At 33.7% G+C, this 72,089-nt stretch overlaps 6 protein-coding genes across 17 annotated transcripts in view; 4 read left to right on the top strand and 2 right to left on the bottom strand.

The window, feature by feature from the left end:
• Positions 1-5,006, top strand: part of LOC103312144 (retrovirus-related Pol polyprotein from transposon 297) — a 119,799-nt gene extending 114,793 nt beyond the window's left edge. For all 3 annotated transcript variants that reach the window (XM_064356684.1, XM_064356683.1, XM_064356682.1), the window contains one exon: positions 4,634-5,006. The gene's annotated coding sequence lies outside the window, so the exon portion shown is untranslated. The remainder of the gene's footprint in view (positions 1-4,633) is intronic.
• The window catches only part of LOC135266284 (uncharacterized), a 5,571-nt gene extending 565 nt beyond the window's left edge, over positions 1-5,006 (top strand). Inside the window, exons 1-2 of the mRNA XM_064356686.1 lie at positions 1-1,564; positions 4,807-5,006. The exon at positions 1-1,564 is cut by the window's left edge and continues 565 nt beyond it. Coding sequence (XP_064212756.1) covers positions 1-1,564; positions 4,807-4,860 — 1,618 coding nt within the window. The 3' untranslated portion in view covers positions 4,861-5,006. The remainder of the gene's footprint in view (positions 1,565-4,806) is intronic.
• A 33,602-nt stretch (positions 5,007-38,608) lies between these two features.
• Positions 38,609-40,992, top strand: LOC107397400 (uncharacterized). 3 transcript variants are annotated; one of them, XM_015979267.2, is made up of 5 exons: positions 38,610-39,281; positions 39,334-39,466; positions 39,528-39,719; positions 39,773-40,416; positions 40,480-40,992. In XM_015979267.2, exons 1-5 carry the CDS (start codon positions 38,942-38,944, stop codon positions 40,911-40,913), a joined length of 1,743 nt encoding a protein of 580 aa, XP_015834753.1. In that variant the 5' UTR covers positions 38,610-38,941; the 3' UTR covers positions 40,914-40,992. The 3 variants fall into 3 exon arrangements, 1 of the variants encoding a protein (XP_015834753.1); XR_010334186.1 differs by having other exon boundaries at positions 38,609-38,845; positions 38,904-39,466; positions 39,773-40,992; XR_010334187.1 differs by having other exon boundaries at positions 38,612-39,281; positions 39,337-39,466; positions 39,773-40,992.
• Positions 40,937-42,645, bottom strand: LOC103314432 (uncharacterized). Of its 3 annotated transcripts, none has more exons than XR_010334188.1 (5): positions 42,388-42,645; positions 42,142-42,335; positions 41,804-42,091; positions 41,382-41,742; positions 40,937-41,317 (listed from the first exon to the last, which is right to left on the bottom strand). XR_010334188.1 is itself a non-coding variant. In XM_064356679.1 (5 exons), exons 3-5 carry the CDS (start codon positions 42,196-42,198, stop codon positions 40,954-40,956), a joined length of 1,131 nt encoding a protein of 376 aa, XP_064212749.1. In that variant the 5' UTR covers positions 42,199-42,266; positions 42,319-42,335; positions 42,388-42,645; the 3' UTR covers positions 40,937-40,953. The 3 variants fall into 3 exon arrangements, 2 of the variants coding, with proteins under 2 accessions (XP_064212749.1, XP_064212748.1); XM_064356679.1 differs by having other exon boundaries at positions 41,382-42,091; positions 42,142-42,266; positions 42,319-42,335; XM_064356678.1 differs by having other exon boundaries at positions 41,382-42,091.
• A 5,913-nt stretch (positions 42,646-48,558) lies between these two features.
• On the top strand, positions 48,559-54,077 carry LOC107398426 (uncharacterized). 5 transcript variants are annotated; one of them, XM_015982460.2, is made up of 3 exons: positions 48,559-49,170; positions 49,669-53,125; positions 53,231-54,077. In XM_015982460.2, exon 2 carries the CDS (start codon positions 50,124-50,126, stop codon positions 52,989-52,991), a length of 2,868 nt encoding a protein of 955 aa, XP_015837946.2. In that variant the 5' UTR covers positions 48,559-49,170; positions 49,669-50,123; the 3' UTR covers positions 52,992-53,125; positions 53,231-54,077. The 5 variants fall into 5 exon arrangements, 3 of the variants coding, with proteins under 3 accessions (XP_015837946.2, XP_064212747.1, XP_064212746.1); XM_064356677.1 differs by having other exon boundaries at positions 48,559-53,125; positions 53,231-53,399; positions 53,844-54,077; XM_064356676.1 differs by having other exon boundaries at positions 48,559-53,125.
• A 5,379-nt stretch (positions 54,078-59,456) lies between these two features.
• Positions 59,457-61,883, bottom strand: LOC103313802 (uncharacterized). 2 transcript variants are annotated; one of them, XM_008197992.3, is made up of 9 exons: positions 61,650-61,867; positions 61,449-61,570; positions 61,341-61,388; positions 61,211-61,282; positions 61,094-61,153; positions 60,938-61,031; positions 60,417-60,884; positions 60,247-60,363; positions 59,459-60,186 (listed from the first exon to the last, which is right to left on the bottom strand). In XM_008197992.3, the coding sequence occupies exons 7-8, from the start codon at positions 60,668-60,670 to the stop codon at positions 60,360-60,362; spliced, it is 258 nt and encodes an 85-aa protein (XP_008196214.2). In that variant the 5' UTR covers positions 60,671-60,884; positions 60,938-61,031; positions 61,094-61,153; positions 61,211-61,282; positions 61,341-61,388; positions 61,449-61,570; positions 61,650-61,867; the 3' UTR covers positions 59,459-60,186; positions 60,247-60,359. The 2 variants fall into 2 exon arrangements, 1 of the variants encoding a protein (XP_008196214.2); XR_010334216.1 differs by having other exon boundaries at positions 59,457-60,186; positions 60,247-60,787; positions 61,650-61,883.
• Positions 61,884-72,089: the final 10,206 nt, after the last annotated feature.

Genomic DNA, 72,089 nt, shown 5'->3' with positions numbered 1-72,089 from the left:
CGCGCCTGGGGTCTCCACTACAGTAAATTCACCCCCAGTTTCGGCCGAGTCCGCTAGAATCGCGAGACTTGAGCAACTTGTGGAAAACTTGAATCGACGTTTGCTAAACCGCAATTTTGAGCACACATCAGGACAAGTTGGCATTAAAAGTGACCTGATTCCTGAATTCGCTCCAGGAAACCCCAATTTTAGTACCACTAAGTGGTTGCATAAAATTGACCAGTTGGCTCTCGTGAACGGTTGGGACGAACGTACAACGATTTACGGCATGATAAGTCGACTCAAGGGGTTGGCCAAGGAGTGGTACGACAATCTCGATCCCTCAGCATACGACCGGAGCTGGGATGAATGGAAACGTTTGTTACAAGCCACCTTCCCCGATCACCACGATTATGCTTCCACACTTCGTAAGCTAGTGAATAGGGTGAAGGAAGATGGTGAAACCTGGGCACAATATTATTTTGGGAAATTAAATCTGTTGCAGGCTTGTGACATAACAGGAACGAATGCAGTCTCCTGTCTTATTGATGGAATCACTGATGTGACTCTCAGAAATGGGGCTAGAGCAGGGCGTTACGTTACACCCGAAAGCTTGTACGCTGAGTATTTGTCGACTCTGAGATCCGAAGGTGACAAGCGGGATACGCTCGCAAAGCAGGCGCCTCGGGAAAGGAGGAGGTTCCTTCCAAGTCGAGTCGAAGCACAAAAACTGTATTCGTCAGTTCGGTGTTACAATTGTCGTAATCGAGGACATGTTGCGACAAAATGCCCGAAACCAAGAATTGAGTGTAAGAAATGTGGTCGCATTGGACATGTGGATGCTGAGTGCCGACGTGGTAACGTAGTAAAAGAAAACATGTCTAAGCAGGCACTAACGACAAGTGTAGCTGACGCAAGTAATAATAAGAATTATTACATAGACATTAAGGTCAATGGTAAGCCGACGCGAGCTTACATTGACTCAGGAGCTGAACCGGTCCTTGTCAAGCAAAGTGTTGCTAGAGAATTGGGACTGATGTGGCAGCCAAGTTTACATTTGATTCGTGGTTATGGCCAGGGAATCACCAAAGTGCATGGGGAAGTCGAAGTAGAGCTAGAAGTGGATCTTGTCAAGGCAAACGTAAAAGCTTTGATCGTCGAAGACAGTGCACAACGTGTGCCTGTCATAGTGGGACAGACCTTCCTGAATGCGGGTGCTAATACGATTATAGCAAATGAGGAAGCTGTGAGAGTAGTTGACGGAAACAACGAATCGATCCAAGCATTTCTAGGCCAACTTCCGACGCGAAAAGTTGCACTTTGGGCGGAAGAGGAAACAGTGATCCCTCCTCAATCCATTGGTTGCATACGAATCAAGGCAAAAGACGATGGGTGGAAAGGAGCTTATTACGTTGAAGGGTGTCAACGTCCGAGACCAGGGTTCGAACACGTTGTTCATCGGTGTGTCACATGTGATGGAGGCCTAGTGACCGTTCGCAATCTATCGCACCAAGATCTGGTCTATCGAAAGGCGCAAATCGTTGCGAGAGCTGAGCCTTGCGAGCAGGAAAGGACAGCTACGACGGTGAGTGTCTTTTCTATGGGGAAGATTGAGGTAAAGAGTTTTCAACGGTGGGAACTTCTTACACAAGTCAATAAGAATCTAGACCCGGCTCAGTTCGAGCAATTGTTACAACTCGTTAACGAATTTCGAGATTGTTTTGCACGAAATGTAGCGGAAATAGGTGCCACAACTGCGGCAGAAATGAAGCTAACTTTGACTGATGATAAACCTGTAATTTATCGTCCTTATCGGTTATCGCATCACGAAAGAAGAATTGTTCGAGACATAGTAAATGACTTGTTAGGTAGCGGAGTCATACGAGAATCAGACTCGCCATATTCGAGTCCCATACTGTTGGTGCGGAAGAAAGATGGGCAACACCGTATGTGTGTTGATTATCGGCAATTAAATTCGAAAACAATCAAAGATCGCTTTCCGTTACCACGAGTAGACGAACATTTGGATAAACTAAACGGTGCAAAGTTTTTCACCACACTAGATCTCGCGAGTGGGTATTATCAGATCCCAATGGCCACCGAATCGATTCCAAAGACAGCATTTGTTACGCCTGATGGGCATTACGAGTTTGTCCGCATGCCTTTTGGTCTAGCCAACGCTCCGGCAGTGTTTCAGCGAGCTATGAATAAGGTGTTGGGTCCACTACGGTTTCAGACCGCTTTTTGTTACATAGATGATCTTCTGATACCTTCCAAAGACTTTGAAACAGGTCTTAACAATTTACGAACGGTGTTTCAATTGCTTCGACAATTTGGATTGACTCTAAAGCTGAGTAAATGTTGCTTCTTTGGAAGTCAAATGGAGTATTTAGGGCATGAGATCAGTGCGGAAGGCATTAAGCCAGGCGAGACAAAAATCAAAGCGGTGACAGCTTTTCCCAAACCAACAGACGTACACAAACTTAGGCAATTCTTAGGTTTGTGTGGGTACTTTCGAAAGTACGTGAAAGATTACGCAACAATAGCAAACAGTTTGACGAGTCTCCTAAAGAAAGGCAGTGCATTTGTTTGGGAAGAAGCACAAGAGCGGGCTTTTCAGACTTTAAAAGACATCTTGACGAGCAGACCAGTTCTTGCAATTTACGACGCGGAAGCTGAAACGGAGTTACACACTGACGCTTCTAAAGTTGGAATTGGTGGCATTCTGTTGCAACGACAAGGTGATGGATCTTTGCGTCCAGTTATGTTTTTCAGCCGACAGACGACCAAAGAGGAACAAAGGTACCACTCGTACGAGCTAGAAACGCTAGCGGTGGTCTGTTCTCTCAAACATTATCGAGTATACTTGTTGGGGCTTCAATTCAAGGTGATCACAGACTGTAATGCTTTACGAACAACCCTTACCAAGAGAGATTTGATTCCACGAATTGGGAGATGGTGGTTGTTGACTTCTGAGTTCGACTTTACTGTAGAATACAGACCTGGCAGTAAAATGAGTCACGTTGACGCTTTGAGTAGAAATACGGTATTAGATCCTTCGGAGCCTTCAGTGGAAGTTTTGCATATTAATGTTAACGATGATGATTGGATTTTAGCTGTTCAAATGAAGGATGCGAGATGCGCATTGTTGAAGGAAATATTGGAAAAATCACCGACTAACGCTGAAGAGCGTGCCATTCACAAAGAGTATAAACTAAAAGATGGTCGAGTATTCAAACAGACTGAGTCAGGATTAAAATGGGTCGTACCAAAAGCGGTAAGACGCCAGATTTTATTAGCACACCACGATGGAATTGGCCATTTATCGAATGAGAAAACTTTGGCATCTGTGTCGAAATCTTATTGGTTTCCTTCAATGCGGAGGTATGTTCATAAATATATTTCTAGCTGCTTGGAGTGTCTCTACAATAAGGAAGCCGGAGGAAAACAGCCAGGATTTTTGAATCCCATACCTAAGAATTCGCAACCATTTGACACATTGCACATGGATCATTTGGGACCATTTGTAAAGAGCAAATCACATAATTCTTATCTTTTAGCTATTATCGATGCATTTACTAAATTTGTCTTTCTCAGGGCCGTGCCTAATACTAAGGTGGGCCCTGTTTTATCATTTTTAGCTTCTCTTACAGGAATGTTTGGTGTACCTAAACGTATAATAGCCGATCGTGGGGCTTGTTTTTCTAGCAAAAAGTTTAAGACACATTGTACCGATTTAAACGTTAAATTAGTACTAACCGCGACTGCCACACCACGGGCTAATGGCCAGGTGGAGCGATTAAATCGTACGATTTTATCTCAGCTTGCTGCTAGCTCGAGAGAAGAAGAGAAATGGGATGACTTTGTGAGTAGAATTAGTTGGGCTATTAATTCTACGCCGAATTCGACTACGGGCAAAAGTCCATACGAATTGTTGTTGGGGTATACACCTCGACATGCTAATGACTCAATCCTCACCAACGTGGTGACAGAGGGTGTTCATGATGGTGATTTGCCACGGACACGAGCAGACGTTGCTCAGCGTGTCGAAAAGGAACAGCAGAAGCAAAAAGAGCGTTATGACAAGCGACGCTGTGCCCCAAAGAGATTTAATGCAGGTGATCTCGTGTTGGTACGCACCACGCGAGCTTCAAACGAGGGCAAAAGTCGGAAGCTGTTACCTAAATATTCGGGACCGTACCGAATTCAGAAAGTGCTCGACTACGATAGGTATGTCGTGACGGACATGCCGGGGGCGACGCGTTCCCAAAAACGATATGAGGGTGTTCACTCAGTGGACAAATTGAGACATTACGTTGTCGCCACGACGAGTGGAGACGAAACAATAGGCGATGTCAGTGACGAATGACTGAGTTCGCTGTGAAGCTGAGTGAAGTTCAACGTGAACTCACGATTTTGGGCCCAAATGTTGTTTTTAAGCGCTTTACGTTGAAACTCATGAGTTAATGATTTGTTGTTGTTGTTATTGTTCTTGTTCTTGTTATTGTTCTTGTTCTTGTTATTGTTCTTCTACTTATTCTTGAGGTTACTGATCTTGTTGGTGTTGGTGTTCTTATTGTTGTTGTTGTTGGTGTTCTTATTGTTGTTCTTAATTAATTCTCAACGTGAGAAACACGATTATGATTATTTTCAGATTCATTCTCAACGTGAGAAACACGATTATGATTATTTTCAGATTCATTCTCGACGTGAGAAACACGATTATGATTATTTTCAGGTTGTTTATAAATAGTTCTTAAGTGGGACTCGGGCTGTAGATGTATACTACGGCTCGGATACATGGTATTGGTTAATTACTTGTTTTAGAAACACCGGTGGTTCCCCGAGGACGTGGAACACGGAAGCGTGGCCGACTGTTAAGTGAAGGGGGCGCTGCTGGTGAAATTGGCGGGAAATGATGACGCGTGAGGCGCGTACGGGCAACGCCTAGTTAGTTGGAAGGACACTGTGGCAGTGTCAATGTCGTTGTTGAATCTAATTTGCTAATAAATTAGTTTTTGGGTGAATTCCGAGTTTCATTTACAAAAGCAACAATCAATACCGTCGCTAAAGAAAACAAATTAAAAATATGTAAAAAAATTGCTTCAAAAATTCTGACTTTATTTTCGTGCTTAACTGAACGTCTTTATTCACCCTACGAGAAATTATACGACCTTTTTAAATCACCCTGTATAAGTGAGATTTTGTCCTAATTTGTACAGTTCAGTGACCGACATTTAAATTAGAAATTTGATGGAAAAGGCATTTAATTCTTTCAAATTAATAACAGTGGTTTTGACTTTCGATGTAAACTAAAAATTGTTAGTATTTTTCAGCTTCACCCCCATCTCTTATTGATTGATTCGAGGGAATCGCCCCGTTTATCGCTGATTGGCCATTGTGGTTCCGCCAGCGTTTTGGTCTGGGACGTCTGTGTCAATTGAGCAAGCGGTCGCAGGATTACCACGTTCACCACCTGAGATCAATGTGGTTCATTGGTATGTTCTGTTTTAGATAGGTCGCTGAATTAACTGGGGTCGCGGTAACCATTTGGTCCTAATCATCTGAGGAGTCGACCACCCTAGAGTAATCGATCGAGGATGGGATAGTGTTAATTTGGCGTTGAAGTACCAACCCCCAGTTTTTATGACATGTTAATTTTTCTTATAATCTTTATTTTTATGTTATATTCATTTTGTTTAACTTTATATGCATTATGTTTATCTTTATATTCGTTAGGAATTTATCTATATTTCATATGTTTTTTTTATTAAAAAATCATATTTTATTTCTTTTTTTTTCAGTCTATGAGCGCAAGCCAACCTTTCTATTAAAGATACGCAATGTTTATTTAACACTAACTAGTATAATAAGTATCAAGAGTTTTACCGATCGAAGACAATTGTTTGGAGGAGCATTGCGACGACTCCAATTATTGTCTGAAATCGGCAATCCCTAACGTTCGTAATGCTTATGGCGTTTTTTGCACGATCCCTAAATTTTTTAAAGATTTATTAAATAACATCAAAATTATTGTCAAGACAGCAGGTTCTGGTTACCAGTTGCTACGTCCAAGGCGTCGACAAATTTACTCAACGACGTCTAATTTAATTACTGACGCCTTTCGACGTAGCAACTAGTAAACACCACGTACTGTCTTGGAAACAGGCGTAGTAAACAATCAAATAGAGCTCAATCGTGCAAAAAAATCATTTTTGTACTCATAGCTTGTAGATAGCTATTTCCCGGTTATCTCCAGCGTGTGGGAAACGAACTTTCCCGCGCTGCAATGTTCTTTACTTTGCAACAATAGCTAGGGTGATTTGATAATGTCATGAGTAAACCTCGGTTTGGGATCGATAGGTACTCCGACCGCAAACATCTGTGGCAATAAACTAAACTCGGGTACACGAAATAATTTTACTTTTCAATTTCCAACTGCTTAAAATATGATTTAATTTAATAATGTTCTTAGTAATTTTAAAAATCACTATATGTTAATGATGTGACGGGCCAAATTGGCTCTCCTTAATTAACGCGGGTCACGACCCTCCCGGGGTACCAACGGAATAGGAACAGACAGGCAATGTAACATTTATGAACACGTGCGAGATTATTAAAAATCACGGGAAATTAAAACAAAGCCCAACAAAATAAGTACGCAAAGTCAAACGTCTGGGGCATATCCAGGCCGAGTAAATTGAATGGTAGATAACTAAAATGCATTAAAATGCACCCTCCAAAAGTTAAAAACAATGCCGAATAAAAATCCGTCTGGGGCACGAGAAAGGAAACACAGGGCAACACCAACAGGAAATTCACCAACTTACTTAACCTCGAGGTTGACCAAATTTACAATCAATAAGGGTTGAATAGGAGACCGAAGTAACGAGTAAAATTAAAACAAAAATCAAATCAGTCTTACGCCGAGTTTTTTCGAAGTAAGAAGTACCGAGCGGTTGCGGTATTGCCTTACCGTTCTCAAAAGATCCTACGGTGATCAACTGTTTTAAGTGACAATTGTGTTGTATTGTGAGGAAAAAAAGCCCTAAGTGCCCTGATTTTGGAATTATTTCATCGAGGCAACTTCGCATGATGCATTGTGAGTTTTGGTCAATTTGAATTCTCTTTACTCCGAGCATGGATCGTTATCAGCTCTTTCGTATTTTGGTTTATGATTTGTCGGACTTTGTTGTAATATTTTTCCATGTTTATGAGACAGAACAGACTCAGTACTAATGCCAAGTCAGAAAAAAAATACGGTGAACACTAGCGGGTGGCTTGCGAAACAATAGATGTTAAAGATAGGTAAACTGTTTCTTTTCTCAAGGTGGCCAGAGTTTCTCACGTTGTTTGACATGGACCTTGTTGTAAAAATTATCATGAATACCTGCCGAGCGTTTCGGGGTTGTAAATTATATAACAAAGGCGGCAGACGCTACCTGTTTATTTGAACGATTCGAATGCCGTTGCGAGTGATAATTGAACGAAACTTTGTTGGATTTTTAAGACTAAATAAACTTTAAGTACTGCATTTGTTAGAACTAGCATCAAATTAGGTTTAAGTGTGGTATTCGGTAATTTCATGTACTCAATTCGGTGACGGGTATTTGGTAAATCAATCCAGAACCGCTTCCATGAGAGGCGGCGATTCCCAATAGATTTAGTATTTGCTTCATTGATGCAAGCATACTTGTTAACTTTTGTACTTCTCAAGCACGTTAATTAAATTATCTATTAGTGAGTACTTCTTTAATTTGACTGCCTCAATCTTTCCCAAATAATTGTTTCCGCAACATAGCCGGAAGACCTACCTCAAATAAATGTTTTTCGCTCTGGTGGCGGCTACCACTCGGCCCCGAATTTTTAAACTTAATCATAGTTTAATTACCCGCCACAGACGAAATGGCGCAGTCGGTAGGATTTACAATTATGATGGAAAGACAGAAAGTTTATCATTACAAAACGAGTTTTGATAATTCCACACTGAGATAGATAGTTCGCGGTACGTTTTACGCAAACTAAGGTAGCACTGCGTAGTGAGCGGCAAAAAGCGGATCAAAAGTTTTGTTGTAATCGAACTCGTATAGCATTCTTTGGTTAAAAAGCTCATGTAATACGTCAGAATCTTGCTTTGGTCACTTATTAGAAAGAATGGGATCAACGTAAGTTCAATGAAAAACGCCAGATGGTATAAAAAATTTTATATTTATTTTTTAAATTATATAAGTTGCCAAATGTCAACTTGAAATCCCATCGCCGTCCCAATGTACGCGGCGGCTATATTCCCCACTTGCAAATTAGTAAGGTAGCCCTGGAGTGACGGGGGGGGCGTCGTAAGCCAGAACACATCAATCCGCCTGACATATTCAAAAGTCCCTACTGGGATCTCGAACAGTACCCTGTCCATAATAATGTCTGGGATAGACCCATGTATGAATACCAGTTGGGGGTCATAATCCCCCATATATCCAGCAGGTGCAACTATAAAAAAACAAAATTTTTTTTTTGATGAAAACATTTTTGCAGAAAAGGTCTGACAATAAAGTGTTCAAAATTGCAAAGACTAGAATTTCTAATAATATTGACTTTTGGTAATGTAAAATAAACTCGACCGAATCAGTACCAAAATGTAAATTTCAATGTAGAATTACTAGGCAATCAAAATTTGGTTAAAGTTAGCAATATGGCACATTAAAAATATGAACAGGAGCAACAAAGGTTCTACTTATAAAAGAGTAATAAAATATGGGTACTTACTTGAAGACATTGTTGTGACGATGGTCAACTAAGAAAAGACCCCTACTGCGAGAACATCAGGTCAAAAGAGGGTGCATTGCGCGTAAACAAAAATTATTCAATTTCAATTGAAAAACACTTCGTCACCAAAGCGGTTCATTTTTCGATAATCAGGAATTAGGATGCCTGACAATCCACCACCACCACCACCACCACCAGGAAACCAACTAAGGAATGCACTAGGGTTATCAACTGCTGCGACGCAATTAATACCTAATTATTCGGGCGAAGACTCGGTACGCACGTTTTTGAGCTATGTCGAAGATGTCTCGGAGCTGGAGGGATGGAACGAGGTGCAAAAGGTCAAAGTGGCACGTCTTAAATTGCAAGGACCCGCTCGGAGATTAGTTGAATGGAATGAGGAATTGAAAAGTCCCGCTTGCACTTGGATTCAATTAAAAAATGCATTGATTCAAAGATTTGAGAAAAAGGTGATGCCTGTAGAACAACTCCATCGGTTCCGCTCATGTACTCAACGAGAAGGGGAATCTGTGACCGAATTTGCAGAAAGATTGCAAATGTTAGGAGCTGCAACTATGAAGAAAACAGCTGATCCGAATCGAAATGAGTGGATTAGGGCACAACTTCTAGAGGAATGCTTAGTACAATTCTTAGAGGGGTTGAACACAGCAATTCAGTACAAAGTAATGTCATCCGCTCCAAGGACGTTCGAAGAAGCCGTGGAAATCGCGTTGCGAGAGGAATAAATTGCCACCAGGTTACGAAGAAAAACTCTACAGAGAGCAATCGACGCCGAAGAAAGCAAATTTCAGGACACACAGGAAAACATCCAACCCAGACAACAACGACAATTTGCAAACACATCAAAATTTAACAGCAATCAACAATCAGAAAATTTTAAATGTTGGGGTTGTGGTCAAAAAGGACACACGCGCGCGAATTGCAAAAATTGTTTCGAATGCGGTAAATCCGGTCACATGCAGCGCGACTGTTTTATATTCAAGCGTAAACAGGCAGGTCAAAGAACCCATGGTGGGCCTCAAAACAAGGCAAATTTAAACGGGAACAGGGCTGTCTCCAAGAATTGGGGGGCAGCCCGCAATTAAATTTAACAAAAACAAGTACAACGTCCCAAAACCTCGTTTGTCACATTATGTTAAGTTCAAAATTCAATTCAATCTCATTAAACATCGAGGGAACCATCGTAAAAGCATTAATCGACACCGGCTCGGACATATCATTGGTTAAATACTCGGAATTAAACAGCAACCAAAGACAGCGAATTACGGAGAGCGACTTAATCTTGCGGGATGTTCAAGGAACAACAATTAAGAATATCGGAAAAGTGAAATTAACTGTTAAAATTGGGAAAACGAAGAGAGCAATTCATCAGTTTATAGCAGTAGGCGACGAAATGAGATTTCGGGGAACATTGTTACTCGGACTAGACTTTTTACATAGATTCGAGGTTTTCATTTGTTGGTCTGAAAAGACAAATCGAAAAGGAAGATGCATCAAAGAAAATTGAGGCGTCACACCTGCAGGTAGTTCAAAAAGAAGAGAAAGAAAAAAGCCTGATCACTAATGAGAGTGAAGGACAAGGAGACTTCCCAGGGGAAGTGGAACAACCAGATGAAGGAAAGCATCCTCAGAGTCATACGAGCCCTAAGGCAGGGAGAATTGACCCGAAGGAGACCTTCATGGAAGGAAATTGTAACACTGAAGACGGAGAGCATTCCCAGAGTCATACGGACCCTACGGCAGGGGGAATTGGCCCGCAGAATACCGTCATCAGCTCGCAGGAGATGAATATAAACAGAAAAGAGGGAAAACAGTGCGTATACGTAGAAGATGGGAGAAAAAAAAGAAATGAGAAAAGAAACGGAAGGAGGTGGTACCACCAAAGCGGATAACGAGGTTATCGAGGGAACAGAGGTGTGGAACGCGAAATACGTAACCGACCCAACATGTAAATCTTTTGCCAATAAGGGCCCAAAATTGGAAAAGGATGAACAGGGTCTAACAGATCGAAAGATCTTTTGTCAAGATAATAAGGACAACGCGATAAAAGACCAACAAAAGAGGAGAGAAGATAGAACAACAAAAGTAAAACTGAGCGAAGAATTGCAGATCCCGGCAAGATGTAGAGCAATTTGTGCTGGAAAAATAGAATAACATGTTCAAGGAGATATCTTATTGAGACATACCAGCATCAACATCAAGGATTATTAACAGCAAGAACAATTAGTTACAATCAAGAAACAATTTTCGCACAAATTATGAATGTGTCCAATCAACCTATTAAAATGCAAAAAGGGGAAGTAATAGGAATAGCTCAAGTGATAGAAACAACAGCAAAGAAAATCGAACAAGACCATCAAGTAAGAAGCGTCCAAGCGGAGCCTGCAGAATTAGAGAAACTATTAACAATTATTAATTATCCCAAGCAAGACCCAAACATGTGCAAAGAATTTGAAAAATTAATCAAGGAATATTATAATATATTTCGAGCACCAGATCAAAGATTAACGTGCACAACGGAAGTGAATCATCGGTTAATTACCGAAAATGTGCCACCTATATCAAAACGACCGTATTGTGTCCCGTTTCATCGAAAGGAAATCTTGGATAAGGAAATTCAAACGTTACTAGACAATGACATCATACAAGAAAGTTCATCACCTTGGTCAGCACCAGTAATCTTATTAGAAAAGAAAAGGCATCCCGGAGAAGATCCAGAGTTTCGACTCTGCATAGATTATCGTGAATTAAATAAAATTACCAAACCGGACTTCTTCCCGTTACCAATACTTCAAGAAACAATTGATCAATTATCAGGAGCGTCGTTATTTTCAATCATGGACATGGTCAGTGGATATTTTCAAGTGGAATTACACCCGGATTATAGAGAAATAAGTGCCTTTAGTACACCAACAGGACACTACGAATTTAAAAAGGATGGCCATGGGTCTTAGAAACGCACCAAGCACGTGGCAACGACTCATGTATTCAGTTTTCTCTGGACTCGTAGGTTTAGAATGTTTGGTCTACCTGGATGACGTCATCGTATTCAGTTCATCAGACTACAAAGAACATCTGGAAAGACTGAAAAGTGTTTTTGATAGATTGAGGCAAGTGAATCTCAAGCTAAAGCCAACCAAATGTAATTTCCTGATGAGAGAAGCCAAATATTTAGGCCACATAATTTCATCAGGAGGAGTACCAGTGCTTTCCATGTTCAGTGCGGAAGAGATGGAAAAATTGGCAGAGTCAACAATGGAAAAGATGTGGGGTTGGTTCAGCTGAATCGGAAATATAACAAGTGGACTGTTAGGATTATGCTTAAGCTGGAGGACACTGAAGTGCTTATAAATGCAATCACGATCCATCGGACACACGGATGGTCCTATAAGCTGCTGGCCAGATTTTGGGACAGTCTGACGTTGTGGTTTCTTTATATGAAACACAAAAAGGAAGTAGCACGCAAGTTTGGCCCACACACAGAAAATCTTTTCGCACAACCATCAGCCCAAGTCAGGAAATGGAAATGGTTAACCTTAGTAAATCGGAGCCGTGTCTTGAGTCAGTAGTGACACAAAGTGTTTATCCGGAATTAACAGAGCAAGCAAACCGAAAGGTAACCTTTGAGGATTCCCACTCTAAGTTCATACCCGGAATTTAGATCGCAATACTATTGTAGCAATAAAGTCCAACAAAGTGAAACAAGTTCATTAGTAAATAGTAATAGGTTTTGGGGTAAAGATGATCTTGAATTGAGTGACAGATTACAATCATCACGCCCAAGTCCAAGGAGAACAATACAACCGGATTGGTACCCTGTTCTACAACCGTCGCCCGAGCATCCTTGGCTTATATACGTATCAGCGCAAGCTCTGGGCGCAACAATCCCACCGGGACCCTGGAGCGTGACATGGGAAAACCAGGAATCCAAAGGATGGGGAATGTCAATGGCACAAAACTTACCAATTACCATAGCATTGAATTGTGGGGTCAATTATAAAATCTATGCTTCACAACCAATTCCACACACCGCGAACACGGCGTACACACGGTCAGTGCACTACTATCCAAATTGTCCAAGCTCGAACGAAATCACGGAAAACAACATCCAGAAGATCATCAGCCAAGTAACATGGGTGATACTGATACTGACCTTCCTATTCCTATTAATTTGCATGATCACCACACGTAATCTTCGCAGAATCAAACGGCAACAAAAAAACCTGGCACTCATTCCAAGTTACCAGCGTTTTTCCCAAGAAACCCTCACCTCACAAGGGTCAGGCCAAACAACACAGATCAACCCACATTATGACGTACCAAAACAACCACCAAAGCCAGTATTTACGTGGAAAGAAGAGACTCAACAACAACACCCAGAGGAAACCGGCACAACCTCACGAAAAGCAAAGGCGTCCTATCGCGTTTCCACCATCCAGGAAGAAGACAGTGCCTATGAGGAAGTTTTAGTGATTGTATGAAAAGTGGATAGTGCCGAGAGTGCGCGTAATTATTGTCCGTCACGCCTAGTTGTCAATTAGAACTAAGAACACCTAAAATTTTCTCCAGGGATAGGTTAGTAACAATCAACAATTAGTATCATATTTTCACAATTGGGTTATTCCCAGGAAGAAAATTCAGGGTTAAGATAAGTTAAGGTAGTTGAAAAGACATGGGTTATTAAAACCCATGCTTTTCTTGTGAGAGGGGAGTGGTTGTGACGAGCCAAATTGGCTCTCCTTAATTAACGCGGGTCACGACCCTCCCGGGGTACCAACGGAAAAGGAACAGACAGGCAATGTAACATTTATGAACACGTGCGAAATTATTAAAAATCACGGGAAATTAAAACAAAGCCCAACAAAATAAGTACGCAAAGTCAAACGTCTGGGGCACATCCAGGCCGAGTAAATTGAATGGTAGATAACTAAAATGCATTAAAATGCACCCTCCAAAAGTTAAAAACAATGCCGAATAAAAATCCGTCTGGGGCACGAGAAAGGAAACACAGGACAACACCAACAGGAAATTCACCAACTTACTTAACCTCGGGGTTGACCAAATTTACAATCAATAAGGGTTGAGTAGGGGACCGAAGTAACGAGTAAAATTAAAACAAAAATCAAATCAGTCTTACGCCGAGTTTTTTCGAAGTAAGAAGTACCGAGCGGTTGCGGTATTGCCTTACCGTTCTCAAAAGATCCTACAGTGATCAACTGTTTTAAGTGACAATTGTGTTGTATTGTGAAGAAAAAAAGCCCTAAGTGCCCTGATTTTGGAATTATTTCATCGAGGCAACTTCGCATGATGCATTGTGAGTTTTGGTCAATTTGAATTCTCTTTACTCAGAGCATGGATCGTTATCAGCTCTTTCGTATTTTGGTTTATGCTTTGTCGGACTTTGTTGTAATATTTTTCCATGTTTATGAGATAGAACAGACTCAGTAATAATGCCAAGTCAGAAAAAAAATACGGTGAACACTAGCGGGTGGCTTGCGAAACAATAGATGTTAAAGATAGGTTAACTGTTTCTTTTCTCAAGGTGGCCAGAGTTTCTCACGTTGTTTGACATGGACCTTGTTGTAAAAATTATCATGAATACCTGCCGAGCGTTTCGGGGTTGTAAATTATATAACAAAGGCGGCAGACGCTACCTGTTTATTTGAACGATTCGAATGCCGTTGCGAGTGATAATTGAACGAAACTTTGTTGGATTTTTAAGACTAAATAAACTTTAAGTACTGCATTTGTTAGAACTAGCATCAAATTAGGTTTAAGTGTGGTATTCGGTAATTTCATGTACTCAATTCGGTGACGGGTATTTGGTAAATCAATCCAGAACCGCTTCCATGAGAGGCGGCGATTCCCAATAGATTTAGTATTTGCTTCATTGATGCAAGCATACTTGTTAACTTTTGTACTTCTCAAGCACGTTAATTAAATTATCTATTGGTGAGTACTTCTTTAATTTGACTGCCTCAATCTTTCCCAAATAATTGTTTCCGCAACATAGCCGGAAGACCTACCTCAAATAAATGTTTTTCGCTCTGGTGGCGGCTACCACTCGGCCCCGAATTTTTAAACTTAATCATAGTTTAATTACCCGCCACAATGAACCGCTAATCCAATAAAACTTCTATTTCTATTTCCAATCCTAATGGAGGTGGTGTTTAATTTTCATTGTAAAATAAAGTTGACCTCGAATTAAAAGAATTAAATTAATTAATTAATTTAAAAAAATTGATTGCCTCTTAAAGGCTTGTTAGTGAATTGTGTATATTTTTAAAATTTACCTATGTTTATACAAAACTATGGTTTTTTATTTGCAACTTTTAGCAGAAATTTGTTTACAGTTTGTCACTTCGTTAATCGTATTTGGGTTTTTGTTACAAAAAGAGATGCAATTAGTTTTGGCTGAATACCATAGGGAGAACAAATTTATTTAGCCATGCGAATTAAATAACAACTTTATTGAAATTGGTTTCATCGGCAAAAGGTTTTGACGGTTAAAATCACTAGAAACATCAGATCTTTTAAGCAGTTGTATTCGAGTCAACTCTTGGAATCAGCAAATAACAATAAAATTTCAATTTTTTGTTATTTTTATTGTCAATGTACAAATTAAATGTCATTAAATTAAATTAAATTAAATGACAATTGTAATTGGAATCAGTTTTATTAGTAGTTGCATCGACTACGGATTTCGTCACCATAATGACTTTAAAATTTACTAAAAACATCAAATGAAATCTTATTTTAAGCAATTGTATTCTTCAAGTTGAAAACTTAAATTATGGTGTGTTCTCAAGTTTCCGACTAAATAGTTTAATGCCACAGATGGTTGCGGTTGGAGTACCTACCGATCCCAAGTGCTGGGGCTTATTGGCAAGACATTTTCAAATCACTTGGCCGCACATTTTAATAGGTTAGATATCACTACCATTAAGATGGAAACGATAATTTTATTCATGATAAATGACAGTTCATGTCACTTTGGTGATTGTTTTACCTGTTACTAACCATCAGCAAAAAGAACTAAATTAGCAAAAAATTAGTATTTTATACAAGTAATAGAAATGCGAGTGAAAATTTTGATCCACGAAAGCGCTTGCGCACGAGGGGGACGCTTCTTACGAGCTTTATAATGGCATTCCGATCAAGTGTGATATAAGACGTTTTATCTTACAGGTGCATTGTAAAAAATCCAAGAAATTCAAGTAAGTATGTTGCTATAGTTGATATATGAAATAAACAGTCTCCTTGTTTTCCACAGTTTTCCCCAGATTTACTAACTTGTGAGTAAAACTGTCAGCTTTATCTGTCTTGTGTCACCAAAAACAATGGTACAATGTACCTAAACAACTGCACCTGTAAGATGAAAATATTTTTAATTTTTTTGAGATATTCGTTACAAAAAATATTGTACCTAACTTGTTTGTATAGCAATTTCCAAACTCGTTAGATAAATAACTATTTCAACCTTTAATTTATGGTAGGGTTTAAATTTCAATCAATATTAAAGTTTTTCTTTTCTAACAGAATTCTCCCATTAAAAAATTAAATGATGTGAAGTTAAAACAATTATTTAAGCAATATTAAGCCAATTACTTTCCATCCTATTTAAACATCAATGTCAACACCGCTCAAATCTTAGTTAATTTTCAAAAAATTTACGCATTTTCTACACGTGACAAATTTTGTACAACGCATTTAAAGTAAACACCTTAGGGTGTCAACCCAAATCAGGCTTCTTTTTGCTCGATTTCAACAAGTGGTTGTTGCTCTCGTAATTTAGACCTAGGTTGTCGACCCATAAAGAATTTTTTTTTCACCGTACTTGGAATCCCATCGTAAACCGTTTTTGATTTGAAAAGTTTCGTGTTATTTTCACTTGTCTGCCTGTAGTTTATAATTTGGAAACATTTTTTTTGATCGCCGTCACGCGCGTTAATCGTTTCCTCGGTAGGCTTTTATCGCTGACTTCGATTCGATACCCACGCGCGCCATTGCTTAACGAGCCACCTGCTGCAAAGATTCGTATGAAAAATGTCTCATATGCTAAACAAGAGAAATTCCATCATTTTGACGGAATTTTACTAAAAGCCTTTCAATTAACTTTGATTCTTAGTTAGATCCCACTTATATTGTTAAATTTATAATCAATCATGCGAGTCTTATTATCCGCAACTTTTAAAACATCTTTCGCTATTTATGCTTTAGTATTATTTGAAATTAAAATTTGAGCCTTAATTTGAGCCAAAAAATGCTTTTATCTCAAAAACGTCAATAACGTCAAAAATTTTCATTTTCATTCAAATTGTCAGTCACCGTTGTTTATTATCAGTTTTATTTCGATTTAAACGCATCAGTATTCAAATGACGAAAAAACAAACATGATCCTCATCTATGGGGAGTGTCGCAAGAATGCAACAGCTGCAGCTGATCCTTATTTACAAAGATATTCAAATAGAGAGGACACCAACTTTTAGGGAATTGGAAACAAAATTACTTCAAGAGTAGCCTCCTCAGAAGAAAAGTCGCACGAGAACAGTTACTGGTCCAGACAACGAAGTAGAAGTTTTTCTTCAGAAAGTGGAAGAAGGTGCAATATCATTAGTAAGCACTTTACTGGACCCTATTTCTTTGATGGAAACCGCAAAGGGGATGTGTATAGTCATTTTTTGTAAATGGAATTACCTTTATTGCTAGAAAACTTGAACCATCATTACATACCCTCATTACCACAAAATTGCTAGAGATAATTTAAATAAAAAATTTTAAAATTGCCTATCGATCTAACAATAATATCAATAACAATAACGCTCGCTGAAAAAGGTAACCAGCACCAGCAGACCATTTACTTCTCGGGCAAATGCCCTGCCGGTGCTGGCGTCCCGGGGACGCGTATACATCTAAAAATGTCCTAACCTGAAATGGTACACAGCGTAATAGTGCAAGCTAAAAGCGTGCACGTGTAAAACTTGAAGAGGCTAAATTCATACGCCGTTAAAAACTTGCGGAACTAAAATAGTGAATAAGTAAAAACGAAATCGAATAAAATGGTTCATTTATAAAAACTTATAAACTAAAACGTTGCATCGTTAAAAACGAAAATCTCTGAAAACGCACATCTTCAAAAGTGCACTAAATTGAAAAATTACAAAATTAAAATGTCGGTAAAGTCGATATCCTGCTTTATCTAGTTCAACTACTACTTTACAGATGTCGCCATAGATGCTGTCGAAGCGAAATATTGAAAAACAACCCAACTTGGAAAGTGATTGACACTTTGAGCTAAGAAAACCCACTATAAACTCTTAATTTGTGCCCCATTTCACTCCAAAAAATTAAAATGCGCAATTGTAAAATTCTACTATGAACTGAACTGAAAACTTTGATTAGAAAATCAATTTTGTGTATTTTTCTAATCAAACTTTGTAAATGTGAAATAATAAAATTTAATATTACATAAAAAATGTTGTTTTAATTTGGTGTACCCGTTTTTTTATTTTTTGTTGAGTGATTAAGAAGACAGGTGGTTACATAATAGCTAAACATAAATTGATGCCTACAAACCGTTTTTTAATAAAAAATTGTCACTGTCAAAATCAAAAAAAAATTCGTTAAATGGCGTTAATTGAAGAATATTATGAACACGCTACTTTGTCAACATCAACTCGAGTTTGTACGTAATAAGGTTCTAATTTCTCAATTTTTCATTTGAAACGGTACGAATTACTTTTATACCCGATTTTGACACTGGCAGTTGTTTTATAAAAAACGGATAATACTATTATAATAATTTATATACATTCGGTTCATTTTCATAAAAACCATTGTGGTGGCAATTAGGTACTCTTGGCATTAACTTTTATATGAAGTTGTCATGGTAACAGGTTAGTCAATTACACCACGATGGTTTTTATGAAAGTGAACCGAAAATAGTAATTTATTATATTAAATCTCAATTATTGCAAGTCGTGTCTGTATCCCAGGCAAAGCACTAGGTAAACCGACCGATAAGAATGGTAATTTTATAGCGCCTCTCAATCATTTTGCGACTTAGTTTATACCATTTTATTTTTCTAGCACGTTTACTGGCACGTTTAGGCCTGTACCGAGTTGAAAATTTGCCTTTATCTTCTAGAAAATCCCCACTCGCTTCTAGTCGCTAATACCTGCAGTTGTCATTCCCGCACTCCGCAGTCTTTTCATTCACAAATATAATTAATTATGCGAGATCGATTCCATTCTCCAAATTCCAAATGAAATGTGGAGATTTTCAAAGCTTTTCGGCTAGAAATCGCAAAAATTATTTTAATTGTACAAGCTTTTGTGTAAGCAGGTATAAATGTAAACCCAATACTGTCTGCTACAAGATAAGCCGGATGTCATCAAATTGTAATTTAGAAATTCTTAGGTCCCCTTTCTTGTGAATGAGTTTGCATTTAGCCAATAAAATCATTTAGCTGGCATTCAGTTTCGATTTGCATTTGTCTCCCAATTAGATCTGAACTTGAACCTGAACAAAAATTAAAATAAAACATTATTGATTCTTTAATAGACATAGTAGGCATTAGTAACTAACGCAGCGTCATCGTGTGCGATGTTTTAATACTCATTATTTGAAGGAATATTTTGCGAAAATTTTTAAGTTGACAGGCAGCAAATTCGCGACCGTATTTTCGGCATATTCACTAATTCAGGGGACATCGATGCAAGACTACCATATTTGGTTTTAAATCCGCTAAAACTATTTTGCGAAAGTGTTGCATACAAACTTTTTTTGGTACCAACTCTCTAAAACAACAAAATTGTAATAGTTATTTATGTTACAAGGCCGTGAACTAAGAAAAATAATTATTGGAATTAAAAAAGATAGTTCACGGCTATATGGCATACAAAATTTTGTGTGAAACTGTGAAAAATTACCAAAATTAAAGTTTCGTTCGAATCTTTACATAAAATTAATTTAGCGGTGTGCTTTGGTATGGTAATTAAGGCTTGCGTAGTTGCTGTTTATTATTGTCATTCCTATCTATTTAATTGAAAGTGGTGCTGTATTTTTGTGCTTTTTAAAGAAAATGAGCAGTGAAAGGTCGCAAATTCTCTAATATTTGTTATCACATATTAATAAAAAACGTTCGATTTATCTAATAAAAGCTTATTTCATTCAAGATCATGACCCATAAAAAAGTCTTTGTCGGCCGGTTAAAAAAAATCTTTTTTGCACGATTAAGCTCTATTTGATTGTTTACTAGGCCTGTTTCCAAGACAGTACGTGGTGTTTACTAGTTGCTACGTCCTAAGACGTCGATAAGTAATTTTGTCGACGTCTTGGACGTAGCAACCCGGAACCATAATTTGCTGTCTTGACAATTATTTCAACATTATTTAATAAATCTTTTAAAAAAATAAAAAATCGTAAAGAAAAACGCCATAAAGCATCACGAAGGTTAAAGACTGCTGATCTCAAACAATTGTCTTCGTTCGGTAAAATTTCCTTACCGTTCTTGATACTTAATATATACAATGTTTTACGTTGTCAAAACTTTATTTTAATATAAACAATAATGCTATTTAACAAATGAAAATCTTTAAAAGTGTGTAACTATACAAAATATTGAAACTTCCTATGTCTTAAAACGTTTGAAATAACATTTCAATATTGCTGAATGAGAATAAATTGACTACTCGGTGCAAAAAGAGGATATGTAATATTATTTCAAAAAATTTATTATTTGCGTTTTGTACTCACAGTAGCGTTTCTCGTAAATAAATTTAGATTTTTCACACACTAAGCTACAGATTGTTGCTGTCTCAAGCTATTCCGTTAATTTCAGCTTCGTTAGCCATCAAATTTTCTTTGTTTGACGAACAATCATTTAAACTCATTTTAAAAAAATTGAAATCAGATTAACTGATTTTAGTGCAATGTGATGGACAGTTTCAGCCGCTGAAACTTTGAGATAAGAATTAAAAAGCTCGATCAGTGCATAAAGTTTTGTATGTATTATATTAATAATTGCAAAATTGGCTTCGGCCCGGTGTGCGCCTTTACAGTAAACAGAAGTGTAACGTGTGTCGTTCTTCACCGACCTTGATTTTTCGATCATTATCATTAATTTCGTCATATTAAAGTACTATTTACGTATTGAAATTTAAACCTTAAATTTGTTTTCCAAATTTACATTTTACAATTTACATTTTGATACACTTTCGTCGAGGTCTTCAACTTTGTAAAAATAATAATTTTTCTTATTTAGATAGCATCTGTAGCAACACCTATGCGGTAGTAGTTAAACTAGATAAAGCAGGATATCGACTTTACCAACATTTCAATTTTGTAATTTTTTACTTTCGTGTACTTTTGATGATGTGCGTTTTTAGAGATTTTCGTTTTTAACGATGTAACGTTTTAGTTTATAGGTTTTTATGAATGAACCATTTTAGTCGATTTCGTTTTTACTTATTTACTATTTTAGTTCCACAAGTTTTTAACGGCGTATGATTTCAGCCTCTTCACGTTTTAAACGTGTGCGCCTTTAGCTTGCAATTTTAAACTTTATTTTACCCAAATACTTTTTCGATGCCACCACGCTCCCCAGCGTCCCCATCCAGAACATGGGTCTCGGTTTAATAAGGCTTCAGGGTACCGAAGCAATTGTTGAGTATTGGTGTACTACAAGTTGCATACTTTTTTTAGACCTGTTTTCAGTGACAGCTGTCAATCATCGGATAGGCATCCGACCTTCGCCTCGGGGTGTCTTGTCCCTTCTCATAAAATGCAAATAATGTAAACAAACTGAATTCCACTATCGCCCACGATAGTTTCTCTTATTTCAGAGATTCAAGCAACATACAGTGAAAAATACGTTTTTTATTTTGTTAAAAAAATTTGATACTAAAGAATAATAAAATACTAGCATAGTTTTGTAAAAAATAATACACCATTACACCATTTATTTATTGGGTTTTATGTTTTAATTAACCGAATTCTGTTCGCTATATTATGTGTCATGTGCATTTCTAATTGGATCACTTGCATTGAAAAAATATAAAATAAAAAAATTAATTGGTGAAACATTATTGTTCTTTCAGAAAACAGTTTAACTTTAAAAAAGTTACTAGGAATATCTCATTAAAATGATGAAAACTTCTTTAAACCCGCTTTTTCGTCTGATAATTTTATCCAGGTAATAAATTCTGAAAAATACATTGTTGTAAAAATTTATTCTAACTATACCCAGTAATAATTATAGTACAAATAACGTATCGAGAGATTGTAAGATCCAGTCTTAGGAATATAATTTGTAAAATTGAATGCCGAAATCATATACTACGAAATTTTTGTACTAAAATTAGAGAAATCGCTAAAACTCCTCGTTCTGACATAAATATAAAAACTTTTTTGCGCAACAATTATTTGAAATTTAGAACCGCAATTGTTTCAGCGATAAAATACAGAAAAAACGAAAACTGTACTTTCGATCAAAAAGCAGAAAACCTGAAAAATGATATTTTAAATGGACCTGCACATATTTTTGGTAATCATTCAAAGTGCGCTACGTATTTTTGTAAAACAGTTGGTCAAATAACAAATGCAGTTGCATTTTTTATTTTAAAAATTCCTTTGTTAACAATTGGTCAACGTAATAATGAGCAGTGGGATAAAGAAAGAAATAATAGATTAACGGCTAGTAATTTCGGAAGAATTATTAATATGAAATGTACGACCAATACAGCGAATGCTGTAAAAGATATCTTGTATCGTGTGGGATTATCTAAATTTAAAAAATTACCCGAACCACTACAGTGGGGAATTGATAATGAAGAGAAAGCAAAGGAGAAGTTTGAACAGATCACAGGTATAAAGGTAGATTCATGCGGCTTTTTTCTTGATAAAGAAAAAAAATTTTTAGGTGCAACACCAGATGGGTTAGTGGGTTCAAATGCTATTGTTGAAATTAAATGTCCATTTAGCGCAAGAAACACAAATATTAAAACTGCCATAGAACAAAAATTGATTAAATACTTAGAAATAGATTTTCAAGATGATAGTAAAATAGTTTTAAAAGTAAAAGATAATTACATGTATCAAGTACAAGGTCAGCTCCACATTACTAATCGCCAAACTTGTTATTTTATAGTGTACACCTCTACAGATTTAAAATATTGTATTATTGAGAAAGACGATAGTAAATATTGGAACGGAAGAATGATAGATTGTCTTGAAAATTTTTATATGAATGCCATGTTACCAGAAATAATTGATTCAAGACATAGTCGCAATTTACCATTACGCAGCATAATAAAAAAGGATTTGTAAATAATATTTCAAGTTTAGTTTTAGAGATTTTTACATAAATACATAATATGATGATAAGCATTTTAATAATAATTATAATTTTTAATTTGAATAATAAAAGTAAAAAAAAAACTTCCTCAGTGGGTTGACACCTTGTCGTGGTGAGGGAGCTCAGTAGGTCTATCACAAAACCTGTGCAGAACGAAGCTAAGTACAACCAAAGTTTTAATCATCTTTTTTTATATTTTTTTTAAAACAGGAATAATTTTATTGTTAAAAGTATTCAAAAAAATAGCGAGCGTGATTACTCGTATTTCAAAATCTCATAAGATACGTTGATAGCAGTGTCAGCAGAAAACCACACCATCCATCAGACAGATTAAGCGGACCTGTTTCGCTCTTTTTGGGCGAAATCCTATTTGCGAATTTAAACTTCAAATTATTAAGGAAAAACGTGGTACCGATGCGCGGTGACAGGTAAAAATTTCACAAGCGTCAGTAAAATTGGAGTTTATTTTTTGTAACGTTAATTTTTTAAAGTTTTATTAAACACAACTTGTGATAGTGGTTTAATGTGTCGTGTTTTAATATTAAGAGCCGGTTTACAGAACATTTTAATTGCAATAAAATTTTATTTGCGATTAACTAGACATTTGTTAATGCATTTTAAATGGCAACTTAATTTGAATTTGTTTAACTTTGAATTAAATTTTAATTTCACTTTCTGTAAACCGGTCCTAAATCTGTTTAGATCCTGAAATGTTGGGTAAAATTATTCCATCTGTGCTGCTTGTGCATCTGTCGTAGGCTAATTGTAAAATTAGGCGTATTATAAAAAGCCTAGTCATATTTTAAACGACTGGGTAAATTGTAAATGAATGAATAAATGTCGGTTTTTTATAATGCAACTGAAAAGTTTAGGCGTATTATAATTCGAAAATATAGATATTAATTTATGATGATTATTAAATTGTTATATTTTTTTAAATTATGGAGGAGGTAAAATCCTTAATTGCAAATAAGTGCTGCAGTGTTATGACCATGATATTATTCAAGTTTACATAATAAAAAAAGTATTAACATCAATCTAAACCTTAAAAATGTTAAAACAATGTTTTAATTAATTTTCAAATTATCGATTGGTGTATCCCTGTGAATAAAAAAAGGTTTACTTTACTTTTTGTTGATCTATTTTTTCAAATTCCACTGTCGAATGTCAAATGAAGGATGGTGATGTGTACCAAGTATAAATATCGAGCTTAGTCAAAATAGTGACAATCTTGGTAATGTACCACTTCAAATTTAAAAGTTTATAAGTATAAAGTTCCGCAGTACCTTTATATAAGAAAATCTTCAATAGAATTTTTTTCGCTATTCCTTTTTATTTGGCAGACTCACCGTGTATTATTTTCCTTCCAGTTCTGGAGCCGAGAATAAAAGACCAATTTTGGTAAATACAACAGTGATCCGACCAGAAAGAGAATTTGTAACGACATACCTAGATCTTTATATGAAAGTTTTGTAGTTGTAATGCATTTTTCCTTTTTTCATTAATAAAGGAATGCTCCATTCAAATACAGTGTCCAATTTTGCTGGCAATTTTTTTCCAGTTGACTACCAAAGATTTTTATAATGTATAATTGGCATACGATAGCAAGTGCCATGAGAAAACAACAGACCATTGATGTAAAGAATAGATCTGAGCCTTATTAAAAGCTTGGATTCGAAAAAACCTTTATTATCGTTCACCGCAAAACTTCGACTGTTTAAAAAACTTTTTATCCATGACAACAGGGGGTCTGATAAACCAATTAATTTTAGTTTATTTATAAATTAAAAACCTGTGAGGAACCTTATCAAAATCCTTACTAAAATCAAAAGTCTCCCTTTAGAGAATTTCTAGTGTCAAACACCTTTATCCATTCATTTGTCGAGCACAACAAATCCAGTACATTCCACAATAAATCCGCGCTGTGTTTCAGAGACAATTCGTTTGGATCACAAGTAACAAATTAGTTCGTTTACAATAGCTTTTTCCAAAAGCTCACAGCTAATCGATGATAGACTTATTAGTCAGTATAATTGGCCAGATTTAGCTTGTCTTGTGATTTATATTCGTACAGGGGCGTAACTAACGCCTGAAGCCACTCATTTTGTAAGACACACCTGTTTTAAAATACGATGTCATTATTAATGACAGTGGCAGTAATTTTTTAAGAGTTTAGCTATACTTTGATCCGGGCCAGATGCTGTATCAATAGGTAAACGACTAATGAGTTTTTCAAGTTATCAAGTTCGTCTATTTATTTATTTATTTTTCGAAAAAATTAGCAGTGGAAAGTCTAGAGTGGCCATTATACTAAATAGAAAAAGGTGCATTATTGAATATTGTGTTATTAAAAGATTTTGAAAAAGTTTCCGCAAGTGTATTAGCGGTTTCTCATAAACCTTCAGAGTTGTGAGCTAGGGATACCGACACTCTGCTGGCTATTAGCACAGAAATCTTTGCGGTTTATTTAATAAAGCATTTTCGCATTCACATTTTACAAGCTTTAACCATTTGTAAGCTGGTTTAAAAAAATTGACGAGCAATAAAGTTGTTTTCAGTTGGACATTGTTAATATTTTTTCAAAGCCTTTTTATATGGTAATTAATTTATCAAAAAAAGTTTTGGTAATCCACGATTTCTTTACATTTTGTTTGTTTGTAGCAATGCTAAAGTGCAAATTTGTATTATATGAATAGTACCTGTTGAGGAACATGTCATAATCCATTGATTGAGAAGAACAAACATTAAGTTTTTTGTTTAAATAATTGTAGTTTGTTACCCAATGAGTTTGTATTTTGTAGTAAATATTTTCGAAGTAGAGTAAAAACTTGAGTATTGAAATTTATAGTGACATGACCTGGGATGTCGTTACTTATTCATGAAACTAAGTTTCTGTCAGATAATAACACATTCAGTAATGATATCCTTTGAAACTTTGTCGGTTCTGTTAGTATTTGGAAAGTGTTGTTTTCAATAAATAATTTTTTTTAAATTATTACTTTCAATATTTTTACCCTAATATACACATGCTTCTTTATGACGTCCCACTGAGTTAGTGTGCCAGTTTTTAAGCGCCCTATGTAGGGGCACAATTATCTACGATACAATGTCACGATTCAGGATATATAATTGTCGAGTTAAGTAACAGTGTGAGAAATACTAGAAGAAAACAACCAACAGTCCAGTCATATAAGCCTTCAAATCAAAATGCTGAGGCTAAGGATTGATTTTTTGATATAACTTATTGTGAAATCTAGTCAAAGAATTTTTCGTTTTAGCCTCCAAAAAATAATTAAAAAAACGAACATGAAATTTTTTTTTGTAGATTATTCAAAATCGCAAACAAATAGAAAAAAAAATTAAACAAAAATTGTAAAGCATAAAATTCTATATTAAAATATAACTTAGTTTTCACTTTTTTGAAAACGTTAGTATATGTAAAAACAGTATGTGTAAAAGAATGTAGAAATGTAGAAAAATGTAAATGTGAAAAAGAATAATATGTAAACACTTGACTGTTGACTGCTTCATTCCCAAAACATGTACTGTCAAGGTAAAAGTAATGAATTGTCATTTAAAAAATGCCCTTCCAATACCCCATTGAAGAAAAACTCGAAATGGGTGTCAATCGTGTAACTCTTGGTGCATCTCAATGTGATACAGTTACTTGTGTTGCTTTAGAATTCTGTGAATATTAAGTTCGGCTAATACCAGTAGCATTGCGAAGTTCATTTAGACTTAAATTTGGATTATTGATCACAAGATTTGCAACCAACGCTTGACTTAGATAATGGGGCACAGGGAAAATTTCGTTTACCTTTTTTCTGGGACCAAAATTTCCGTTTACTTTAAGATTGGTAAAATAATTTTCAATTTAGATGTTTCTGGTAAGTTGTGAAATATTTGCGCTTCCGTTGTACAACTTGAGTGGAATTTCTGCCACATTCACCACAAATTAACACCAGTTTGAGTTTTTCTTCAAGGGAGTATTGGCAAGGGCATTTTTTAACTAACAAATCATTATTTTTTGTCTGACAAGTAAATACAGTACAAATTTGTGTAAATCAAGCAAAGACTGGGTCTCTGTTTTCTAACTAAGAGATAAAACATTTGTCTGATCTTAACCAAATTTAATTTTCAATTGCGCAAAACGCCTTGAATTTTCTACTATTTCAGTATCGAAATTCTCACTTAAAAAATAGGAGAAATTTTATTATGAGAAAACGATTGCCATATTCTGACAACAAAAAAAATAAATATAGTTTTTTGCATTTCGCGCCCATAACATGAAAATTTAGTATAAAATTAAAACATCAAATTGAAGCGTGTTTAGAAACTGTCGTTTGAAATATATTTTTTTTCCTTTGGGCAATTGGAAGTATTTATTTTTCACTGAAACTAAAATTTGAAACACCCTGTATAAGCAAAGATTTCGGTGTTAAACTAAAGCCTCGCGACAAACTTTGAGCTAAGAAAACCCATTAGAAACTCTTAATTTGTGCTCCATTTCATTCAAAAAATGCAAATGCGCTGTAGTAAAATTCTACTAAGAACATAAATGGGATATACTTATTTACCGAGTTTGAAAGTAAATCTGACCCCTTATTGCCGAGTGGATTTTTAAACGCCGAGTGATAACGAGAGGTTTTCCATCCACAAGGTGAAATATTTAAAAAAATTAAAAAAAAAATCGCTTTAAAAAAATACTTGAAAAACTGAAAATAAAATAAATTTTTTGGGCCCAACACTTTATTAGAGGAGAAAGGAGGAGACATAGAAGTCACTAAAGTCTTCAGAGTCGTCTTTAGGTGCTGCATTCTCGTCGTCGTCTCAAACATTTGAAACTGAATTACATTTTTGTTTAGTAAAATATTAATATGGTAGCGCTCAGCTCCATTTGCGTGTGCGTCATCTGACATTTCTCTCACTACGTTTACATAGCAGGGGCATAGCGGTGACAAACTATCAAATATTTTTTGAGGTTACGAAGTGTTTGAATTATGAGTTGTTACAAAAAATGCAGATTCACAAAACAAGAACTAATAAACGCAGAATCAAAAACCTAACGAAACGCAAATCACAAAACACAATAAACGAACAGAAAATACTTGCGATTAACACCGATAACACTTTCGACAACCATGCGACGACGTCTATAATTTACTGTCAATGTCAGTTTGACAAATTCGTGACACTTCACGGTGTTGTCGAAGTGCACATGTAAATTAATGTTCAAGGATACCACCCTTAGATAGCCCTTAGCTGTTTAAATTTGCATTGTTTTTCATAATTTTTTATAGCTTTGTGTTGGTAATGAAAAAATGAAATTGATGACGCACACGCAAATCGAGCTGACCGCCACTATATATAATTAATTTAATGTACATATTTTAAACACATTTTTTATTAAACTGTATGCATTGAGTCCAACATTTCATTCTATTCTATTCTATATCATCTGAGTCATCTTCAGATGTTGAATTTGGTCTTCAACTGGAAAGCCCGAGGAAAGAAAGTATTTTTTTTTCTTATTTTGCACATTTTTTTAGTTGGGAGATGCTTTACACGCACTATTGCCATATAAATACTTATGGTATACTAATGTTTAATTATATAGTGTAATGTAGACACTAAACATTAAAAGCTAGTAACTCGCTTACGGTTGGTCCTACAACAATGAGGCTAGAACTTTTTTCTAAGAAGTTTCATCAACTTTAATTTTGGTCAAAAATGTTTGAAACAAAGACGAAAATTCAGCATCAAAAGACAGCTCTGAAGACTTTAGCGACTTCCATGTCTCCTCCTTTCTCCTCTACTAAAGTGTTAGACCCAATTAATTTAGTTCAATTTCAGTTTTTCAAACATTTTATTTTAAAGCAAATTTTTTTTAAAGATTATTTATATTCAACCCTATAACTCGCTTATGATTAGTCCTACAAGAAAAATGCAAATAACTATTTTGTAGTAAATTTTATCAGCTTTAATTTTGGTAGAAAGATAAAAGTTGATAGAAGTATAAGCAAAAAACCAATAAGAAAACTGTAACTGTTACTGAACAAAAATGTAATTCACTTTTCAATGTTTGAGACGAAGACGAAAATGCAGCATCTAAAGACGACTCTGAAGATTTCAGTGACTCCTATGTCTCCTCCTTTCACCCCTAATAAAGTGTTGGACCCAATAAATTTAGTGTATTTTAAATCACAAGACATTTTTTGTTAAAGCACATTTTTTTTTAATTATTAATTATTTTCAAACTTATATCTCGCTTATGGTTAGTCCTACATGAAAAATGCAAATAACTGTTTTGTAGGAAATTTTATCAGCTTTAATTTTGGTGAAATGGCAAAAATTGATTGGAGTAATAGTTTTCGAGATATAAGCAAAAACTCATAACAAAACTTCTTTAACCTATTCCCCCTCTTCGAGCTTGCCCTCCAGCCTCAGGAAATTTTGATATACGTCTACCAAAGTGTAAAGAAATGTTTAAAAAAAACTCCAACTCTCTATAAAATTTTTTGAACGATTTGTCTAATTGGACTGGGGTAATAATCATATTAATAACAATAACATTAATAATAATAATACTAATAGTACTAAATTTGCTTATATGCAAGCGGTTAATTAAGGTTACAGTTTTTTGGTTATTTGCTTATATCTCGAAAACAGTCACTCCTATCAATTTTTATCTTTCTACCAAAATTAAAGCTGATAAAATTTCCTACAAAATAATTATTTGCATTTTTCTTGTAGGACTAACCATAAGCGAGGGTTGGATATAAATAATCTTTAAAAAAAAATTGTTTTAAAATAAAATGTTTGAAAAACTGAAATTGAACTAAATTAATTGGGTCTAACACTTTAGTAGAGGAGAAAGGAGGAGTCATGGAAGTCGCTAAAATCTTCAGAGCTGTCTTTAGATGCTGCATTTTCGTTTTTGTCGCAAACATTTTTGACCAAAATTAAAGTTGACGAAACTTCTTAGAAAATAGTTCTAGCCTCATTGTTGTAGGACCAACCGTAAGCGAGTTACTAGCTTTTAAAGTTTAGTGTCTACATTACACTATATAATTAAACATTAGTATACCATAAGTATTTATATGGCAATAGTGCGTGTAAAGCATCTCCCAACTAAAAAAATGTGCAAAATAAGAAAAAAAATACTTTCTTTCCTCGGGCTTTCCAGTTGAAGACCACAATTCAACATCTGAAGATGACTCAGATGATATGATAGAATAAAATATTGGATTCAATGCATACAGTTTATTAAAAAATGTGTTCAAAATATGTATATTAAAATAATTATATATTAATATTTGACTAAACAAAAATGTAATTCAGTTTCCAATGTTTGAGACGACGACGAGAATGCAGCACCTAAAGACGACTCTGAAGACATTAGTGACTTTTATGTCTCCTCCTTTCTCCTCTAATAAAGTGTTGGACCCAATAAATTTATTTTGTTTTCAGTTTTTCAAATATTTTTTATAAAGCAAATTTTTTTAAAGATTATTTATATCCAACCTTATAACTCGCTTATGGTTAGTCCTACAAGAAAAATGCAATTAACTATTTTGTATAAAATTTTATTAGCTTTAATTTTGGTATAAAGATAAAAATTGATAGGAGTAACAGTTTTTGAAATATAAGCAAAAAAACAAAAATAAACTGTTACCTTAATTAAATCTTCAAATATAACTTTATCAATAATTTTTATTTTTATTTACCAACTTCAGTAGAAAGGGGGACCTATTTAAAAAGCAATTAGTGAATTAATGACAAATTAATGACATATTAATTGATAATTAATGACAATTAACCTGATAACAATTGATTAATTTAATTGACCTTTGATATCAAACTTTCTTTTTTAATTGACCCTTGATATCAAACTTTCTCTTTTAATTGACCTTCGATAGCAAACTTTCTAAATGATAATTAATTAATGACGAATTAATTGGATCATCAACTTTCTCTCGCGCCCTCTGGTGTTCAAACATTTCAGCGGGAAATTTAAATGTGACGCTAAGCGAGAGGAATTACACTAGGGTTTCAATAAAAATTAAAATATATCAAAAGTAATTACGAATTAATAGAAAATTAATGACACATCACCTTTATCTTATTATCAGGAGTTCAATAAAAAACGATATTAAAAATAAACATATATTTAGAAATCACCCACACAATCATTCTACATCCGCGACGCCGCTTTCTTCTTCAGACTGGTCATCGTTCGATTCCGGGAACACAATTTTCCGTAAAAGGGAATTATAGGGTACCTTTTCCCGCCCTAAATGTGTACGTCTACGACACCCCATATGTGTTCGGGGTATTATAGATGTTTCACACCGCGTACACTTGAGTGTTACATTATAAATGTGCATATGTTTGCACCAGACTTTTTCTTCTAACCTGGAGCACCACTTGCAGAGGATATTCTCCTCCTGTAACGCTCTATACGTGGTGAACCGCCTAAATGTTAGACGGTACTCCCCTCTGGAGTACAGGATTACACATTGTCCATCTAATACTAAATTCATATTGCGAAAATAGACTTGTATTTATTTATTAACTTACCAAACATTTTGTCACATAATTTAACACTTAGCACGTAAAAATTTATAGGTACTTGTGTCACCGAAAGTCAGTTTTGAAAATGAGGAAAAAAGGGTTTGAAGGTGGTAGTGGTGTTGGTAGGGGGGTGAAATTTGAGAGAAAGATTTCTAATGGTCCGGTGAATCATCTTTTCTTTCATCAAAACAGCCAGACAGACGACTGTCTAAGTTACTAATTCTCGCTGCAAATCCAATAATCCGTTTGTCGCTATATCATTAAGGATGCTTTTCAAACATCGGTACGAAATTTAAATAAAAAAATTATAAACAAATGTGTTAAAATTGCTCAGCGAATACCTTCTATATATGTATATAAACATTGAAGTACGGAAATATTTTTTAGTTTCAAAATGGACTTACGTTTTAAAGCACTGTTCACGGCTATTGTAACTGGCCCTTCAGGTTGTAGAAAAACACATTTTATTACGCAGTTCTTAAATCATTTGAAATCAATGTGTGATACAAGTTTTGATCGTGTGATATGGTATTATGATGAATGGCAGCCGTTATATGAAAAAAATGATATTGTTAGTAACTTAAGAATCGAGTATTGTCAAGGTATGCCTGATATGACTGAATTTGATGGTTTAAAGCCGACGTTAATAATTTTGGATGATTTGATGCGTGAAATAAATGGTGGTGTTGTGGATATATTTACAAAAGGTAGCCATCATCGAAATCTTAGTGTTTTTTATATTACACAAAATCTGTTCCACCAAGGCAAAGGACGGAGAGACATTTCACTGAATGCAAACTACATTATATATTTCAAAAATCCCCGTGATAAGGCTCAAGTCAATTTTTTAGCCCGACAGATTTTTCCAGAAAATACAAAATTTCTTCAAGAAGCTTATAAGGATGCGACTATGAGACCGCATGGATATTTGTTAATCGATTTAAATCAGGATACGTCCGATGATTATCGTATTCGTACAAACATTTTACCCGATGAATCACCTACTTTTGCATATATACCTAAGAAGTGGATGAAAAAAGTATAAATTTAAAAAATGTGTATTTCATTTCTCAGTTGTATTTGAGATGTCGCGAACGTTAGCAAGAAACGCTGATCTGTTAAAATTCTTACATAAAACAACACCTGAATATCGTAAATCAATTTTAAATACAGCGGACAAAAATCTGGTTCATTGTATTTGTGAATGTGCTCATAATACTTTGTTGGGTAAAGTTCCATTGAATCGTACACAGAAAAGTAAACTAAGAAAACATAAAAAAGTGTTGAGGAATTTAGTTAATCGAAAATTGTCTGTTCAGCAAAAGAAAAAGATGATTGTTCAAAAAGGTGGTGCCTTCTTACCGTTATTGTTAGCACCAATAATATCGCGTGTATTGGGTCATTTATTTAGTAAATAACGATAATGGAGCATGCTAAGAAAGTGATAATGGTTGATCCAGCTGTAATTGAACGTATGCAAAGTGGTATCACCAATCAACCAAACATCATAAATGATTTGGATCGTGAAATGAGAAGAATTATAGAACTGAAACACATTGACGACAACGAGAAATGGACGTTGTACAATCAAGTTCTTCAAAGATATTTAAAAGTGATAAATCGGTCTCGTAAACCTGTAACAATACCAATGATTAAAACAGGAAAAAAAATGTTGATGTTGAAAATAATAAGTTAATAGCAGCCGTTCATCTTAACAAAAATTTTCTAAAAGCGTTACCGAAAACTTTACAAGTTAAGGCTAGTGTTTTAGTTGATTATATAACAAACAATGGTGTTGCATGGAACGAAGTTGGTAACGTTATTTACGACGGTAAAACAATTCCTGATTCAAATATAATTGATTCAATCATTGACCTTACAAAAAGTGGTACCAGTAGTATACCGTCTGCTGAACCCACTGGTTGGAAAAATTTTTCACAAATTTTAAACGAATGCAGTATATAAACGAAAACATACGTGAGAAACGACAAGAAACACCACAACCATCATCATCATCATCTTATGGATTTTTGGATTGAATTATTTATCTCTGTATGTGGACGGTAATCAAATTCCAAGTAAACCATTACAACCAGTCTTTGTTGGTGATAATAAGAAATTTGTTTCAATGTATTATATGTTATTTTCTGGTACTGGTATACACTATTTAAATACTGGAAATGGAATTTCACGAGACAATTACGTCGATGGATATTCAATTGCCGTTTTCGATTTGACACCAGACTTGTCATCGCATAATGGTCTTTCCTGGAATTTGATAAAAAATGGAAGTTTACGTATTGAAGTAGGATTTACTAGAGCTCTTACACAAACTGTTAACTGTCTAGTGTATGGTGAATTCGATAGTGTAATTGAAATTGATATGAAACGTAATGTAATTGTTGATTATAGTAGTTAATAATAATATTATATTTGGTTGGTACTTAGTATAAATAAAATGTTTTAAAAGAAATATTTCTTAGTTTCATTTCAATAGTCATCCGAAATGGTTGTGTTTGTTGATTTTCAAAGTTTTAATCCGGGCGAACACCTAATTATAAAAGAATTAGTTGTCTTAAATACTAAGCCCTCGTTAAAGTTCTTTTTATTTAAACCGCCCGAAGATCTTTCGACCCTGCCGCATCGATACCAACGGCAAGCCGATTGGCTTACGTATAATTTTCACGGACTTTGTTGGTCGTCTGGTATTAGTGAATATGAAAAATTGAATGAGATTCAAAGATGAGATTCAAAGTGTATTTATGTAAAAGGTTTGGAAAAGAAACGTTTTATTTCGAATCGTCTGCCGGACATTGAAGTTGTGAATATTGAAGATTTAGAGTGTCCATCGCTTCGTTATTTGCGAGAACATTTTGATACGCGTTGTGGTGATAATCATATTATCAAAAACGCTGTTTGTGCTTTGGAAAACGTTCAAAACTTGGCCACATGGTATAATGAATACTATACAACTCAAAAACTGCCTAGAGAAGATATCTCGAAAAAAGAAGAGAAAAAAGAAGAAAAAACATTATTGTTAACAGTGATCCCGATTACATGCCCGGTACTCATAGGATGGCTATTTACATTGATAAATTTGGTTTTGCGTATTTTTTCGATAGTTTTGGAAATTTACCGTCTACCAGCATTTCAAAGTTTCTCAAAAGAAATGCCTTAATTTGGTCGTACAACCCGAATCAGATTCAAGATTTGTTATCAACAGTTTGCGGTCAATACTGTGTGTTATTTCTATTAAATTATGTTCAGGGAAACTCTGTCGACGATTTTCTCAAGTTATTCAATAATGATTTTAAAAATAATGATAAAATTTGTAGCAAAATGTTTAATAAATACTTGAATTAGTACCCGGCTTGTTTTATTATTATCGGTGAGAAAGAGAGAGAGAGAGAGAGAGAGAGTGAGCGGCCCGGGCGCGGTGACGGCGCGGGGACGGACGGACGCGAAAACGGGCGCGGGGACGGACGGACGCGGGAACGGGCGCGGAGACAGGCGGCGGTGTGGGAACGGTGCGGGGAAGATTTGATGTGATAAGTAAGACAACAAATTTATTTACAATCAAATATACATTTTGTAAAAATTATACCTATTTATAACCATAAGGCAACGTATCATAATTATTGTCATCGAGACGACGTCTTTTAGTATAATTAATTCTATATTTCTTGCTCTGGTTTTTACTAAGGACATTATAGAAAACGTCGCGGACAATAAGACGATCTACTAATTCAACTTGCTGATTTGTATTAGTTTTATCACATATCATCGATTCAATGACATCGAAATTTACAAGTTGTGAATTTGTGTAATGCAACGTTAAACCTTTAACTTTACATACAGATTTATAACAGTTGTCGTTAACCGACCAAAATTTGTAGCCGTAATTTTTAGGCCCTCCACTCACAAACTCGGTTATATGGCTGCCTTCACCGTAGTCAATCATTTCGTCGGTTAAATCTCCCAAGAAATCACCTACGGGAGGCAGCCATTCACCTGGTTTGTGAGTGAAAATGACACTATCAGTATCGAAATATAATACACGTCTATCTAATTTTTGCAGATATTTATACAATTCAAGCCGTGCAAGTGCCGTTGTATATGCAGCAATCACAACATTTGTATTGTCCTGGGCAATGATATCTTCTTCGACTTTTTCCGTACTTGCTAATAAAATATCTTGGTTTATTATATCGATATTATTTACAATGGTTGAGGGATTAGTTAGTAAGGCGAATAAATCTTTAGGCTGTTTAATTATTTCTGTACCCTTTAAATTCTCTTTTTGCCCAAATTTTCCCCAAAAACTATTCAGCATTATCTTTGCTAAAAATCTTAATCCTGGATTTTTACAAATTTTTTCATACTCTAATGTAACGCCTTCATTTTCAAAATATGTTTGAATATACCGCTGCTTGTTCTCCTCTGTAACGCACCACGATGGCCAACCACTACACTCTTGTTTTATTTTCAAAAATAAATTTACATATTCAGTGAATAATCCGTTTGTACCATTTACGCGATTGTACATTATTGTTTGGTACTCCCACATTTTATAAATTTCGACAATTTGGTATCCGAGTTCTAAAGCTTTCTTGATTTCATCCGCAACATACGTACCGACAAATATCCTCCCGGCATCGTCATGATTGCAAATCTCCTGATTCATATTGTCTACACATGTACGACACAAAGGGAAAGTTAATTTTCCATTTGATCTATATGGTAATACAGGGTGATATAAATTTGTTGGTGGAAGTACTGAACATTTAATTAAACCTTCAAAATTATTTATATTAACTTTTGAGCATTCATTTCCACCAACATAAATTTTAGTCGGATGACTGAGAGGATATTTGCCGTATTTATTAACAAAAGGATACAAAGAGCATACATCGAAATATTTAATGACTTGATTCTCGGATTGTTCACATGAATAGTACAATTTACATGCATTGGTGCGACCACCGAAAAATGCATCGCGAGGATTCAAAGGTGAGACATCGAAAATATCCAAGTTCTTAATAAATAATTTTAAATTCACATTAGTTTTTATGCGATTTCTAAACTCACACTCCCACATTGTAACAAGTGTATATCCATATGATTTAATACGGTTTTCTTTTGAATCGGTTGTTTCACGACGCATAAATAATGCATCATCTTTATTAGTTGATGAGCTTGTTTGATTAGGGTAGCATTTCAGACAACCGTGCCAAAAACAACCATAAAATTCAAAAACTGTGCGTTTTTGTTCACAATACCCGTCAACGAGCAAACCTTCGTTTAAACGCACCTCGCGACCATTACCCGCGTGCTCTATCACAATGTCTCGTTCTTGACTTTTCCACATAAGCCATTCAATGGCAATACGCGAATGTTTATCGTTACTCCTGTAATCACCCACTGGTACAATACCGATTGTTTGGGGTTTAAGAAAATTACGTCTGTACACTAAATTGCACGCTGAGGCTATGGTAATACATTCAAGAAGCGGGTCATCATTATTTGTTTCTACAAAACAGTTTCGAAATTTCAAACATCCCTGATGTAAAACATCAACGTCTGCAATGCAATATTTAATAATTTCATTTTGCATATTAAAATTTTGGCACCGACTTGCTCTTCGTACCATTTTAAAAATCTTGTACGATCGGTAGTTTTCATTGTATTGAAACCGTAATATTTTGCGTCAGGGAGTGGACCTACATAATTTTGATTATTTTTCGTATTGAAAAAATGTGGAAAATAACCTTTTGTTTGTGTTAGTTTGAAGGCATTTGAAAATTGCGATAATGGCAAAGCAATGAAATTTAAACTATCAATAAATATTATCGATGGACCACATTTAATTGTTAACAATTTTGTACCATTTCTTATCACTTCAGGTGACCATCGAGATGCATCGTTAAACATTTGACGTAGGATGAAACACCCGTCAAAACTTCGCATAATATGGGCGACAGCAGTCACCTTAAATCGCCCTGATATATCTTCATACGCACGCCGCAATTATTACAATTTTCATTTATCTTTTGATTATTCAAGCATAGGTGACAAGCTTCTGCTGCATTACACAAATTCACTGCTTCTTGATGAAGTTTTGTTTTATCCGGTAATTGTTAATACTCTTTTAAACAACGTTTATCGAACTTATTGTCCGCGAACGTTTTTGCAATGCACAATGCATATGTTAGTAGATATGCTGTGCCGGTTCAAATTCACTTCGTCTGCGCATGCGCCATTTCAGGGATTCCCCCGACGCAAAATATGGGAATCCCCTGATGTTGTAGCTATTTTTAGATCATGATGTCATGACTATTTTTGGATCATGACGTCAGGATAAGAACTGCGCATGCGTCACTTTGGGGAATCCCACATTGAAAATTATGTGAATCCCCTGATGTTGTAGCTATTTTTAGATCATGATGTCATGGCTATTTTTGGATCATGACGTCAGGATAAGAATCTCCTGGGAAATCCCACATTGAAAATTATGGGAATCCCTGCGGTCATTGTTATTTTTAGATATTTATGCCAAGGTGGGATATGGTTGCTTTAGGGTTTTGTAGTGTATTCAAATTAATAAAAATGTATTTATTTTGTACAGACATATTTATTAATTATTATAACAGTTACACTTAAACAAACGTATGTACATATATTTATTATTTATATTTTTGTCCTAACATCTTCATATAACTTTTTACTTCACAATGCATGCAGTTTCGTCCTTGAATGTCGGTTTCACCTTTGCATTTGGGGCATACAAATTTGGTTGGAACGGGCATAGTGTTCAGGAAGTTAAAAGCTGTTTCTTCCTGCTTCTTGTTGATATTGTAGTTAAATTGTGATTGGGAATGAACGAATGAATTTACATATTTATTTCTTGTAATAACAAACCGGTAAATCCCCTACCACAAATATACGCGCTATCAGTGTGACGTAGACATTTGAGGTAGGTCAGCACCTTAAAGCTAAACAATCGCCATTTTCAATGCTTTTCTTATGGGCATTTAAAAGTTTTTCGTATTTCTTTAATGCTAGAAGTGTAGGAACATTACTTTTACAGAGAAATGATAGCTATGAAAAATGCAATGTCGTTTCTTAAAGATTTTAGCAACTGAGCTAATATTTCTGTAAGTTGAACACATAAATCCTTTTCTAACCTAACTTTTTTCAAACTTCAAAATTCAGTTTTTCTTAATTTGGACATCATATTGATGTAAATTATTATGTGGCCTTTTAAAACTGAGGGAAAAATGGTTTGCCACACTAATGACATTGGATTTCTTCTGAATGACGAATTCATGGGGTGCAACCGGCGCAACCCCAATAAACGGGTTGTTTTCTGTCCCCCTCCCCCATCACGAGGGATGAATAGCAGGTATACGAGGGTAGAGGGTTCAGGCACATACATGGTTGAAAGTAGTACGGGTTGTGAGTTCTGTGCTTCTTTCGTGAGTGTCTTTTGTTATCGTGTTTTTTCCGATCGTTCTCCATATCTTCGTGTTCTTGAATTTTTAAAATTCTGTTTTTCCAAGACATTATCTCATTTTTGTGGTACATCATTAGGTATGATTTGTGAATAATATTTTGTTGCGATACTTTGATAGTTCATGTGTAGTAGGTTTTTACATCACAACTATGGGAATGTGTTGGGCTCCAGATTGCAAACACTATAGTACTCGCGATAAATGCCATTTTTTTAGTTTTCCTAAGTCGGGAAAAGAACGAGCACTATGGAAAAAATTGTTGAGGTAATTTTTAATAGATGTTTTGATATTAATTTTTAATTGCTTGTTTCATTGTTAAATGTAGAAGAGATGTAGAACCCGGACCAGGAGCCTACGTTTGCAGCTGCCATTTTCGGGATGGAAGAAAGGAAAATGGTCCTGAATTATTTTTGCACAATATCGCAAAAAGAGCCTATTTTCAAGTGGAATCTCCAGAAAAAAAAAAGATGAAAAAACAAGGACTCCCTTCTTGTTCTAGTTCCGCTGAATCATTAAGGTAAAAAGTGAATCCTAGTTTTAAATTGATTTACAATTTGATCATTTGAATAGTGTTGATATACCGGAAGAAACAGTACCATCGACAATGAATTTAGAGGAAGTGCCATCGACGTCTACAGCCGTAGTTGCAGCACCAGCAGATATAATTCAAGATGCTCCGTTAGAATCTATGGGTGTGCAAGCACCCTTGGTGTCACATGCGGCTCTTGAAGCAGAAATGTATTTTCTCAAAAAGGAAAATGCTGAACTTAAAGCAAAAATACAATATCTGACAGTACGATTTTGCTATGAAAATGTTCAAGGAAATGACAAACTCATTGTTTTATATACCGGTCTTCCCAATAGCCAGATTTTCGAAGCATTGTTTCACTTAATCGAAAAGTTGGACATAAAATATTACCACAAATGGACAGTCCAAAAGTTAACTAGAATTGACCAACTCTTTTTAACCCTAGTAAAATTACGACTCAATTTCCCTCAACTTGATTTGGCGCAACGCTTTGGGGTTGCCCAAAGCACAGTTTCTAATATTATTTTAACATTTGTCCATGTAATATATGAAATTTTATATAAACAGTTTATGACGACAATGCCTTCGCGCGAAAAAAATAAATCTTGCTTGCCAACATGTTTTAGCAATTTTACTAATTGTAGAGCAGTTCTAGATTGTACCGAAATTTTCACTGTGGTATCACGTAAGTCTATGTCAACACAGAAATTAACATATAGTACTTACAAACATCATAATACTTTCAAAGGGCTAATTGGAGTTGCACCCAATGGTGTCATCACATTTGTAAGTGATTTATACGTGGGATCAACTTCTGATCAAAAAGTTGTTTTAAATTGTGGAATAATCGACATGTTAAAAACTGGAGATATGATTTTAGCCGATAAGGGATTTTTGATCCAAAATATTCTGCCACCAGGGGTCACTTTGAATATTCCACCTTTTTTATCAAATGTCCAATTTACACCAGAGCAAGTTAAGTGTACCGAAAATATTGCACGTGCAAGAATACACGTCGAAAGGGCAATACGCCGATTAAAATGTTATCATATTTTAAATTTTTTGCCAGAGTCTTTGTGCCACTATGGAGATATTGTTTTTAAAGCGACTGCCGCTTTAACAAACCTCCAATTTCCATTAATTAAAGAGGTAGCAGAATTGTTTCAGGATTGTGATGATTAAAATAATGTAAAATAAAAACCATCTATTTATATACAGTTTATTATTGTGAAATAAAGGAAATATATTGGTCAAGATAAAATTCTTTTAAAATATTGATATTTTCTGACCACCCCGGATCTTTTTCAATTTGAAATATCTCTGTGCACTTTGGTGTCCACACGACAAAGTAGCAGATACTTCGACCAGTGATGTGCATTTGCCCCTGTACTTGGTGGTAATAATTGTGATTGCTGTTAAGATTAATGTCCTCATTTTCATCCCTCCAATAAAAATATTTTTTATCCTTCAGGGCTTCAGACAAACTGTCAGTGTCCCTATATTTATATGGGCATTTAATTTCGAGAATCCCATCTTCTTCCACTAATCCATCAGGACTTGCTCCCAAAAAGCCTGATTCTTCCAACCTACAAAAAAAAGTAATATTACATTATTCATCTAAGTTATACGTGTTAATTATTTTCGACCTACCAAAATCCCGTCTCTTGGACTTTAAGATTCGTCGCTTCTTCAAATTCTCTGAGCGCTGTCTTCTCGTGGGTCTTACCCCACTGCACAGCAGCAACCCTGTCAAGCGAATAGCCTTCCGCCAAATTTTTAAATAAAGAGGGTGGGAATCTTCGTCTACTGCAAGCAGATAGTACCATGCCAAACCTGCTGGCCGTTAAACGATGTTTCCTTGCTACATGCCAATTTTCGTTAACATGTTGGCCCCGAGTGCACGCCTCAACCAGTTTAATGCGTGCCTCATCTATTCTGCACTTCTCCAAAAGAAACTTTTGTTTGTCTATGGCCTGCACGTATTCTAAGCTTTGTAGAATTTCTTCGATATCTGCAATAATTTTTCTGGCTTCTTCACTTGCTTCTGGTCTTAGGAGCCAAGTGAAGCCCACCACATTCGTGACGCCTATTTCGGCACGGAACTGAATAATTTCGTCCTCAGTAGAGGACCTAGACAGTGCCGTATAGTTTGATAATTTCGGCTTGTAAACATCAGCTAACTTAATGACTTCTGTTTGTGGTGTTGTTTTTGATGGGGCACTCCACTGACACTCAATGTCAGTAGCACTTACATTATAATGAGCATAATATAATGCTGCAGCCATATGATGGCAAGCCACGTTGCCCCTTGGGCAGGTACAATGTGCCGTCTTAACCCCTTCTTCTAGGTCATATGAAATCTAAAACACACTTTGTAGAAGAAATGTCTAACAGTTAAATAAATACAAACCTCCACAGTATAATTTAGCTTTTTCATGCTCGGTAGAACTTCTGCAGAAATTCTCATCGGTTGTACTGTGCCATCAAACCTAAATTTGGTGACGTGACCGCTGGTAAAAGCATTTTCTCCCCGAACTAAAAAGCGATTACCGTCCCCAAAAAATTTCGCAATAAAGTGAAACTTAACAATGTGCTTTTCTGCCACTAAAATGCATAAATATAATAGTTTCTCAAAGTATAATTAAAGCTTACTCACTTTCTCACCGACAACGTGGTTCCCTGTATTCTTTTATAAAGTTCGTATTTTCACAAAAAGTCACTTCTAAATTAAATTAAAGTCTCTAGTGGCACAAATTACACCCGCTGCAGCTATTTGACACGTTATTAACGCACAAACACAACCAAAAAACCGAAAAACGTATTACACCACATGTAAAAGACTGGTTGTTTAGCTTTGAGCAACTGACCTACCGTAATAAGAGTGGGGAGGTGACGTCACGACTGATAGCGCGTATTGGGAATCCTCTAATTCCACTGCTATTTTTAGTTCATAACGTCATGGTTATTTTTAGATCATGATGTAATAATTCTAAGTAAAACAACCCCTTACTCTTCACACCTCTTTCCCTCATTTCTTCTATATAAACGATGTAATAAGCTTAAAATTTAATTCAGTTTAATCACATCTCCCGTTCTAGTTACATCAGTACGAATTAAATAACAAATTATTATTTTGTGAAGAAAACGAAAGTATTCAAGATGAGCAGTGTTGAATTTAAAAATTTAAACAAAGATGTAGAAATGGAGTCTTTTGTTAGCATTAAAAGTATTAAAGTTGATGAAAAGTTTTGTGTAAAGGCGTTTAAAAAAGTCGCAACAAAATTTGGAACGAAAGTTATGGTCGACTGCGAGGGATTTTCGAGCATATTACCACATCGATTCACTGACCGTCTCAACGATGAACAAATTGGATACTGGAATGAAAAAATTAAAAGTGGAAATATTAAATTATTTATGGTTAGTAAAGGTCCAATGGGTAATACAACGAAAATAGAATTTTTTGAGGAATAATTTTTTATTTAGTAAAGGTATATTGTTTTAGTCTATTTCATGTATATGTATAATAATGTATTGAAATGTATAATGAGTTATATTTTAAATAAACTTTGTAATATTTATTCATGCATTTTCTTAACCTTTCCCAACCCATATTATCAACAACTCTTTACGTTTCCTCGAATACATGTGTAGCGTGTAGGCGTCGATATCAGACTTCGTGGGATGTAGACTTTCACGTGTTAATATCTACGTAACTTAAAAAAATTTGCTGACACCATGTCTCGAGGATTTAAATTTAACACATATGATGGAATAAAACTCATTAAGTATTTATACAAGAATTTATTACTGAGGAATAAGTTTTGTACATAACCATTCATAAATACATTTAGCATTATTTAACGAACACATAAAATCATAATTATCTAGATTATGAAATTCACATCTTCTTCTTGTTTTACATAACTTGGGTGATTCCTCGATTTTTTCCAAGTTGACTATTCGAACACATGAGTCGAGTAAAATTTTTCGTAGGAAATCTTCTTTTACGTGTCCTTTTACGTAGATGATGATATCAGATTCACTGTTTTTCAATTCATTCAAATGAAGAAAGTTTCGGATAATCCCAACAACATTCTTCTGTGCTTCAAGTCCATCGTTATAGCGTAGTAAATGATGATATCTTTCCAGATATTTCACCTGTTTTCTATAAAATAAATCTATATCTTCATATGGTTTAGAAGGTTTAAAGAGATTATGTTGAATTGATTGAGCATCCATTATAGTTAATTCTTTAACAACAAATTCTGGTATACAAAACCCTTGAATATCACATACATACAAATGCATGTTGTTTTAAGCAATACTATTCTTTTCAATCCAACTATTGTGTTTATCACTAAAACCTAACCACTTCACATACAATTTATTTCCACGTTTTTTAATAATTTTTTCAATCAAGTAGACGTTGGGATGTTTTACTTTCTGAAGCTCCATCTCATAAAATCCGCCTGATATATCTTCTCCCTTCTCATCACACAACAAATATGTTGTCGGATTGGTTAATTTAATTTCCTTAATTGTGAAAATTTCATTTGACCAATTGGGAGTATATCCTTTATCAAAAGCATTTCTAAACTTGCTTATTCTGACGTGATCACCAATTTTAAATTTATTATTTTTATGAGCTAATTTTATATGAGTAAATGCTTGATTTAAAATTTTCTTTTCATTATTTTCATTCACTTCTGATGGTTTCATTTGAATGGTGCGATGAAATGTGTTGTTATACAATTTTACCACATCATCTAACAGATGTATCCATTTATAATGACCTTGAAGACTGAATCGTTTCCACATTATATTTTTTAAAGTGCGATTAACCCTTTCAACGATAGAAGCTTTTTTGGTACTAAAAACACTGTAATGGTGAATTCCATAATCTTTCATTAAATTTTGAAAATCTGAATTATAAAATTCTTTTCCATGATCGGTTTGTAAATTTTTTGGTGGTTTTGATAATTTTTTCAGAATGTTTTTCATTGCTTTAGTTACATCGGTTGCATTTTTGGATTTTACTTTTTCACAGAATACATATTTCGAAAAACAATTAATAACAACAAGAATGTATTTGAAACCTTGATTTTTATTAGCAAAAGGAATCATTTCCACAAGATCAGCTTGATAGAGGTCATTAATACCTTTTATTATGACTCTACGTCTATTAAAATTACGTCTGGCAGGCTTGTGAAGTTCATTGACTACATCTTTTTTTATTGATGATTCTTGAAGGTGATAAGAAACTCGACGTCTACGTTTCATTTCTCAGACACAAGCTTATCAATCAGTAGTATGCACCACCTGCACGTATTGTACATTAACGACTAAATATTTTATAATTTGAATCACTTATTGTACTAAGCTATAATATTGAATTCACGTAATTCCTCAATTATGGAAACAATTTCATTTGAATGATTTGTATTACCAGCTGCTTGAGATGCTATTAACAAACGAAGTCGTTCAACAAGTTCATTAGGGTCATCCCAATGTACATAATCTATTTTATCTCTATTTACTTCTTTAATCATACCCCGACCCGTTTTGGGGGTTGACGTCGAAATTGTTGTTTTTTTACGTAATAATGGAGCAATAATTTGTTTATATTTTTTTGATCTTGTGCCAACATTTCGATCTTGCGGATCAAAGTTTCTCTTATATGCGTAGGTTGTGTGTAGTATATCGCTGTAGTCATTTAAATCATTATTTGTATAAATTTTATTAGGTTGTTTTCTAAATAACAATTCATATAATCCAGGTGTTGCTTTATACACTTTATCCTTTATAATAATATTTGAATCATCGAAATCCACTTGCTCTGATCCAACAAAAAACTTGTCTTTACGCTTATCATATCTTACACCGAACGTCTTGTCAAACTGAGTATTTTCTTTGCCATGCAACATTTCTTCAATGTAATGTTCTTGTAATTTAGTATCATGATTCCGATTACTAATTTCAGGTTTATTACTCACATCAAAAACATTAGCAAAATTACTGTTTTCGAGTGTTGATGTTTGCTGATGTGACAGATTCGAAACTTTATCTTCTCCAATTGAAAATGGTAATGAATCATTTGTATCGATAAAAGGATGAAATTTCGGTTTAGAATAACTTTCAACTTTTGATTCTAATAATTTTTCTGTTTTTAAATTATTCTCATCATGTCCTTCATCTTTATCTAATTTCTTCGCTATTGTTTTAAGCTCCGTAGTAATTGGTAAAAATTTATGTTGCTGATGAATCTCATTCGTTTTAAATAACGCTAATTTACGTTGAAGTTGTTTTCGTTTTTGAATTATTTTCTTTTTTAATTCGATTGTATTTTTCAATGTTTCTGTATTCATATTAATTGTAAATTATAAAGACACACACACGGTTCGACACACACACTATAAGTTATGGAAAATGATGTCTTCACAATAAGAAGTTCAAATTATAACTAAAATGCGGTAAAACAGTGCATTGAGTTTTTATTTGATTTGGGGATCAATAAACGAATCAAATCCTATTCTGTATCTTCCATTATTAATATCGCTATCCTTATCTATCACTAAAAAACCATAATTATTCTTCCAACACATTGAGCACATTTCTTTGAATTTATTGAATGAAACATCAGTATTTACATGATCATCATATACATGTCGTAAGTTTAGGTTGTCCTGCTTGAATAGAGCGATTAAATTTGCATTATCACGAATTAGATGCTTTGGTACATGTGAATATGTTTGACATAAGTAAAATGAATCAATACATTTATGTCGTCCCATAGTAAAATATGCTTTCATAAGATCTTGTTTATCGCATGCTACATCATCAAATATAAATATAGAATTTGGTTTTGCTTCATGCGGCTGCGGAAGATTGTTTTCTAATCCACTAAATGCAAAATATCCCAAACCTTTTATGGGTTTTACAAGCTTTTCCAAATACTGATACTTTGGTTGATATAATGATTTTGAATAAATGTATAAATTTTCAAATCTGACTCCATTCATCTGTTCAATAAGATTAATAATTAAGTTAGTTTTACCGCAATTGCTTGGACCTACAATTAAACATCGAATAGACGAGGGTAATAAATCACCATGTCTTCGATTCTGGTTCGTTAAAATATCAGAATCACTGATATTTATTGGAAGCTTAGTTTTTTGTTTTATTACTCGCATGATGATGAACAACCAGCAACTAAAGCGTAATGTAAAGGTTTTTAATTTTTATACGTATTGTAAGTCTCTGTTTGTGAACGCTTCTGAATGCAACGATCTGAGTTTCAATAACCTCTTGTAGTACGCAACCATATCACCTTTCAGTCACTGAACTTGTAATGTGAAAATAAAAGGCAGATATGCTAACTACTATTTATTATACAACTAAATACAACTAATAAAAACATACAACTAATTAAAAAACATATAAACTAAAATATATACAAAAAAAAAATATTTACAAAAATAATGATAAAAATTAAACTAAAATATTTTTAAGAAATCTATTACAAGCGTCCTCTTCCTTTTTTTGTGTTTCTAAAATTTTTTGTATGTTTCGACGCCTTCTCTTTACCAATGAAATTTGACGCTCCATAGTCGTCCGAATTTCTGTTTCTTCTGCGTCCAGGTCCCTTAAAAGGTCTTCCCCGAAGCTTCGGGTCCTCTTGAGCGCTTCCGCCTTGTCAAAAATTTTTTTTTTAAGGACCCGAATTTCTTCTTCTATCCCTTCCGCATTAAATGAGGTTGCAACTTCCTCCACCATTTGTTGCAACCTCATTTCAGGTTGGGTGGCTTGGGTGGCTTGGGTGGCTTGGGTGGCTAGGGTGGCTTCCTCCGCTTCTTCCTCTGAATTGTTTTCGATAAAGGATTTCTTCAGAAGATTGAGGTCCTTTACGCCCCTTGACCTACTTATCGGCCTGATCAGTTTATTTGAAGTTATGTTAATTCTCGGTGGTTCGGCCTTAGGTTCCATGTCCTCGCTTATAATTGAGACTTCGTCTAACTCTAGTTCACTATTCCAGTCACTCCAGCATCCAGAATTAAAAAATTCCTCGAATTCTGCCTGATTTGCTGGAGTGTTCTGGGGGTAAACAGGCGTTAACAAATTGATGGTAATTATATCCTGCAAATAAGATAAAAAATTAAAAATATATTCATAAGAGTTATCAGTAAACATTTATTAAAAATTAAATAAAATATAATTACAATTTAAATTTTTATAACTTACATTTTCTGTAGTACTATTTGTTGTAATCGCCGCTTCGCCAGTTGCACTTCTGGACGACGAGGCGATTTGCTAGAAAAATATAAAAATTAAAAATAAATTCATCTAAGTTAATGAAAAATTATATTACAGAAATAATATCTTTTTTGATTGCTATATTTTAGAAGATTAATTAAAATTATTTTTAGGAACTTACATTGTTCGTTGTTGTTGAAGGGCCTGGAACCTTCTTTAATGATAGTCTTGAATGTTTCATCTTGGAATTCGAAAAAGTTGCACAACTTGACACTTGTCACAGAACAATATGTTAACTTGGTTGCCGCTAAAGGCTTTTATAAGGCCTTAAAGGAAACAAATCCGCCATTTTGGGGGTAAAATAGAGTGGGAAATGCTGATTATACAAAAAAAAATTTTGCTGACATCAGCAAAAAGTGTAATCCGATATCAAAAAAAATTGCTGAATTTGCAAAAAATTTGCTGAATTTGCAAAAATTTTGCTGACATCAGCAAAAAATGTAATCTGATACCAAAATTTGCTGAATTTGCAAAAATTTTGTTGACATCAGCAAAAAATGTAATCTGATACTAAAATTTGCTGAATTTGCAAAAATTTTGTCGACATCAGCAAAAAATGTAATCTGATACCAAAAAATGCTGATTTTGCACAAAATGTAATCTGATACCAAAAATGCTGACTTTGCACAAAATGTAATCCGATATCAAAAAAATGCTGATTTTGCAAAAATTTTGCAAATTTGCAGCAAGTGTTATCTGATGCCTGTGCGAACAAACGTAGGTATATTTGATTTTGTATCCCTTTATCAGCGGAAATGTGTATAGTGTTACAAAAGACGAATGCTCATATCTTTATTTCATTTAATATCACAACAGGGTAAATCCCCTATCGGAAATATTGGGAATCCCCTAATTTCATTGCTATTTTTAGTTCATGATGTCATGGTTATTTTAAGTTCATGAGGTCACTGTTATTTTTAGATCATGATGCAATATTTAATCAGTATAAATATGAGGGTGAAAGCGTGAATTTTAACAGTCTTCAGACAATCTTCATACAGTGAAAATACAAGTTGTGATTAATTCATATAATTATTGTTAACAGTTTTTGTGCTTCCTCGTATAGTAAAAATACAAGTTGTGGATAATTCATAGGTATAATTATTGTGACAAAAGTGAAAAAACGTAGGTATGTCTGACACAGTGAGCTCTTTAGCTAAACGTTCTATAAATTTAATTCGTGAATACATTAGTAAAATTAAAACTTTAGATGAAATTAATTCGTTTTCGAAATATATTAACAGAAGTGTTAAAATAGTTAGCAAAGCTTTGATCAATAAAATTCATGAAACAAACATTCATGAAAATCCACATTCTTTGGAAGCCAGTCTTGCTCATTTGAAATACTATCGACTCAAATTAAAAAAAAATAAAAAAGACTTACTCCACAATAAAAGCAGTAAAGTTGGTCAGGGATTATCAAATGTACCGAAAAAGACATTTGGTCAAAAGGTTTTATGGGAGGATTTAAATTCTTGTTTTAAAGGAAGAATTCGTTCAGGTTTTATTTCAAATATTCATATAAAAGATCCAGCAATATTTTTAACACGAGCATATAAAAGTTTTGTATTAAAAATTAAAAAAGAATTAGCAAAGTCAATGCTTAAAGTAAATGTTGTGTTTTCAGGTAACTTCATACAACCATCTACGTTGGAAATAGATTTAAAAACATTTGCAACTAGAAATAATCATATAGATTCAACAACTAATATTAGAGAATGGTATCATGAAAATGTAGTTAGTGTAATATTAAATAAATTAGAATCATTTGCTGAAAAAGATAGTGGTTGGGCGTTATATGAAATTTTGGGATTAAAGGTAAATATTAATCAATATGATCCAATAAAATTTGGAAATAATTCAAGTTTTGTGGAAGTACCGAACTTTATTAAAAAAAAACGTTGTATAATAAATGTACAAAATAATGATCAATTTTGTTTTCTTTGGTCAGTTGTGTCTGCATTATATCCTGTAAAAAATAATCCCCACAGAACATCATCATATCCAAATTTTGAAAACGTTTTAAGGTATGATAATATAAGTTTTCCAATAACAATTAGAGATATTGAAAAATTTGAAATAATGAACAATTTATCAATTAATTTATATTGTATTGAAGCAAAAAATAAAATATTTCCGGCACGTTTAAGCACTTATAATAAAAATAATGATAAGAATATTCCTACAATCAATTTACTCATGCTACCAACAAATAATATGGATGAAGAAGAAACGCATCATAATAAAAAATTATATTACCATTTTGTATGGATTAAACATTTATCTCGCCTTTTATCACATCAGTTGTCTACTCATGAACATAAAACATTTATTTGTGAACGATGTTTAAATTATTTTACAACCGAAGACATTCTAACCAAACATAAAATTCACTGTCAAAAGCTTAATCAGTATTCAGTGTCATTACCACGCGATACATCTTTGAAATTTAAAAATCATCTTTATAAGGAAAAAGTGTCATTTGTAATTTATGCTGATCTCGAAAGTATTTTGGTAAAATGTTCTCAAATTGATAATAATATTCACAGTAAAACTATCCCTTACCAAAAACATATTGCTTGTAGTATAGCTTATTACTTAAAGTGTTCATATGATGACTCACTTTCAAAATTTCAATTATATCGTAATCAAGATTGTATTCAGTGGTTTGTTAAGGAACTAAAAGACATTGCCGAACAATGTGATAAAATATTTAAAAATAAATTACCCATGGAAAAACTTAGCTACGATCAAGAACGTTCATATAAAGAGTCCAATATTTGTCACATTTGTAATAAAACTATTGAATCAGATCAAATTAAAGTTCGAGATCATAATCATTTAACGGGAAAATTTAGAGGACCGGCTCATCAACGATGTAATTTAAATTATCAAGATTCATATACCATTCCTGTTGTGTTCCATAATTTGAGTGGATATGATGCTCATTTTATTATTAAAGAACTGTCAACAGCTTTTGCCGGTAATATTAAATTACTACCAATAAATAAAGAAAAATATATATCATTTTCCAAATCTGTGGGAGGTACTAATGTCACTTTTCGATTTATAGATTCGTTTCGTTTTATGTCTAAGAGTCTTGATCAACTTTCATCAAACTTAAAAGCTGAACAAAAAATAATAACACGAAAATTCTGTAAAACAAATGAAGAATTTAATTTATTAATAAAAAAAGGGGTATTTCCATATGACTATGTTGACAGCTGGGATAAACTCAATGAAACAATATTACCATCAAAAAAAGATTTTTATAGTACAATGCATGAATCTAATATATCTGAAGATAGTTATAAACATGCAGAAACTGTGTGGCAGACATTTAAAATTCAAACATTGGGAGAATATAGTGATTTATATCTACGTACTGATGTTATTTTGTTGGCTGATGTTTTCGAAACTTTTCGAGAAACATGTTTAAATACTTATAAATTAGATCCACTTCATTACTTCACTCTTCCAGGATTAACTTTCGATGCTATGCTGAAATCTACTGGAATATGTTTAGAGCTATTAAGTGATATAGATATGATAATGTTTATTGAACGGGGTATTAGAGGAGGTGTTTCACAGTGTAGTAATAGATACGCAAAAGCCAATAATCATTACATGAAAGATGGATATAATTCAAATGAAGAACTTTCATATCTCATGTATTTTGATGTCAACAATCTCTATGGTGCCGCAATGTCTCAATATTTACCTTATGGTAACTTTAGATTTTTAGAAGACTTTAACATTACAGAAATTTTAAATACATCAGATACTTCCAACGATGGTTATATAATTGAATGTGATTTAGAATATCCAACTCCTTTACATGATTTACACAGTGACCTACCTTTAGCACCACAACATTTAAAACCACCAAATTCCAAATCAAAATTAGAAAAATTGCTTTTAACATTGTTTCCAAAAATTAATTATATAGTCCATTATCGCAATTTAAAAATGTATTTAAGACTTGGTTTAAAAATTACTAAAGTACATCGCGTCCTAACATTTAATCAGAGCCCATGGCTTAAGGAATATATAGATTTAAATACACGCTTAAGACAGCAGTCACAAAACGAATTTGAAAAAGATTTTTTTAAACTAATGATTAATGCTATATATGGTAAGTGCATGGAAAATGTACGTAAACATAAAGACATTAGAATTGTAACTAGGTGGGATGGTAGGTACGGTATGCGCGATTTAATTTCAAAACCCAATTTTCATAGTTCTGTTATATTTGAAGAAGACATGTCGATAGTTGAAATGAATAAATTAAATGTGGTACTAAATAAACCAATTTATGTAGGTTTTTGTATTTTAGATATTTCAAAAATATTTATTTACGAATTTCATTATGACTATATTAAAAATAAGTTTGGTAATAATGCAAAATTGTTGTACACAGACACCGATAGTTTAATATATCATTTTAAGACAGAAGATATTTATAAAAATATTAAGGAAGATATTCATCGCTTTGATACTTCCGATTATAAACTTGATAATAAATTTAATATTGAATTAAAAAATAAGAAATGTCCAGGGCTCATGAAAGATGAAAATCATGGCAAAATTATGCTTGAATTTGTTGGGCTTCGATCTAAAATGTATTCCTATACAGTTGATTCAGACACTGAAGATGAAGAGCATGATTATGATGAAGTAGGTCCAGCTATAAAACGTAAAAAATTTGTGAAAAAGTCGAAAGGGTGCACAAAATCTTCAATAAAACATATTACATTTAATGATTATAAAAAATGTTTATTCGATTTAGATATATTTCGTAGCACGCAAAGACTCATTCGATCTAAAAAACACTCTGTGTATTCTATAAAACAAGAAAAAGTGGTCTTAAGTCCATATGATGATAAACGCATATTATTAAGAAATACTACGGATACAAGACCTTGGGGATATGCTATTAATCTAACGTGAAATATAGAGGAGCGGTATATGAAACAAATTCTTAAAAAAAAAAATTAATAAATAAATAATGAAACGATACATAAATTTACTACTTGGTAATCCAATGTGAAATAAAGGAAAGTGATCATACGAAGAAAAAGAAGGTAATTACATCCGATTAGAATTGCACTGTCTTATGTACATATATAACATTTATATTATATACATACAGACGTATATATGACAGTGCAATTCTAATCGGATGATAGTTGTAGCAAGATGGAACATCAACAGTGTCAGGAAGAAGAATCAACAGAAAACTTATTTATTAAAAATCGATGTTTTCATATTGAATATGAAGAATATGAAGCATATCGACATGTGCAGGAGATCAACCTTTACAAATCAATAAAAAAGTATCACAAAGAACAACCTATGGTAAGATGGCTTCTTAAAAAATCAAACTGCATAATTTCAGACAACGCTTGGCTGTGGTTTGCACGAGCATATGAAGTACCTCGACTGATCGATCTATATTTGCTAGTGGAGAAAAAACTAGAGATGGATAAGTATATTAAGGAATTAATGAATCTTTTACAGCAAACAAATCGAATATACATTAATTTCAATGAGATGGATAACATTCTAACAAAACAAACTAAACAGTTTAAATTTTATTTTTTTGAATTGTTAAGAAATAGTTCAGATTCTTTGGCAGATGATGAACTTTCAAAATATTATCTTGTTGAAAACATTAAAAATAATTATAAAACTATAAATGAATGTATTAATACATTTGTTTGTGAAGCTGCTTATTTAGCTAATTATAAACCATTAAGATCATTTTTTGGAACTTTGTTTCTGTTTGATTTATCTTTTAAGTTTAATCCATTGGAGAATCAAAGACATCAGGACATTTTGGATTGGTTAAAGAAAAACATTAGAAAGGGTGAGGAAAATCCTGAAGCACATCTTGGCTGGACTACTGGAGCAGATTCAGCACGTTGGCCTTCCATGAAATTGACAGATTACAAAGATACCTACGATTTGTTATGTATACTTACGTAACCTGTATAATGTACTGCAGTTTTGTGAAATAAAACAATGTATAAGTTTTGTATGTGTTTTATTAAACAACTTTATCATACATAATAAAACTAAATCTAAGATGAAAAACAAAAGAGATATTAATAATATTAAATTAGTAGCTACACTAAATTGTATTAACAATATCTTGAGGTGCCGATCTTGAGAGAGTCTTGAGATATCGAAGATAAGCATACATTAGAGAAAACAAAACACAAAAATAAATAACACTAAAAATAAATGGATACATTTTAAATTAGCACACTACACAACACGAATAACACCTTGAGCTGGAATATATTTCGCTACTCTATCATGTAGAATTAGACAATGAGCTGTCGTCTTCCCTGGTATGTTGGTTCTGGTCTCAAACTCGAGTCGGATGGAAACAGGACTTCTTTTGAGCATTTCACTCTGCTTGGTGCAATCAACAACTACTATTGGTGCAATGGTCTTGAATTCTTCAGGCGTGAAGATTGGTTCCCCCACTTTATCCAAAAATGATGCTTGGAATTCAATAAACATTTCATATAATGCGGCAAAGGAATTATTGTTAAAATTCAAATTTAGGTTATCATATGGATACATTTCGTCGTTGAGATAGACTTTAACGTTTCTCAAATTGCAGTGATCGAATTGACTGTAATCTTTGGAAAGTTGATTTTTTCTATCAGTTTGAAGTCCGAAAAATATATATTGTGGTTTCTCGATTGATGTTTTAATAGACCATGTATGTCGCTGAGTTTGTGGTAACAGAGGATATTCATGCAATTCTCTGCTTCTAAAGGGAACATCTAGTTCACGATTCTTTGATAACGTATCAATTAGACGTAATCGTTCTGCATCCGAAACTGTTATATGAGGCATTTTCCAAAAGATTTTTGAAATGTTAATTTTCACGTTATGTACTGTTTCATCGTTAACAACTAGAGCATTTAGATCAGTATTGCTTCGAACAAGAACAAGTTCTTGGCGAACATTCAATATTATTTTTCGAAAATCTTCACACAAGCCCAATATTAGTCTCAATGGAATAACTACATTAAAGTATCCAGAATCTTGATCAATAATTGTTGATGGAGATTTGGGAAACCATCCAGCATTTTGAAGAGCAATACTTTCATTAGTATTGTACGTTGCATAACCTTTCATAATTGATGCTAAACCAGGATTTCGTACTCTATCAACTACATTACCAGCAATCTCATATCTTACTTCATCAAACATTAACATTATACCATTATTAGCAAATTTAACGTTTGGTGAAATTATGGTTTCATGTTTATCATTTGTTGCGATTACTTTTCCTTCAATATACAATGAACTCAACCAAGGAAGTGTATATACATCTTGATGTTCGATTGGTAATCGTATTTCATCATTCAAATTGAAAGAAGTGGATGCGTATGGTTGATGCGTACGTTTTTCAGCATAACTTATTGATGTATCAAAAACAGCTTTTTCATTTACATTTAATATTTCAAAATTCATTATGGAAATTTATTTAAATACACAACGTAATAATAGACGCACACTTAGTTTACACTAATACAGTAAAACCGAGAGATTTAAGAAAGTTCTTGTTTTTCGATGTTAATCGTTTTAGTCTACGATGTCGACTAAGTGATTTAATGTTTGTTGACGTATTTATACAATTTTTATTGACATTAAACCGTTTACGGTAGGAATCAAAAACTAATCCCATAATTTTTTTTTTTTTGGTTTTATGTTGAGAGGAGCTTTTTAAGATGCAACCTTACCGTGATGGCTTCACCACGAAAATTGACTACATTTCCATCTTGATCAGTTATTTTAAGTACCAATAAAGAAATTTCATTTCGATTAATTGGTAAATAGATTACATTGGTTGGCGCTTCTACAATTCGATACCCGGGAGGTACAGTTGGAAAAAACTCATGTAAAACATGTACTGCTTTTCCATTTCTATATGAAGACGATACCAGATTGCAATGTACACATAAAGCGTTTACTTTATGAATTTTAGCTGGCAAAGGAGAGATGTGTTTTACATTAGGTTTTAATACAGTAGATGTAAAGCCTAATATACTGGCTATGGTATTTTCTTTAGTGAAATCAATCGTTATTGTTGATTTGATTTCTACTTTTAACGTATTTGTATTTGATTTTATTGATAAAATAGGTGCTCTCCTTTCATGAATGTTACTATCAACTATTTTAGTAGAATCTTTATCAACAAGTATTATGGGATTAACATTATTCTTGCTATTCTTTTCTTCATCGTGTTGTTGGATATGATAATATTTTTTAACAATTTCTTTATTAAGATATGTATTAATATCATCAATTTCATAAGATCCTTCAGGTATTTCTATACATACCTCTTCATTATCTTCACTTACATAAAAGAATTTATTATTGGTGTGATCAATATTTGGAAATGAATTATAAGTTTCTAAGTTAGTTAATCCAATTACATAACTGCTATCATTTTCTAATGCTATTGATGGACTATATTCAGATGTTAGAATTGAACTGTTTCCAGTTAAAGTAAATGTCATTGACATTTTATTGCACTGATATATAGGTCACTAGAGGTAGCACGTATTAAACAACCTTGCTGATCACAAGGTAATGAATACTATCACTGAGTGTCTCTGATAATTTTACGTCTTTAAATACTCCGTTTACAACCGATTGTTTGTTACGTTGATACGCACATTTTTTGAAAGGTCGTTGTGAGCGTTGCAAGGTTTTAGATTATACAGCAAGTTACAACTACGTTTCACCTTGCAGAGTAATATGAGAACGAAACGTAATCAAAGAATCACTTGCATTTGTAGTTGTTATTATTGTACAAGAATTGAAGGCATAGATGTCCACAATTAACCGTACCATATTTTTGAATTTGCTCATGATTGTACAGGATTTTACATGGTCCATTGCTTTCTAAATATTTAACTAGTTCTCGTGGTGGTTGAAGATTACCATAACTATCAAAATATGTAGCTTCTCGCCTACGTTTTACGTAAGCTGTCCAATGAGTACCCCTACCACTTTCATCATCTAAATTTAATATACCACATTCATTGATTCGTACATTTTTAGGCAACAAATCTCTCATAAAAACACCTCTAAAATTTTGAATTTTTAACATTTTACAATATTTACACAGATCTACATCAGTAAGAGGACGTTTAGGAAGCTTTATCGGTATTTTTTTGGAAATTTTGAATGATCTAAAAAAAGACCGAGACCTGTTTTATATGGTTTCAAATAAAGACCATTTCCATCTTTGTTCTTTCCTAATGCAACCGCTTCCATTGCCTGATTATGTCGTTTATTTTCTTTAAGTTGTTCATTAGCAACCTTCGCCTGGTTGACTGCTCTGGCAACGGCTGCTGCACCACCACCCAAAGACCCGAGAGCCCCCAAAGCAGCAAATATTGGAATAAGAGGCAGTGCACCACCTGTCTTCGGTACTGAAATCACTCTCTTTGGATGTACCTTTTTTTTTCCCCGAAGCTGTTTTACAGCTTTTATTGCTGCACCTATGGCACTCTTCATATCATCAAATTTTCCATGATTCAATGTGTTTTTCGCTTTACTTATTAAATCACTAAATTTAATTAATCCTTTTCCTGATTTCTTCACTTTGTCAATTCGTCTTCTATGTTTTTGCATTTTATTATTAGGACATCCCATTCCAAGTTTTAATTTGGCACTCATTGCTGTTGAAACTCCTAAAGCAGCAAATTTCTCACCAATAGAAGCGTCAGGGGCACGTCTTCTCTCTTTCGCGCGTTCGAGTAGAATACGATCAGCTTTATGTCTATTTTCTAAATCTTGATGTTCGTTATAAGCGATATCGTGTTCTCTGCACGCTTCGTCTAATTTATTAATACCACGATCTCCGCGCTCTAGTCGTTTTTCAAGTTTGGTTCCTGGACCACAGAATTGATGTAGTAGATATGCTGTGCCGGTTCAAATTCACTTCGTCTGCGCATGCGCCATTTCAGGGATTCCCCCGACGCAAAATATGGGAATCCCCTGATGTTGTAGCTATTTTTAGATCATGATGTCATGGCTATTTTTGGATCATGACGTCAAGATAAGAACTGCGCATGCGTCACTTTAGGGAATCCCACATTAAAAATTATGTGAATCCCCTGATGTTGTAGCTATTTTTAGATCATGATGTCATGGCTATTTTTGGATCATGACGTCAGGATAAGAACTGCGCATGCGTCACTTTAGGGAATCCCACATTGAAAATTATGTGAATCCCCTGATGTTGTAGCTATTTTTAGATCATGATGTCATGGCTATTTTTGGATCATGACGTCAGGATAAGAACTGCGCATGCGACACTTTGGGAAATGCCACATTGAAAATTATGTGAATCCCCTGATGTTGTAGTTATTTTTAGATCATGATGTCATGGCTATTTTTGGATCATGACGTTAGGATAAGAATCTTCTGGAAAATCCCACATTGAAAATTATGGGAATCCCTACGGTCATTGCTATTTTTCGAACATGACATCATGACTAAGTTTAGATTATGATACCATAGTTATTGTTGGATCGATAAGTCATTGCTATTATTAGATTGTGACTCATTAAGGTAGGCCCTAACGCTTCGTGGGAATCCCCAATGTTGATGCTATTTTTGGATGATGATGTCATGGTTTGAATTTGTATGCGCATGCGTCACGTTGGGGAATCCCACATTGAAAATTATATGAATCCCCGATGTCAGTGCAATTTTTGTATCATGATGTCATAGTTATTTTTGGATTATGACGTCAGTATGGGAATCCCCTTTTGGTATTACCATGATGTCATGGTTGCTTTTAGATTATGATGTCACACTTATTTCCGGATCGATGAGTCAATGTTTATATTATATTATGTATAATATTACAATTCTTGGCCTACGACATGATTAATATAAATTAAGCCTTTTTGGTTTCCTTAATTTGGTCCATTTAATGAAGAAAATATAAGAGAATGTATCAGGATCATATAAGTTGCAACAGCGTGAAGTATCCAGCAGCAGGCATGTGATAAAGGTGTAAGCGGTTATGGCGTGGGCGGCGGTGACGAGTGTTTTTCATGTTTATAGTTTTAATTGAAACCCAATCACATTTCTTTCGATAAGAAACTATAACGGCTGGATTTCAGTCTTTAATTACAATTAAATAAAAAAGCAGGTAAATCCCCCAAACTGGATCATAAGTAATCGTATATACTGATTGAATATTGTATATCGTGGTAATATGGTCTCCACGGAACTTCATATCGGTCGAGATGTTGAACCAGTTGAAACTTGTGTTAAAAGTAAGATTCAATTTCGTAAATTGATTAAAGAATAATAAGTGTTACCTCAAGTATACAAATTTATTATTATGATCCTAATACCGTTTTGGGCTTAGATTGTATCGATGATTTTGAAGTACAATTGTTGTACAATTTTTTGACAAATTTATGCTAGTACACTATTCAAATATTTTCCAACCCCATTTAAGGATGTAATGACTACAGGTGAAACTTTGCGTGTAAACAGTGAGAAAGGGCACATACTTTTTGATGAGGAAATGGGAACAGGTTTCTGTTTTAGATCTCATATGAGTCTACTTTTATTTAATTATACAGGGCATTTACCAAAGAAAACTACGTTTTATAAATGCTTTTTTATTTTCTAGCTTATTTATTTCACAGTTCCACAATTATACTGTATTAATACATAAGATAACTTTCGTTATCCCAACATTCCTCTTCATTTTCGGAATTTTGTTTATTCTCAATCAGATAATCGTCATTATCCCAACTTTCATCCTGATCGTTAACGTTTTGTTTATTTTCAGTTAGATAATTTTCGTTAGTCCAACTTGCTTCTTGGTCTTCTGCGTTTTGTTTATTTTCAGTCAGATAATTTTCGTTATCCCAACTTTCTTCCTGATCTTCGGCGTTTTGTTTATTTTTATTAAGATAATTTCCGTTATCCCAACTTTCTGTCTGATCTTCTACGTTTTGTTTATTTTCGGACTCTCTTTTTCTTTTTGCGTCCTCTTCTCTGTGACACTTAAAAATGTGTTTGGCCATCCTGTGCCATACTAGCCTATGTAGGTTATTATAGGGACATGTCACCATATCCTCTACAACATAAACAATTACCTTTAAGTTATAAATGACACAATACCTTAAATTAGACTTACCAGTGCATAAGCTGGCTGATGGTTGGAATCCCTGAAATGGCGCATGCGCAGACGAAGTGAATTTGAACCGGCACAGCATATCTACTTATGTTAAACATAAATTATTATCCTCATTATCTATTACAAAAATGCTATTTTTACTGACACTAAAATCCTCAAATGTAACATACCGGGTGTTTTTATCCCTGAAACCTTGACCTACGGGTAGACATACTTGGTCGAATCGGATGCTTAACAAATCGTTGGTGAAGAAGGTGGCGTTGCTCTGAAGTACCTTCGCGATTACGTTGAGCATACCAGCGGCTGTTAGCTCCCTGTACTTCCTGAAGCTGATGCCAATGGGTTTGTCAGGAAACTCTTCGTTTTCAATCATAACGCCGACCATGTCGTCTCCCATACAACTTTGACCAACGTAGGCCAACATTTCGTTAACACATTTCCAAAAAACATATCATAATTAGAACTTGTTATTACACCATTTTTTTAATGTATTACTTTTATGTATGCCATCGGATTCTCCTTTGCGCCATCTTCAAACTCCCTAAAAGTTAATCTAATGCATCTCGATGTTAGGTTAAAACGTTTGATGAAATTCTCCGTTTCGTCAAGTTTATTAAAATAGCACCGAAGAGATTCATCTGCACAGGTATTGGTTTTTATAACCAACAATAATGATATGAATGTATCTTACCGTTTTTTTTGAGGAGTCGTTACTACTGCCTGGTTATTTCTCACAATTTGCGGTAATTCTCCACCGTCCCCAGCACCGCCTTCACCATTTTGCACTAGGTATTAGAAATGATAATTTAGCTATATTACATATTTTAACACAGTATAAATAACTTACATGCTATTGACTCATCCAGCCTACTGAATAATTCAGCTAACTCATTGTCATTGAATCCATCTACAAATAAAATTTTTGTTAACAAATTAATAAAAAAACATTAATCAATTGTCTTACCGTTTTGTCGTGATGTCGACGGTTGAGGATTTTGATAGTCTGGTACTTCCTCGGCTCCACCGCCTCTTTGCACTATAATTTCATAAATTCAATTAAATTTATTAATTTTCCAAAATATACAATAACTTACATGTTGTAGTCGACTTATTAGCTTCAGGTTGCTGGTTTTGCGGTTTTACTAAAAATATATTTATTCGTAATAACACTGAAGATAAGTTGAAAAAAGAAAAAGCGTTACCTCTCTTACTAACGCGTCGTCATCGTCGTCGCTCAATTCAATTACAGCCCGAGGCCTTTTCGACGCCGCAAGTTTTCTTCGCGAAATTGGTGTTGGCGTTGTGCTGGCCATGTTACGTTGCTCTATAAAATTTATTATTATATTCAAATCATCAACAATACATGCAATATTGATAATGAATCATAATGGAAAAGTACTTACCAAAATACAGAAGTTCCCTTGCCAGTTGCCGATACATCATTTCTAATTGTGGTATCAATACCAGACCACCAAAAATAATTTTTTCGTTTAGCACATCTTTTACCGTTTTTAATAAACCGTACCGCCGGAACATTCTTTGCCTGTACATTGCAAAAATTTCCGGAACCGTAAGGGTATCGATAAAGATCTTGAAACTATCCATGTTTTTTGAAAAACGCACAAACACTCAATGTAACAAAGTCACGCACAAGTTTACGTCGAGCAAAGCACGAAAACGTTATGAGATTTTCTAAATTTTCAACCCTATATATAGCTAGAATTGTCGGTAATGACTTTAAGCACCAGGCGCCTAAACGTCGGCGTTTTTGAAAACGTGTCTGAACCGGAAATATTCGTTAAAAATTTTATTTTTTATTATTATTATTATTATTATTATTATTATTATTATTATTATTATTATTATTATTATTATTATTATTATTATTATTATTATTATTATTATTATTATTATCTATAAACGATTTTGTGTTTAGACACAATTACCATCTTATTTCACTAAGGAATTTAGGCAATAATTAAATATTTCGCGGTTTTTATATTAATTTTGTTAATTAATGAAAAGCCTTTTAACAAATTTATTCCATAACCGGCTGATGTCGAGACACATTATTCTTGCTTCATTAGATGTTTCGGCCTTCCGGGTCCGAAAAGTAATCCTTTAATCCCCTAGCACCGCCTTGACTCATCATCATCTCACACGCAATACTCAAACAGACACTACTTTAAATTTTATTTATATTTATTTATACTATATGTGATAAACAAATTCTCCGCAAAATTGTAATCGTAATTTATATAAAACTTATAATTTATTTAGCAAACAAATAGAAACTTTGTTCACAAAAATTTGTGTCTAGACATGTCTAGTCTCTTCTAATGACTTGCTACACCTCCCCAAAGCCATTTTCATAATTTATAATCACTCAATCTGATGTAGCGACTTTTCGTCTCATCCTTTTCGTAGACAGATATTTAGCAAACAAAGTAGAAATGTTTTTGAGTCTAGACATTTTAGTTTTTTATCGGCTTTCACAATTTTAATCGCTTAATGGTTGTCGTCTGGTTTTACATAGGTATGGGAAAAAAGAAAAATATTTTAAACATATTTATTGTTTATTTATTTATTACAAACAATCATAATCGTTGTGCTTTCTATAATACTTAATCCTAGCATCGACATCGTGTTTAATATTTACAGGCAATTTTAATACAATTTCATAAAGTGTACCATTTTCGTCATAACTATTTTTTATTACATCAAACAATTTTTGATTAAAATCCTCACTACCTTTTTCCATAACTTCTAATGCTACTTAGTTTATAAATTTTTGATAACAAGGATAGAATTTACACTGGAGTCTTCTAGAATGAAGGAGACTCATCAAATGTTCACCCATATTTAAAACTATGTTCACAGTATCACAAGACAAAAATAAAGATTTGTACACAGTTGTACTACACGGTAAAAATTGTAAAATTTGACGCTTACACATTACAACAACATAATCACTCAACATACATAATATTTGACCCTCTGGAATAGAGATCATCTCATTTCTTTTCTTCTCCATTTGATTTAAAAAATCTTCAAAAGTCTCGACTGTAAAACAAATACCTGCTGTGTATTCAGGATTATAAATCTTCAAAGTGAGGGCGTAATCAGCCAAAGGCTTAACTCCAACCGAAAGAAATTTGCTGCCAGACTTTGTAATGGGGTAAACAGTCTCATGGACTAGGCGGTACCTTTCGTTAGTCATCTGTCGCTCCATTCTCTCAGTCTCGTTCTTCTCAACTTTCTCGGCGACGTCGACCAGGGTTTGGTTAATGGCTTTGTCGTACCAGTCGTCAGGGGTTATCGAATCTCCCTTAGTGTAAACAGGCTGAGGCGATGGCGGAATCACAGAGTCCATATCAAAGACCACAACTGGAGGAAGCGGCGGCAACACTTGAGACATTGGAGATGGTTCACCAGGAGTTTCATACAACACATCAGAAGTCTTAGAACGTTTCGATCTTGAGCGAACACGCTGAGGTGACACACGTTTGGAAGTCATCTATCAAAGATCAATGTGATATAATTTATAAAAATAAATTATTATTAAAAAACTCACCTTGAATCAGTAACAAAGATTGCACAAACACGACATCTGGAGATCAACTCCACAAAGACACAAATGGGAAATAGAGTCGAAACGCAAGTCTTTATATTAGATACAATAGATGAGTCATTCAATTAATTACGTCATTAATTTCATATTAATTTGTCATTAATCGAGTTTTGATATCAAATTTCAATTAAACTTCGAGCTTGCCCTCCAGCCTCAGGAAATTTTGGTATACATCTACCCAAGTGTAAAAAAATCTTTAAAAAAAACTCCAACTATCTGGAAATTTTTTTGAACGATTTGTCTAATTTGACTGGGGTAATAATCATATTAATAACAATAACATTAATAATAATAATACTAATAGTACTAAATTTGCTTATATGCAAGCGCTTAATTTTTCTAAGCTACAATAGCTTTTTATGTATTTTATGAGTGTATTTTTATTTATAAGCAAAGGTTCATTTGTCAACAGATATTCTCGGTAGTCATTTTTTAGTTTTAAAGCGAGAAATTGCCTAAAAAATAGAAAAAAATTTCTCTCAAAAATAATTTGGGTAGAATATATAAAAATCAGAATAATTCAATTAATTATTATTAATTAATTAATGTAATTACTAATGTTTAAATTATTAAGATTAAACCGATTGAGAGAGGTTGGTAAATAAAAATAAAGATTATTGATAAAGTTATATTTGAAGATTTAATTAAGGTAACAGGTTTTTTTGGTTTTTTGCTTATATCTCAAAAACTGTTACTCCTATCAATTTTTGTCGTTTTACCAAAATTAAAGCTGAAAAAATTTTCTACAAAACAGTTAAATAAAAAATATTTGAAAAACTGAAAATAAATTAAAGTTATTGTAACACTTTATTAGAGGAGAAAGGAGGAGATATAGAAGTCACTAAAGTCTTCAGAGTCGTCTTTAGGTGCTACATTCTCGTCATCGTCTCAAACATTGGAAACTGAATTACATTTTTGTTTAGTCAAATATTATTATATAATTAAATGAATATATATTTTGAATACATTTTTTAATAAACTGTATGCATTGAGTCCAACATTTCATTCTATCATATCTTCTGAGTCATCTTCGGATGTTGAATTGGGGTCTTCAACTGGAAAACCCGAGAAAATAAAGTTTTTTTTTTCTTATTTTGCACATTTTTTTAGTTGGGAGATGCTTTACACGCTCTATTGCCATATAAATACTTATGGTATACTAATGTTTAATTATATAGTGTAATGTAGACACTAAACTTTAAAAGCAAGTAATTGGCTTACGGTTGGTCCTACAACAATGAGGCTAGAACTTTTCTCTAAGAAGTTTCATCATCTTTAATTTTGGTAAAAAATGTTTCGAACAAAGACGAAAATGCAGCATCTTAAGACAGTTCTGAAGACTTTAGCGACTTCCATGTCTCCTCTTTTCTCCTCTACTAAAGTGTTAGACACAATTAATTTAGTTTAATTTAAGTTTTTTAAACATTTTATTTTAAAGCAATTTTTTTTAAAGATTATTTATATCCAACCCCATAACTCGCTTATGGTCAGTCCTACAAGATAAATCCAATTAACTATTTTGTAGGAAATTTTATTAGCTTTAATTTTGGTAGAAAGATAAAAATTGATAGGAGTAACTGTTTTCGAGATATAAGCAAAAAACCAAAAAACTGTAACCTTAATTAAATCTTCTAATATAATTTTGTTAATAATTTTTATTTTTATTTACCAACCTCACTCAATCGGTTTAATATTATTAATTTAAACATTATTAATTAGATTAATTAATTAATAATAATAAATTATTATTGAGAAAAAATTTATTCCATTTCTTAGGCAATTTCTTGCTTTAAAACTAAAAAATGACTACCGAGAATATCTGTTCACAGACGAATCTTTGCTTTTAAGAAAAAAAACACTCATAAAACAGATAAAAAGCTATTGTAGCTTAGAAAAATTAAGCGTTTGCTTATAAGCAAGTTTAGTACTATTAGTATTATTTTTATTATTATTATCGTTATTATTATTATTTGTATTAATATTACTATTATTATTATTAAATACCGATTATAACTATCTTATATAGTAAATGTTTATATACCAGCTTAGCTAAAAGTGCTTAACATTAAACAATTTCTTGCATAAAATCAAGAAAATAACTTATTTTGACTGAGAACCGAGATTATAAATGATCATTTTCATAGAAATGTAAAAACGTTCATATAACACTTATATAAGCTTTATTCTTGCTCAGAAAAATTAAACTTCTAGTTTTAAAAACAATAAATTATAATAATAACAATTATGGTTTTTACTACTATTATTATTATTTTTTTAAAATTGTAATCATTATTAATATTTGTATTACTTTTACATCTATTATTACTATTATCATTATTATTATTACTAAATACCGATCATTGCATTCCTATACTGAATATTTATATACCAGTTTAGAGAAAAGTGTTTAACATTAAACAATTTCTTGCCTAGAAACTATAAAATGACTTACGTTGCCTAAAAACACAGATCACAGATGATCTCTCGCATAGAAATAAGAAAACGCTCATATCGGGTGATTCAAAAATATGTGGCATAATTTTAACCACGAATACCCCTCTAAAAATGAAAATAGTAGGGATAGTATTTACTGACCCACCTCAAAAAATAGGAAAATTACAATTTTTCAGAAATTGGTATGGAAAAATGGTTTTTTGAAAATATTTTTGTTACCGTTCATGCGATTATTATGAAATTTTGCATGCCAAGAGACACAAAGACGCCCTTTGATATGGTGTAAATGGAAATCTTGTAAAAGCTATACATTTCCGGTGACAAGGGGGCCCTTCCAGTTTTTAGGTGATAACTCAATTTTTCGGCCTATAAACACGTATTTTTGATATCAAAAATCAAAAGCCCAATTATTTTTTAATAAAAAAGGTACTCTTGCTTCATGTCTTCAAACTGTACCGTTCTCTAGTTATTTGGGATTAAGCTAAACTCTACACTGCACTGCAGAATAGAAAAGTATAAATTTTGAGCGTACCATTACCTTGGAAACTGTCGACTAAGAATGACACAGTTGTCATTGCTGTCACATTTGATGTCAATTTCATTTAATTCAAAGTGAATTTTGATTATTTCTTGATGATAATAGTAAAAGACATGATTATGTGTTGGAAGAAATAATGCATGAGCTAGCGATAGCCATCCCGGCATCACAACTTGATCTGAGACTACACCACAAGGGTTTCACACCGTAATACGATTTTCCCTCCAAATTGCTGGTTTTATCAATACTTCATTATAAAACTATAATCCAAATGAAGAATTAAAACGATCAGAGACCAAGAACACAACCTCATCTGTAACAAATCACAAAATAAAGTCTTATCAACAATTTGTAATGCCATTGTTGCAATTTTTCTTTAATAGGAAGTTAATTTGATCCACAAAAGAATAACGCACGACTTAATGTTTATTTACATTTTTCAAAATTACAAGAGCTTCGACAACAATGAGCACAAAAGCAACAAACAAATGCCGCCAGCGTGCTAATTGGCGCCAGTGCTATTTTTCATAAGCGCGAATATCAAAGAAAATATGAATGATGAAGTCAATGTTTTTTTATTAAACAACAATAATAACCTGGATCATTTTTTTAACTGACTTACCAGTATGGGGTGATCAGGGCATCATTTCCAAATACTAAAAGAATTTTTTTATTGTTATGACTTTATGATTTGTTTTTCGCGCTTACGAAAAATAGCACAGGCGCCAGCTAGCGCGCTAGCGGCATTTGTTGCTTTCATGCTTATTGTTGTTGAAGTTCTTGTAATTTTTAAAAATGTAAATAAACATTAAACCGTGCGTTATTCTTTGCAGGTTTCAACAACCTGTGGATTAAATTACCTTCTTATTAAAGAAAAATTGCAATAATGGTACTATAAATGGTTGATAAGATTTTATTTTGTGATTTGTTACAGTTGAGGTTATGTTCTTGGTCTCTGATCGTTTTAATCCTTTATTTAGGTTATAGATAGTTTTATAATGCAAGTATTGAAATATTGATAAAAACAGCGATTTGGAGGGAAAATCGTTTTCTGGTGGTGTGGCATCAGATCAAGTTGTGATGCCGGGACGGCTACCGCTAGCTCATGCATTATTTCTTCCAACACATAATCGGGTCTTTAACTATTATCATCAAGAAATAATCAAACTTTACTTTAGATTAAATGAAATTGACATCAAATGTGACAGCAATGACAGCTGTGTCATTCTTAGTCGACAGTTTCCAAGGTAATGGTACGCTCAAAATTTATACTTTTTAATTCTGCACTGCGGTGTAGAGTTTAGTTTAATCCCAAATAACTCGAGAACGGTACATTTTGGCGATATGAAGCAAGGGTTCCTTTTTTATTAAAAAATAATTGAGCTTTTGATTTTTGGTATCAAAAATACCTGTTTATAGGCCGAAAAATTGAGTTATCACCTAAAAACTGGAAGGGCCCCCTTGTCACCGGAAATGTATAGCTTTTACAAGATTTCCATTTACACCATATCAAAGAGCGTCTTTGTGTCTCTTGACATGCAAAATTTCATAATAATCGCATGAACGGTAACAAAAATATTTTCAAAAAACCATTTTTCCATACCAATTTTTGAAAAATTGTAATTTTCCAATTTTTTGTGGTGGGTCAGTAAATATTATCCTATTTATTCTTAATTGTAGAGGGGTATTCGTGGTTAAAATTATGCCACATATTTTTGAATCACCCGATATAACACAAAATAAGTTTCATTTTTGCTTAGAAAAACTAAGCTTTAATTTAGAAGGAAATTCATTATTAAAGGTATTATTAATATTATTATTTTTATTACTAATATTATTATTATTATCATTATTATTATTGTTAATGTTAATATTATTATTACTATTATTATTATTAAAACCAATTATAACTTTTGTATAATAAATGTTTTTATACCAGTTTTAAAATGAGTGATTAATTTTAGACAATCTCTTGCCTAAAAACTATAAAATGGCTTACATTGCCTTAAAACACAGATCACAGATGATCTCTTGCATAGGAATGAGAAAACGCTCATATAACACAAAATGAGCTTCATTTTTGCATGGAAAAACTAATCTTTGATTTAGAAGGAAATTTATTATTAAAAGTATTATTGTTATTATTTTTATTACTATTATTATTTCTATTACTATTATTATTATTATTATTATTATTATTATTATTATTATTATTATTATTATTATTATTATTATTATTATTTTTATTATTATTATTAAAAACTTATGTTAAACAGACAGAAAACGTCGTATTCTGTCACAAATGAGCTCATTATGTATCACTTTAAATAGAAGCAGTTTATCCTATTTGTTTCTTTGCTTACATAAGAGCAAACTTTTATAAAACGTCACTAAAACCACATATTCTGACACAAAAAAAACGAATTACGTTAAAGACTTGACGAGAACGGCGTATCTCGGACGATTCTATGCTTCGACACAAATATATTTTTAATGAACGGATGCAAAACCTTATATTTTGTCTTATATGAACAAAAAATATGAGTTTGGATTAAAACAAATTATTTTTGTTGACTCTCAGTACGAATTGTTCGTCAGTTCAAACAAAAACGGCTTATTTTAGACGATCTTTTGCTTTGAACAAGAAAACTTACATCGAAGAGACTAAAAAAGTATAATTCTGGCATAAAAGAGCAATTTATGTATCACTTTGGATAAAGGCAGCTAATCCTATTCGTTTCATTGCATAAAATAGACTAAATTGTTAATAAATCTAACAAAAACGCTGTATTCTGGCACAAAATACTAATTACATTATAGTTTCAACGAGAATAGCTTATTTGGAATGATTCTATGCTTCCAAACAAGTAAATTTTTATTAAACAGATGCCAAACATCAAGTTTTGTCCTATAAAGACATTTTATATTGCAGTTTGTATTAAAACGAAATATTTTCGTTGATTCTTTGTTAGAAGCAGCAAACCTAACATTAAAGAATCTGAAAACTTTGTATTCGGACACAAACCAACGCATTTTGTATCAGTTTTGCCTCTGTTCAGTGAAAGTTTACTCGTTTCAAAGCATAGAATCGTTTGAAATTAACAGTTCTCGTCAAGACTATAACGCAATTTTTTTGGTTTGTGCTAAAATAAGACGTTTTTAGTCTGTTCAATATAAGTTTTCTTGTTCAAAGCAAAATATTGTCGAAAATCAACCGTTTTTGTCTAAACTTGTTTTAATCCAAACTGATACTTTATGTTCCTATAAGACAAAATATAAGGTTTAATCACTCATTTTAAAACTGGTATAAAAACCTTTACTATACAAAAGTTATAATCGGATTATAATAATAATATTAATGGTAATAAAAATACTAATAATAATAATAATAATAATAATAATAATAATAATAATAATAATAATAATAATAATAATAATAATAATAATAACAATAACAATAACAATAATAATAATAATAATAATAATAATAATAATAATAATAATAATCCCAGGGCAGAAGCCAAACTGCTACTGGGCGCGTCCCCGGGTGGCGGATAGGGGGATGCCCAAACCGGATGACGGTGGGTAGTGGTAAAATAAAATAGCCACCGCGGACCAAATAGCGCAAACGGTTGATGACGGACTTGGCGATGGACATGGAAAAGATTCTGGTACTCTGGGGAAAAATGGAATTAGGGAAAGCAACAACATGGCGATGGACCGGGCTCCAGGTTACGGACACTGAGGATAGGGAAAGACTCAGGTACAAAAATGCCCTTAACATGAATATGGCGGATAGCAAAAATAATCCCCGGGCGGGTCCTCTAAAAGAGGGAATCCCGTCGTCTGAGCTGACAGACGCTGCCTCGACGGATACGGGGGAGGCACTACTCGTTAATTCTAAAGCTGAAGGATACAGCTGGGAAGATGCACCGGACCCATTCAATAGGCGTTCCTCTATACAAAGAACACCGCCAAGCAAGAGCGAATTAATGCAAAGTGAAAACTTTGAAAATGTTTTTGACACTCCTAAAGAAAGCAAGCCTGAAGTAACAAACATGCAAGAAGGCGAGTGGCAAGATGAAGAGATTTTTACAAGCTCAATATCTAGACTTTACGAGAAAGATAATGAACACGAAAATGCTCTACTGAAAAAAAAAACACAAGAAGTCCGCTAAAAAAAAAGAGGAAAAGAGAAGTGCGTGAAAGCAATGAAGTCGAAGGGATCGACAAAGAAATGACAGCTGTAATTGCTGCAATGGAAAATCTAAACAAAAAGGTCGAAAAGCTTAAAATGCAAGTAAGACAAAGTACTAAAACAAAGACTGAAATAAAAGCAATTACAAGACAGTTGGTAGATACAACAGCTACCCTAAAGAGGAAAATGGCTGTTTTGCAAGCAAGCTATAGTGACTTAAAAACTAAAACTGTAGAACTGGATAAACAAAACAATGAAACAGAGGAAAAATATAAAGAAGTGTACACAAGAAATATAAACACCCAAGATGTCGGGGTGCAAGCTGATGAAAATGAAATAAAGCAAGAAGTCTGGCAACGAAATGAAGAAATATACAGGAAAGTGGAAACTGCAATTGAAGAGGAAACAGGATGGACAGGCTTAGAAAAAGTAATAAATGAGAAGTGGCCACCAAAATGCTTCAAAAACACTGATTTATTAGAACTACAGACGCTAAAAGAACTAAGAGGAGATGCTGCTATCATCATAAATCCAGATAAGACACTGACTAAAACAGTGGAGGAAAACTTAAAATATAACTACCCAGAAATTGAAGCGGTAATGAAAGAAGAGCTTAGAAAAGGTAATGTTGAGTATATTAAAACAAACATGGAGACTATTCTAAAGAAAGGAGGAAAAGAAACGACTTCCAGGATTTTATACGTGATACCGTATCAGATAAACGAAGACGGCGTAAACGATATTGCTAAGCTATATGAAAGCATACAAAAACTGAAAGATGAGACAATAATACAAGATACAAAACAAGTTAAAATAGCCGCTTTTGGAAACCTAGATAATATGTATATACGTAAATGTACGGACTATGTATTTCGGGGCTCTGATAAAGAATAACAAATAATCATTCCCAAAACGAATAAAAAGAGTAGGCTCAAATTTACAAGCAATAGAAACAATGTGCAGACGGAAAAAGTTATAGTAAAAGCGGAGGACAGACAGTACGCTGATATCCTGCGCACAAA

This window comes from Tribolium castaneum, chromosome 5, assembly GCF_031307605.1.
Source record: "Tribolium castaneum strain GA2 chromosome 5, icTriCast1.1, whole genome shotgun sequence".
Lineage (NCBI taxonomy): Eukaryota > Metazoa > Arthropoda > Insecta > Coleoptera > Tenebrionidae > Tribolium > Tribolium castaneum.
This window is presented reverse-complemented; position numbering and strand designations above follow the sequence as displayed.

Excerpts from the sequence above, each read along its gene's own strand:
- LOC103314432 (XM_064356678.1), bottom strand. Across the intron at positions 42,092-42,141 it reads AGCTAAATTATACTGTGGAG|ATTTCATATGACCTAGAAGA; the intron begins GTTTGTATTTAT and ends AGTGTGTTTTAG. Across the intron at positions 41,318-41,381 it reads GTCCAAGAGACGGGATTTTG|GTTGGAAGAATCAGGCTTTT; the intron begins GTAGGTCGAAAA and ends TTTTTTTTGTAG.
- LOC107398426 (XM_064356677.1), top strand. The coding sequence starts at position 49,173 with ATGTCTGACACAGTGAGCTCTTTAGCTAAACGTTCTATAAATTTAATT.
- LOC107397400 (XM_015979267.2), top strand. The coding sequence starts at position 38,942 with ATGTGGCCTTTTAAAACTGAGGGAAAAATGGTTTGCCACACTAATGAC. Across the intron at positions 39,467-39,527 it reads CTATGGAAAAAATTGTTGAG|AAGAGATGTAGAACCCGGAC; the intron begins GTAATTTTTAAT and ends TGTTAAATGTAG. Across the intron at positions 40,417-40,479 it reads AATTTTCACTGTGGTATCAC|GGCTAATTGGAGTTGCACCC; the intron begins GTAAGTCTATGT and ends ATACTTTCAAAG.
- LOC103313802 (XM_008197992.3), bottom strand. The coding sequence starts at position 60,670 with ATGTTGGCCTACGTTGGTCAAAGTTGTATGGGAGACGACATGGTCGGC.